This window comes from Hibiscus syriacus, unplaced genomic scaffold, assembly GCF_006381635.1.
Source record: "Hibiscus syriacus cultivar Baekdansim isolate YM2019G1 unplaced genomic scaffold, ASM638163v2 tig00005294_pilon, whole genome shotgun sequence".
NCBI classification, from domain to species: Eukaryota; Viridiplantae; Streptophyta; class Magnoliopsida; order Malvales; family Malvaceae; genus Hibiscus; species Hibiscus syriacus.
The window spans coordinates 296,700-351,001 of record NW_024062052.1 but is presented as its reverse complement, the minus strand read 5'-3'; the positions used below and the strand labels follow the sequence as shown (position 1 = coordinate 351,001).

General features: G+C 32.0%; 2 protein-coding genes and 1 pseudogene across 5 annotated transcripts; all 3 read right to left on the bottom strand.

Moving 5' to 3' along the window:
- Positions 1-1,070: 1,070 nt before the first annotated feature.
- LOC120199064 lies at positions 1,071-6,058 on the bottom strand (annotated as a pseudogene).
- A 1,482-nt stretch (positions 6,059-7,540) lies between these two features.
- Positions 7,541-28,920, bottom strand: LOC120199066 (40S ribosomal protein S18-like). Of its 3 annotated transcripts, XM_039200271.1 has the most exons (5): positions 15,073-15,176; positions 14,643-14,803; positions 14,178-14,366; positions 13,719-13,839; positions 7,541-7,567 (listed from the first exon to the last, which is right to left on the bottom strand). In XM_039200271.1, the coding sequence occupies exons 1-4, from the start codon at positions 15,073-15,075 to the stop codon at positions 13,734-13,736; spliced, it is 459 nt and encodes a 152-aa protein (XP_039056202.1). In that variant the 5' UTR covers positions 15,076-15,176; the 3' UTR covers positions 7,541-7,567; positions 13,719-13,733. The 3 variants fall into 3 exon arrangements, with proteins under 3 accessions (XP_039056202.1, XP_039056203.1, XP_039056201.1); XM_039200272.1 differs by lacking the exons at positions 7,541-7,567; positions 15,073-15,176 and adding an exon at positions 28,908-28,920 and having other exon boundaries at positions 13,560-13,839; XM_039200270.1 differs by lacking the exon at positions 7,541-7,567 and having other exon boundaries at positions 13,560-13,839.
- LOC120199063 (protein GIGANTEA-like) lies at positions 16,519-26,827 on the bottom strand. 2 transcript variants are annotated; one of them, XM_039200266.1, is made up of 15 exons: positions 26,723-26,827; positions 25,874-26,083; positions 25,156-25,227; positions 24,949-25,003; positions 24,677-24,819; positions 24,224-24,501; positions 23,576-23,631; positions 22,229-22,469; positions 21,536-21,686; positions 20,424-20,633; positions 18,735-20,267; positions 18,445-18,513; positions 17,922-18,140; positions 17,380-17,472; positions 16,519-17,170 (listed from the first exon to the last, which is right to left on the bottom strand). In XM_039200266.1, the coding sequence occupies exons 2-15, from the start codon at positions 25,958-25,960 to the stop codon at positions 16,874-16,876; spliced, it is 3,504 nt and encodes a 1,167-aa protein (XP_039056197.1). In that variant the 5' UTR covers positions 25,961-26,083; positions 26,723-26,827; the 3' UTR covers positions 16,519-16,873. The 2 variants fall into 2 exon arrangements, with proteins under 2 accessions (XP_039056197.1, XP_039056198.1); XM_039200267.1 differs by having other exon boundaries at positions 25,874-26,038; positions 26,723-26,822.
- Positions 28,921-54,302: the final 25,382 nt, after the last annotated feature.

Sequence of the window (54,302 nt, the reverse complement as noted above, 5' to 3'; positions counted from 1 at the left end):
AAGCATGCGGAATAAATAAAAGTGTTTAGATTACCACAATCACCACCACTTGAATTTTAAACTAACAATCCAAAAATATTTATCAGAAACAGTTCTCAAAAACACTCAAAAGTATTTTTCAAAAAACACCTTCCCATTACATAAAAATAAAAACAGCCCTTAATCTTGATTCCATCTCTGCCTGATAATAATTTTAAATTAAAAAAAAAACAGATCGATCCTCTTCGATTAATACATGTATTAATCAGCCAGCCAAAGGAATCAACTAATCAAATATAATGACATCAAAGCTTGTCTGAGGCAGCAATAATTGTTATGTTTTCAGACGAAGAAAGCATCCGAGTATTCTGTATTCCATCAAAATCAAAAGCAAGCAAAAATTGAGAAATTGTTTTTGAGTTGTCGCTTATTTTTCCTTGCGTTTAAACATGTCGTGCTGTGCTCATTATAGTAATTCTGGTGTTTATTCTACATGCCGCGTTCGTAGCGAAAGAAAGGACAAAACAACAGAAGAGAGTCATGCAACAGTGATAAAAGTAAAACCTGAAATTATAAAATATTTGAATATTGACACAAAAATATCAATACACTAGGGGGTAGTTCTAGAGTGAGAAACCTTAAGGTAAAAAAAAAACTGTAGACTACTTGAAATGTTATAAAAAAATACATAAAATGTTACCTAAGGTACATAAATTATTACAACAATATAACATTTTGTTTACATAACCAAAATGTTGATCAATTTTTGTGTATATACATAAATTGTTCCAAACTAGGTATTATTTTGAGTATATGCTTAAAATGTTATAAACTGTGTAACAATTTATGTATATGCACAAAAAGTGACAACATTTTGGTTATGTACACAAAATGTTATATTGTTGTAACAATTTATGCAAATTCGATGATATTTTATGTATCATTTGATAAAATTTTAGAAAGCTTACCTTTTTTTACCTTAAATTTAGGTTACTTTTTGTAGGTGGCCCAGAAAGAAAGCTCCTCTCTCTTGGATGCAGTCCGTTTTCAATTAGAATCAAGAAAAACAAAACAATATTTGCTGCTTCTTTGCCCAAAATCAATTGAACATTTCCAACATAACAAGATCAAGCTCTTTTACCTGATATGCATCCTTTAACTCAATAAATGACCCCAAACTACATAATTGTACATGAACAAGTTCCTTCATTTCCGTCATCAAATTCGTCATCTGATCCACTTGTTTCACTGACATTAGACAAAATGGTACAGTTTCATCAGCATAATTCAAAGAAATTTCAAAAAAGAAAAAAGAATGAAGAATGAATTAATGTGTTTGAGCCCCCAAAAAATTGGGGGGGGGGGACTAAGGATGCTATTTGAACAGTTAAATAACAATAAACAAGAAATCCAGCAAGGGAATTACTGCAAAACCAATCAAAATGGACACTGTTGATAACATATTTAACAGTTACGGGTTACTAATTAAATAGCCATGCCGACATCATACCGTATCATCAAACAGATGAGCATACAAACATGCCATAGGGTAAGCACTCGTGAAATTTTACATTCATTTTTTCTGTACAAAATAGGCTTCTTCAATATGATCGGAGCCTCATAGTTTCCTTCAGAGAGAAATAAGTGTTGGGTACGAGAATATCACGGCATCATATAAACCAAGACACTATCCTCAGTGCAACACCAAAACCTAATAGGAAAAATACATCTATGCATATTTTTATTAGTGCAACACCTTAAAAGTCCAAACAAAAGTGCAATCCATGTTTTGTGCTGTCACCTTAATCAATGCTAAGCAAGTAACGATCCACCATATTTGCATTTGTGCCCTAGGCATATTGTACGGAAATGATAGTTTAATTATTGGTTTTTATTATTATAATTTGCGTGCAATTTTATTATTAATAACCTTAAATAATATTATTAATTATTCTAAATATTTCCAATCGGTTATTATTGTGGGAACAATAATAAAATAAGATTGATATAAAATTTGATAGATATTCATGAGATGAATATGTAAATGAGATTCAAACCAAATTCATATGCATTTCTTGAGAACAAATATCGGATCGACTCGTTTTGAGATTAATACATAGATTAAAGTTATATATTAATTTCAAAGAGTCATGTCATTAAATTCTTAGACCTAAAAGTACTACAGTTCTCGACATGATAATTATTATATTTTGACATAATCAAACGTTGTCTTTAATCGGACAATTATAAAGGTTATGCTTGAACATGACATGAATCATGCTTAAACATGACATGACTCATGCTTAAACATGACATGATTCATGGAGTGAGGTGTGAAATTAAGATGGAATTTATCCCTCCTATCATAAGAGAGATATCTAAAGGCCCCAGACTGAGAAATGCATGGTCATGCTCAAATGAGTTAATAAATATCAATTTTGTTTGTTTAGTCGGTTCAATTGGGTATCGAGAAACTGAAGACAGAGTAATATAAGGTTGACATTTTTCATGTCTCATATTCTATCAAGATATCGTTAGATAAAAAGATTATGACATGAGGTGTGTTAAGGTTGTCTCGGATCATGAGCTTTTTATATAATTTGGTTAGTCATTATATCTTACTAGGCCATTATGACTTGTAGAATCAAATGTGATTTTATCTACTGCCAATGTTGATTGCACCTATAAGGGTTGCACATTAAGAATGTATAAGAATGATTGTGTTTATTACTCTCAATAATAATTTAAGAAGTTAAATTTATATTCTTTTGACAAAATATTTTATTTACTATTATTTCTTTATTTGATTCAAAAATAATATTAAATAACATGTTTATTAAGTTTTGGTTGAAATTAAATTTTTTTTATAAGGTAAAGGATATGATTTAAATTGTTATTTAATTTAAAAAGAGTTTTAAATTAATAATAATTAAATTAATTAATTAAAAACAGATGATGTAGCCTAATCTTAATCAAGTCATATATATAGATATTATATGCACGAGGGTAAGGTTAATCACTCTTCACGACCGTCCAAAACTAAAACTACAAAAACAGTTTTTGAGAAAAACATAATAGAACTAGCATTCTATAACCATTTGTCGTTCGTTCGCGTGCGGATACTTGTAGAGGGTGGTCGTCTTTCAGAAATGCAATACCTTTAAAAATCGAATGAAAATCAAAGACGGCACAAAAGGATTATCAAATCAAAGATTAAGGTAATCTCACAACTTTATTTTACCGTAGTTAGTATGATATGCATGAGATCCTAGAATTAATCGAGGTTATTTAAATTTTCATTGCCTCGATTTTCCACACACTATTCATATACCACAACACCTTGACCAACTTACGGTGTCACATAAGAAAGCCTTTATACACAAGGAAAACCATGAGATCCAAAATGTAACTGATTTTCAATCTGTACCAACCAAACACCCATTTGCATGGATGAAAAATAAGATAATTGGTTATCTACCTGGTTAGTTACTTTTTCATGTGATAAATTGACACGATAATTACATAATTCTTAATCAACAAGACCAAGTAAAATTTATGAAACTTAAATACTTCTTAAATCTAAAATCAAAGTATATAAACAAATTTGAACACAAAAATGGTTGAAAGAAGTTATAAACTTTCAACATGAGCTTACTTTTATAAATCTATGATAAATCTGATATTTTCTCTATAAATGAAGCTGAAATATTAGCTACTCATGTGATACATTCGACAGCCTTTTCCTCATAGAATACTGTTAGAGATCTTAAGAAGTAAAAACTAAGTAATCCCGCACCTTTGGCATTTCTCATAAAATATTTTAGTCCCAAGGAACTTTACTTCCATCTATATGATTTCTTAGGGTAATTATCATAAGCCATACTAACAACACACACTTCCACTACTAGGAAATAATGATTCCACTCAATTTATTCAGCTTAAATAAGAGTTGGGCATATCAATCACATTTCCATTTGAATTTGTTTCCTAATCACATTTTTTCTAGAGTATAAAAACAATGCCTAAAAATATATGGGCTTCTTACATAACCTCAAAAGATCACATATACATGCATCAGGTTTCAAATCTTGAGAACCACCACTCTAAAATCATATCTATTCGACCATGAACCATAACCAAGCTACCAGGGGCAAAGCTTCTCATACATGTATAACGAAGAAACCAGCCCAAAGTTTGACAAAATAAAGCATCAACAGAGAAGTTCATATCTAAGTGGCATGCTATCACATCACTCAGATCAAATTTCACGTTTTCAAGCCCTTACTACATGTTCTTTTACGGTACTAGGAAGTAAATAACTCGATTTTAACTATGGTTACAATTCATTGAGGAAATCAATGTATCAGAATAAGATTGCACCCACCTTTTTTATTTACGTTATAACACATATTGCAATGGGTGTCATCAGGACTGATAGGAAAGTTTTATTATTTTATTAAGAAAGGGAACATGTTCTTGAATAATAACACTAAACCTATTAGGCATGAGTGTCCATAGATTCATGGGCGAATCTATTCAATATTCAAAAGCCCTTTGCATAACAAGCTATAGAAAAAGACAAAAGTGTGATAAACTTACCAGTCTTGTTGGAGACATAATATTTCATAAGTTCATGATACACATAATCTAAGAGACACAAAACATACCACAATAGCATATTAACTTGAAACAAATATGTTACTGCATCATTCAGAACTTTAGTTTAGAGCAGAAATTTCTTGTACCTGGGCTCAAATTCCCTGATTTCAGCTAGCTCACTGCCACAAGCATCCATCCATTGTACCTTTCTTCGTTCTAACTGACTAGGAATGTCACCATATTTTTCTCCTGATGCCTCATGGTCATTAACATCCTCAAGAGGAGGAGGACTGTTAATTGGTCGCTTCTTCAAACTACTTTTAAGGGCAATCTCTCTTACATTGCTATTTCCATCATCAAGTTGAGTTGTGTGATCATTAGTTTTATCCAACACGAGGCTCCGACAAGACATCCTGCTGTTGAACAGGGCCAACTTTCAACGCTGATGGGGCATCAAGTTCAGCAGAAGTGCGACTAAAGCAGAGAAAAGAGGCGCACCCACGGGAAAGCCGGTTCTTGATGGAAGCCAGCTGATTCAGGTCAGAGTCAGATTCTTGGTCCACCAACTGGTAATGATTCCAGGGAGAAACTCTCATGGGCCTGTCCTCGTGCTTCTTACCCAAGAGAAGGGTCAAGCCCTTGCTATACCCAGACACCGAAGATCTGAAAAACCCTCCTCCTTGTACAGTCAATAACATCAGTTCTCATCTGGGACACCCAGATAACACCTTTATTTTTCTTGTCAAAGCCTTCAAGTTTCAACAAATTGAAGCAAACTAGAACTAACTCCTGCATCCACCCATATCTCACAGTTAGTGAAGTTATCAAAACTTCCCAAACAATCATATTTAACAATAAATGAAAGGCAAAGCTGTTAAATTCCGCTCATAGTTTCTAATAAAGTGCAATCCAAGGTAACCAAAAGTTATTGCAGACAAATTGAATTCCCTAAACACTGATAATTATCAACATGGTCAACCCTCATTAAAAAATTTACTATCACCACACGTAATTAACAGCCTTAAATTTATTAAAGAAATAATTAAAATTTAATAGATTAATATTTTATTATTTTAAAACAGAAACAAAAGAAAAAATCAAGAAAGAGTTTGAATCTATACACTCGACCAGCTCACGGCAATACTCAATGAATCTCTTTTTTATTGAAGTGAAAGCATTAAAAATGGAATAAAGAGGAGCAACAGCGAACATTTGAAATTAAAAGAACAAAAAAATGCTTTCCTTTCCTTTCACTTTCTGGGGAAACAAACAAGAACACAGATCACAAAAGGAGTTTTAGAATTTACCTGAAGACGATTAAACGGACCTCAAGACTAGAAGAAACTTAAAGACAGTCGCTGCTAACGAACGAATTAAGCGGGGGGTTGGAGAGTGAAACGGGAAAATGAAAACAAAAGCTGAAGAAAATACGTAATATGGGAGGGGGGAAATAAAAGGAATCTCTTTATGCGAACTCTATGTTTAGCTGCTAATCCTTGTAAATATAAAGTACTAAAACAACTTCAAATACTATAGGTAAATTTGTATCTTAGTATATTTTATATTAAATCCAAAATTATTAAAAAAAATTAATTAGAACAAATGAAATAAAAACAATAATGGTAAGGACGGTGACGTCCACGGCAGATGGGTCTCCCAGAAACTATAGGTAAATTATAAATCTTATCATTTAATTTTTTATTATTCTTATTTTGACTATTAAAATTTAAAAGAGTTAATTTCCTCATTTAACTGTTCATTGTTTTATTTAATCATTCAGGTGTTAAATCATACATGAAAAGATAATATGGTAAATACTCGTGTTCACAGATAATTTTTTATTGACATAAGATTCATGTGTCATCCATGTTATTTTTTTCTTTCTTCATAAATGAAAATTTTACACTTTCATCCTGAAAATGGAATTATCTTTCTTTTTGGTGTATTCTCCGATCACACAAGATATCGACGATCTCGATGCATTTTCTTCTACAATTATATCAGTTTAGATTTTCCCTTAATCACTTTAAAATTTATAAAATTCAACCCTAAAATCAAAGCTCATTAAACTTTAAATCATTTTGATCTATAATATTCATTGTTCGGTCAGCATAAAATCAAAACTCTTTACTCACTTTCTCCCTCTTACTACTGTTGAAATTTGAAAGATACATTATCAAGAAATTAAAAAAACAGAATTAGGATTATTTTAAAAATTCATTCATTTCATACTTTTTAAAAGAAAAATGTCTAGTCATAATATTGTTAAGTATTTAATGGAAAGATGGTTAAAATATAAGTAAGTAAAAATTTCAGTGAGTAAATTAAAATTTTTAAATTTTAATGACTAAAATAAAAATGAGAAGAAAACTAAGTGATGAAACTTTATAATCTATCCAAAAAAAAAAATTGAAGGAAAAAGTAGGTAAAAGTAAGATATTTTGGGAAATTGTGTGTTGGAAAGGTAAAGGAATAAATAGCCATAAAGAAGAAAGATTGGGTTTGTTTGTTTGTTTGTAACTTTGCTTTCGAGTCTTAATCAGAAATTACAATATTTATTTATTTATTTATATTACTTTTTTCCTGTAAGTGTTAAACATATAAATATATTTAATTCAGTTAAAAATCAAAACTACACTGAACAATATCAAATGACCCTCACTAGTCACTATATGGATAGATAGGTGGTTAGGGTAGTTGCTGTTCTTAAAAAATTAAATTATTATATATTTTAAATAAGTTTTTTATACTTTTAATTAGGGTTAATATTAAAATAATTGCTCAAACTATACCTAAAATCTCAAATAGGTGTCTAAACTATTTTTTGATTCATCCAATTGCCTAACATTACAAACGTTACTCATTTTGGTGTCCGGACCGTTAATGACGTTAATTTCTCCATTAAGTGACATGTGTCATAATCTAGTGATTTTAAAATTTTATTTAAAATTTAAAAATAAAATTATATATATTTTTAAAGAACATAAATCTTTTTGAAACAACTCCAAAAACTTTAAAAACCTTCATTTTAACCCCTAAACTCACGCTGGTCGTTGCCCTTCGTCATTGGCCAAGCTCCACCCAACCTCATCTCCCCACGGTGATAAAAACCCCCTTGAAATTGTGATAGATCAAAGGCGAGTCGACGTTTTATACCCCGCGAACCTAGGATGGAAATCGTGATCTCACTTGATCTCGACGGTGTGTGATTAGGAGGATGGCAAGGACTACTTTGGCTGCGGTGGTCGTGGTGGATTAAGGATATGATCTGGGGATTTGAGGTATTTTGGGTTTTTTTTTATAATTTAAGAGAAATTAGGATTTTTTATAAATATAATGATATTTAAAAAAAATGAATATCAAAATCACCATATTGTGACACGTGTCACTTAACAGGGAAAATTAACGTCGTTGATGGCCCGGACACCTAAATGAGTAACGTTTGTAACGTTAGGCACCTGGATGAGTCAAAAAATAATTTAGGCATCTATTCGAGATTTTAGATATAATTTAGACACTTCTTTTGATATTAATAGTATATTATAATTCCTCTTAAATTTTATAAGTTGTCACTCTTAAAATTTTTAAAAATTTACCTCAACATAAAATTATGCACTAATAACAACAGAGAATATATTTGTTTACTATGAAAGCGGCTAACCGTGTGGTGTCTTCTGTCTAGAACGGATGGACGAAGCAGGAGTGACATTCTCTTGTGATTGCGAGAGAGAGAGAACATCTCATAAAGAATATAAGAAAACGCACCACAAAGATAATTGGGGGGGAAAAACAATACAATTGACTTCAATTACTGTAAATCCCAATTTATCTATTATATTCTTCGTTAATCATCTCTGGAAAATTACATAATTAACCTTTTGCCACTTTGTATAACGCATTGATTCATTGGAAAATTAATCATCTCTGGAATGATGCCACGTGTCAGATTCCTGATTAGATTCGTTTTAATAATGCGATATGTAGGCATGGTATCAAGCAATAAAAGGAAGAAAGCATATTTTCATTTCTTCAAAATGCTTTATGAGTGAGTAAATCAGATCAGAATCTATATAGACACTGCAGCATGGACAGCAAAGACTTCACAAAAACAAAACCAACAAATCCTAATGAGTAATCATATGCAATTCTTTCGAAAGTAAAAATTTAGAGAATTTTAACCATCCCTTTGAAATTTCTTGTTCCTTGAAAGTAGCTGAATTTTGATTGGACGAAAAGCTTTACCAAGACCTCCGAGCAAATACAACCAAAACACAAGCACAGCACACTACACTATTCTTCTTGAAATGCTTTCAGCTGGTCGCCCGAGCCATGTGCTTTATTTTTGTGTGATGTAACCCATCCATATGTTGTGATTTCTTTACTTCGGCAACAGCATGGTGATGCACCAACACAGCAGTTCTGGACACTTTCAACTGTTGGGGTTCAAAAAAGAATCAGTTAGTAGATTCAAGGGATGGATTATCGCCATGCATGTCCATCAAGGTGTCATTGGAGCTGAGAGGATTAGAATCCCTAGTCTGGTTCTGGAGAAAGCTAGGTTCATTATTCCTGGATCCATTTCCTGAAGGAAGACCACCGTTAGGACAGTACCCTTCTTGAGCGACGTGATAATGCTAGAGGCTCCAACAAACAAGACTCGATAGAGCATTTGAGAAACTAAATTCTTGGACTGCTGATCGCAATTGTCAGGACGGCTTCCCTGCCCAGCAGTTTGGCCAGATGAGTCTGAAGAGACCATGAAATTGGTATTCATGAACTGCATCGTAGGTTGGGGATGCTGCTGCTGGCTTGGTGCTCTAGATGACATTCATGGCTCTTCGCCATAGTCTAGTTCATTCTACGGGATTGTACAATGTTCAGATTTTCAGAATATAATAAAGATAATTATCGTTTATCACAAAAAGAATGGATCATAAGAAGATTCCCATATTCTTATGAAGGGAGGACATACCCTTGCAATATCTGTAGCAAACATACTTGCGGTTGCACAAACCTTTAATGGCCAAACTAGAAGACTATAAAACTAACAATTGCTTGATTACAAGAGCAACCATTAATTTCACCACTATGACAATGATGTCACTTAAGGATAGTTGGAAGCCAGTTGATTAGTGTGCACTACTCAACTACTGACGAACATAATCCCTCTTGTAAGTCTCACTCTTTATATAGGAATTGATTTTAGATACTTGGACAACTACGACCGCCTACTACATTATAGAGTAACACAATAGTGTATACCGTGAAGTAAAGGAGAGAGGATTAACAAGAAAAGACCAAGAGGAGGACCCCTGCATGTCTATATTCTCTGTTTGCAGCTGTAATGGCAGCGCTCTTTGTGAATCATTGATCCATAGGTTCTCTTAGTGCAGAAGAAGACCTCTACCCAGCCAACATTATTGTTCAAAGTTAAAAAACTGAGAATCAGCATGCTGCTTGTGGCAAATTCCTAAGGCAAGTCCTAGCAAAGTGGCATAAGGATTTCGTATTGATGAATTTGATGTGTTAAGAACCAAAAACAGAGAAAATAATGAATTCACCAAATTACAAAGACCCAGGAAGTCAACTAAATCTTATTACCAAGATACAAGGGTCTTTCCTTTTATTTTAATCATACGCAGATAAATTCACATTTCACAAATCAATGAAATAAATTTGAAGCTTGAATCATTAATCATAAAAGCATGCAAAATGAGATCCAATGTTTCCAAAACTATACGGTTCGTGTTAGTACCCTATTGCAACAAGGAGGACTTGCATACACTCAGCATAGAACCAAAAAATAATTTTACAACTGAAGATTTTACACTCAATGTTGTGTGAACCAAGCAAAGACAAATGTTTCTGCTGAAGCCCTTAATCCAATTGCCCGCTGTATCTCGGAGACCACCACCACTTGCAGCTTCCATCGTCATAGGATGAACCGAGCCATCCGTATTGAGTTTAATCATTCCAGATTTATGTGCACTCCAGCTGCTTATAGCATTGTGACCAGGTTTGCGGGGAGGATGAGAGCTATGACACTCCTTCATGGTGCGAGCCCAGGCTTTGGCCGAGATAAAAATTGACATCGCCACCCAGATTTGGCCCTTGAACACAAAGCAGTTGCTATTCTTCCAAAGTTTCAAGATGAGTGCGCCAAACAACTGCTGCCAGTTGAACTCTGGAGTGTCCATACCTGAAAATGTCGCTGCGGTATCAACTGGGTCCAAATAGAACGGTTATTGTGGCAGTCACGAAGAACATGGAGGATAGATTCGTCACTCTTGCCGCATATCGGGCAGCAGCCATCCGTCGTGATGCCCTATCTCTTGCGTTCGCTGTTGGTCATAAGGCGAATCCGGATAATAAGCCAGATAAAATTTCTGATTCTCTGAGGGCCTTTGAAGTCCCAAGCCATGTTCCATTTATCATCTTTGGCTTTCCAGCTATCTTGGTTCAGCAGGTTGAAGACGGATTTGATGGAACAAATACCCGTCTTGTCCCATCTCCAAATGGGGAGATTATTGCCTTGATCATCTCTTTGGAATACCTACAACTCTTTGGACCATTTCTTCAGAAAGCGTTTGGCGAAGGAGAGACATGTTCCAATCCCCCCCATTGGTAGCAAAATCCCGAATAACGGCTTGAGGGTTGGTCACTTGATTCACAGGTCTAACACTCACAAGAGGCCCCATGTCGTTGATCCAAGAATCGTTTCAAAAACTCGTAGTCCGACCATTACCAATAGACAAACACACATTTTGCCGTATAATGCACCCACACTTTGGACAGAGACTTCCAAACGAAGGATCCATTCTTACCGTTAATGGCTAAAAGCATCGACTCCCTGACTTTATATTTAGCCCAAATCAAGTTCGGTCGCATGAGAAAATTATAGCCTAGTTTGACTAGGAAAGCTTAATTCTGAGCCCGTAAAGAACGGAGGCCGATTCCTCCATTCTTATGGGGTTGACAGCAAGTCTCCCAATTCACCAAGGTCATCTTAGGATTGGTTTTCGTACCTCCCCAAATAAAACAGCGAGCAATTTGCTCAAGCTGATTGTACACACCTTTTGGAATAGTCACAGTTTGCATAAAGTAATTTGGGACGGTGCGAGAAGGGTTGACTTTGCTAAAGTGATCCACCCGGCTAGTGACAGCTTGGAAGCCGTCCACCCGCTCAATTTCCTTCTCACTTTATCAATGATGAATTGGAACGTACTCTTAGTTACTCTCCTGTGGAAGAGCGGCGTCCCGAGGTACTTCTCAAGGTCCGTTGAGAGTTGAAACCCAAGCCAATTGCAAAGCGCGGTTGCCATCTCTTTATCGGCATTGGCAGAGAAAAAGACTTTCGTTTTGTTGGAATTAACTCTGTGCTCAGAAAATCTGCTGAACTGGTCTAAGATGATTCTTGCCAGATTGGTTTGATGGTGATTGGCTCTACAAAATAAAACGAGATCATCTACAAAAAAAGAGATTGTGAAATTCAAGTGATGCTATATTTTTTTTTATTTTATTTAAAATTTTATAAAAATATCCCACAATAATATTTGTTATAGTATTATTGTGAACTGCTGTGTAGCAGTAAACTCCCACAAAAAAATAATATTTTATTGTAATTTAAAATAAAATAATATCATCGATTTTTTTAAAAAAAATAAATTAAAATAACTAATATTATATAAAATTGTCTTTACGTAAATATGATTTATCAAAATGATCATGTGATAATTCTAATTTAAAAATTGGGTAAAGTACACAAATGGTCCCTCAACTATAAGATATTACTTTGTTGAGTCTATCAACTATTAAAATTTACAAAATGGTCACCTGACTATTCATTATGTTCCAAACTCGTCATTTTCAGAAGAAAAAAATTGATTGGTATTCTGATTTAACATTAAACTATTGATCGTGATATGATAAAATTTGATCTCAGAATCTTAAACGACTATCATATCTCAGTCATCATGTTAACGTCCAACTTAGATAATCACTAATTTTTTAATGAAAAAAGAATGGATTTGGAACATAATGAATAGTCTGGTGACCGTTTTGTAACTTTTAATGATTGATGGACTTAGAAAAACAACACTCTATAGTCGAAAGCTCATTTTATAACTTTTAATAGTCGAGTGACTCAATAAAATAGTACCACGTAATTAAAGAAGGATTTATGTACTTTACCCTTAAAAATTAACTTTAAATTTAGAAGTCGTCTATATATGGATAACTTTATTAAAATCAAAAACAACTATTTATAACTTAAAATTTTAGTGTTAAGATAGAAAATAAAAAATAACATAATGAAAAGATATCTAATTAATATAATATATTTAAACTAGAACTCCTATAAAAAAAATCAATATATACCGGAGTTAATTCAATGAAACATAATCAACTATATTTAAAATTAAACTTTTATAACACGAAATAAGTAATCTTCGTGGTAAAAAAAATTATCTTTATTCTTTAAAAATTCAAATTCGAACACTATAAATACTTAAAATATAAAATAAATAAATAAAATAATTATCATATTAACTTTTACTTGCTCTAAATTAATAAAAAAAAACTGTTATGAAAAAAATCATCATTTTCTCTTGGTTTCTCTCCCTCGTGTCTCATCGACTGCCTTTCCCAAACGGTACGGTGACCCCTCGTCTTCGTTTCCCTTTCCGATGCGTTAGATCTGTCATTTGCTTTCTTCATTCATTGCAGTTTTCCGATCTACCACTTCCGTTTCTTAGATCTATTTTCCATTTCTTCAACACTATATTTAGATCTGTCTCGTCGACATCGATGAGACAGTTAAATGTGATTCTCTTTCCTTTTCCTTTTTCTTATTTATCAGATAAGAAAGTCCGAAGTAAAATATTTGTTGAATTAACTCTGGTAGTTTGCTCATTCTCTCACTGTTGAATGTTTATTAATGTTGAATTTTACAATTATCATTAATGAGGGGGGGGAAAGAAATGTAGAAATTTCATGTAAATGGTTTTCTGCATTAACCATGTTCATAAGTTGACACTGATTATTCAAACAAACATTTAATTGTAACACTGCTACAGTGTTACTATCTATCTAGAAACACGAAAAATCACATTCTCCGAAAGATAATTATATATTTCTTCAACATTAATATGAAGGCTTCAACGCTTCTTAGACACACCGACAGTCTTGCCTCTGCGACCAGTAGTCTTGGTGTGCTGACCACGGACACGAAGGCCCCAGTAGTGCCTCAGGCCACGGTGGTTCCTGCATCGCAGTGTATAAACCGTTAGCTGCCGTCTCATCTCATTTCACAAGACACCATATTTCTCAGCAAGAATTTCTTAATCACACAGCAAATGAAACAAAGACAAACAGAAGCGCAGACGAGTAATTTTAGCCAAGCAACATTTATACTTATAATATACACGTGCTGTAGGAGAGAATGCCTCACATATAGTCCAAATAATTAATTTGTATGTTCAAAAATGCTATTAGTGAAGGATATGTTGATTCAGTTGTAACTTTCAAAGCATCACACAGTTGGCACATACAAAACAAGTTAAAAGATCAACTCTAGCTCAAAACAGTAAGAATAAAGTAACCTGATCTTCTTCAGGCGCTCCAAATCATCCCTCAACTTCATGTCGAGAGCATTAGATACAACTTGGGAATACTTCCCATCCTTATAATCCTTCTGCCTATTCAAAAACCAGTCAGGGATTTTAAACTGCCTCGGGTTCGCAACAATAGTCATCAGATTATCCAGCTCCTGTGCGGTCAATTCACCAGCCCTGGTAACAAGTAGTAAATCAAATAACAATAAAAAGATCCCCATGCCATAAAGTCCACAACTTATGCTTTATTATATAAAAAATAGAAGCCTAGAAAACAAGCTAAGGTAAATTAATCACATATGCACAATATCTCAACATGAAGCACCTAAAGGCAAAACCTACATCATTGTCTAATCTTTAGTGACAGAAAACACCATATTTATCCCCAATTAAGCCTAAAATTAAGATAATATTGAATTGTATTGTCCAAAACTTTCAGAACAAAAAAGAAACCTCTTGTTCATGTCAACATCGGCTTTCTTGCAAACGATGTTAGCGAAACGCCTTCCAATACCCTTGATGGAGGTCATTGCGAACATTATCTTCTGTTTTCCATCAACGTTGGTGTTCAGCACACGCAAAATGTGCTGAAAATCTTCGTTGGTCACCAGAGACTACACAGGCATACATTAAAATCAAGTTAAAGGCAGCAATATTTAGGTAAGAAAAAGAAAACAAAACAAAAAAAACCCGAACTTAAATCAAGTAAAAGACATTTGATGAACGATCATAAGAGCCTCCTTCAAGTTAATTTAGATCGGAAACCGAGTCAGATGAGAAAAATAAAGCATATAAAAAGCAGCGAACAGATGTATAAATCAATTTATGTGGGGAAAATTGTAAATATTACAGATTTGGAAGAGAAAGATAGAACACTAAATACCATTTTGTGAGGATGAAGAGATCTGGGGACAGATAAGAGAAGAACCTCTGGGCGACTGGTTAGCTGAAGAGAACGAGAGGAGGCAGTTTTATATATTCACGATTCTAGGTTTTTCAGGGTTAGTTTTGCGTTTAATTATTTTGGTTAAACTCCTAGATCAGTACCTATAATAAGTATAGTTTGTATTTTTAGTGCATATATTTTAATTTTATCATTTTAACTCGCATATTCTTCATATTTTAAAATTTCCGTCTTAATTTAAACATTAATCGTAAAAAATATTAAATTAAATTATTTTACAATTCCTATATTACACATAAGTTACATATAAGTATTATAATTTAGTCATATAATATTTATATTATTTGAATGAATTAAAATTTTTAATTTTAAAAAATATATAATTAAAATCGATCAAATTATAGTATATGAACTGAATCTAGAACTTATATAGAGTATAGATGTTAACTTATATTTTAGGAAGTAATGAATTTATAAAATTTTAGAAGATGAGAATATATTTTAAATAAAAAATACATAAAAAATTAAATACATGATAATTTTAAATTTTCAGGGACGACTAACTCATCTGTCCCTCCTCGATTTATCCTTCGCATAATTTGACCTATGATTTTATTTTATTTTTATTATTTTCTTACTTTGTTTTCTTGGTTTTTAAATTAACTGTTATTTTGTTTGATTGAATATTACATTTTTGAAAATGTAAAATCTTTAAAGGAAATTAGAAAAGTTATAATGTTTGATTGAAATAATAAAAAATATTTTTGTTATTACTTTTTAAGATTTTACCTTTTTGAACTGTAATACTAAATAGTTTAAAGATTACATATTATTATCAAAATATTTATTATTAAACTATTATTTTTTATTGATATTAATATTTAAAAATAGTATCTTATATTAAAGACTTTTGAGCATTTTTATTTTATACACAAAGGGTCTTTCTTTGACTAATAGCATTACTAATGTCGTTGTATGCCATTAACCTCAACTCAAATTTAAATGACAACATGAGTGAAGAAATTTAAAAAAAAAATTACATAATTCACATATTTTTCATAATTTATATTAATATTTTAATTTAACGTCCTTAATGTTTTTAAAACACATCGATTTTTTTCTAATTTCGCATTCCTTAAATTTCTAATATAAAATTTATACCGTAATATAAAATCTCGAGTCTGATTATATAATCTTACTTGGGATTATGTTTTCTTTCCTTTTTGGCTCATATGGTCGGTCCTCCCTTTTGATGCCATTCGCTTTGTTATTCAACACCACGTAACAAGGGAACCCCGTGCTAGATTAATCATCAAAAAGTATTCGAATTACCTTCAAAGTTAAAACAGCTAATCAAACAAATAATGCAGCCAAGGAGAACCAATGAACATTTTATGTACTGATGTGCTCGAAGAAACTGAATCATACAATCAGTTCATCATTCTAATGGAAAAACTTACTAAGTTAAACCGAAATTATATTTCGTAATCCGACATACAAATCGAAACCTGGGTCTAATATCATACATAGCTAAGCTTAATACAAAGTAAGATTAGATACATGAAATGAAACCTCGGTGTGGCGTCCTTTTCATAACACTAACCTTGCTTGAAGAACTTCATCTTCCATGGCATTGCAAGCTTTCATCCACCCCCCACTAGGAGTTGCATTTTCTTCCCCAACCGTGTGGCTCAAGCAATTTGAAGTCTAATTCTTCTTTGTATTCTCAGTTTTAAAAGAAAAGGGTATTTTATCCTGATAATCCGTAAGTTAATCGATGTTATATAGAAATATTACAGCCTAATTCTTTGGCAGCGGTGTCGAGAAATTGTATAGGCAATCCTCTTGCGAGCTGACTATAAGCTTCCCATGTTAAGCACTTCTCAATATCAGTTTGCCAGTCAATGGCACCTATATTGAAGAACTGATAAGACGGACCATGCATACCGTTTATTTCCATCTTAGATTTAGAATTGATTGAACCGATGTGCAAAATGTTGCGAAGGACTGATGTGCTCAGAGCTCGAACATGTGCACTTGTATGAGAAAGGCATCGAGTTGTAGCTGGTAGACGACACTGCACGGATAGGGAGATTAAGGATCAAATCAGCAAAGATCTTGCAGTGACATCAGGGGAAAGAAGAAAGACCATGCTTTTATTATTCGCCCCATTTGCTTCACGTTAATGGGCAGTGGTATTTATAATGAAAAGATTCAAAACATGTTTCAACTTTAAGCTTAAGAATAAATTGAATTCAGTACGCCAATAAAGGGTATTTTGCTCACCTTTAACAGGTTTGAAAGTCCATCTGCTACTGCCAGTCCAGATTCTCCCCACTCGAATACCGGCTGAACTGCTCTAGCCGTTGCTTCCAGCAGCTGAGGATTTTGAATAAAAACACTAAGATATTAGTGAAGCTTCGAAATAAAATCAAATGCATGTACAACCTCAGCAAGGTGGACAACAGAATCGAAACTAGACTTTAAATATCAAAATTAAGTATTCCAGCAAAAACCAATTGTAAAGAGGCGTTGAAGTTCAATTTATATATAAAATTACAAGAAACATAAGACGTAGATGTAACATGAGGCAACTTTAACAGTCCATCATGTTTGGCTTTACCCCAGCTCTAATACCATGTTAAGCACTCAATCCAAAACCAGTTGATACAAGTGAAGAGGCTTAACTTGAATAAATGAAGATTATATGAAACCCAAAACCTAACTAATGTGGGATAACATCACCTAACTTCACCCAAATGTTCAATTAGAAAGATGCATTGGTTGGAAAACGACCATCTATAAGCATCAATAATTAGATAAAGTACCTCAAGCTGTGGTAAAGTACAAGCTGCACCGTCAACAAGCATCCCGTCTGTGGCACGTAGAAGTAGATCAGAAGCACTAGCCACTATTACCAATGTTTCTGGGTTATCATGGTTTCTCATCAGCTCCACTATCAACTTTACAATCCGCTGGTTGATTCGCCACATCTTCTGACCTTGATCATCATCTTTGGCGATCCAAGGCTGCAATTCCCTATCCGCCTGACAAGAACACAAGGCCATGAAAGTGACCAAACTGATAAGAGTAAATAAAGGTTTAAAAAAAACACAAGCTAAAACAAGTCATTTTATGGCTGCTGGTTTGGACACCATGCAGATGAAAGTTCAGCCTGTTATACCAAAGTGTTTTATAAAAAATGGTAGGCTCTGGATTTTATTACCATAATTACAAATTGATATCACCTTTCACAAAACGCAGTGTTCAAATCAGCAGCCATAAAGAAAAGCAGGTGATTCTGTTTTTCTAATTTTAGACTAAAACCCACAAGATAAACAAAATTTGTACCTGAAGTATAACGGCTGTAGCTGCTTTTGTCGGTGAAGCTGATACGACATTGCACAATGCATCAACCACCTAATTACATCCAAGTAGGGCAGTGAGACAAATATATTTCTATGAAATCATAATGATGGATTTATTGATGAAACATAGAGCAATTATATGAATCGCATGATGTTACCAATGCACACAAGTATAACAAACCATATCTTCTGTTCAGAAATTAAATATAAAAAATCTAAGGGATTAGTTAAGGTGAATCTTTTTTTTTCAAGTTTTTGACATGTGAAGATTACCTGTCTCCATCCTTGCTGGGCAGATGTGCTTTCGGCACTGAGTTGTGTTTCAGGGGCTGCTATCAACTTGTGCCACAGTAGTGAAACCACAGAGAAACATAATTCTTGTTTCTCCACAAGCACTGACCTCAGAAGAATTTGTGCACTGAAATTGAATCCTATGTGTCTGTCTCTAGTGAGAAAATTGGCCAAAAATGAGGCATCTAGTGGGAAACTTGTTATACCTTTGCCCAAGGAATTTCCTGAGCCTTCTTTTGATGCTAACAACCCCTCACATCTGAGATTATTGTTTGAATGAGTTGAATCTTCAACTTCTGAAGCAGACTGCCCGGAACAAAAGCAAGTGGCAGTCGAACACTTGTCTTCTTTTCTGCCATCTAAACAAGGGGAATATTTCCTAACAGGTGCATATATCAATTGTGCTTCTAATGGTTCAGCCTTGTTAACAATGGATGCAACAGCCTTGCTGTGAATATCAATGAGATTATATAACGATGATGCCCTGGAGTAAATTTCATTGTCCCACTTGCATCGCATTAGGACAGATAGTGCATACATGCAAGCCTTTGACCGTCTAAATAGTTCAGAAACATGAGCAGCAACCATAGCTGCAGCAACTATTTCATTTGAACTATAACCCCATGAGGTGCCAACAGAAGATGGCTTCAGTGAAAAAAGTGCCTCTAAAATTGCTAGGATTCTGTGAGTACGATGGATAGCGGAGTCAACACCATGTCCATACTCAATAGAAGATCCATTTACTTTTACAGGCTTGACCGTGGCTTGAACATCTATAGAAGTTGAATGATTATCTCCTCTTGTAACCAAAGGGAACAACTGAAGCTCGCAGGCAAGAGCACAAACAGCAGCCAACACATAAGAATCAAATGCAGCTACAGGCCCTTGTTTTTTTCCTTTTCTGGGTTTAATGTCTTTCAGCTTTTCATCTTGTGCCTGTGATTCCTTAATGCCCTCACCAGGAGGACAACTTTCTTCACCTCTTGGTCTCTTACTCCCATTGAACTGAGCTTCATGGCTAACGCACACAGTCAAGACAACAAAAAGTAGGCGTGAAGCAAGCTCTATAGAAGCACATGATTCTAAAAAGAGGGAATGCACCATTGTACGAAGCTCAGCCACAGCAAGATTCTTTGAGGCAGAGCCTATGCTGTATCTTGTTTTTCTGGTTTGCTCCCTGGAGGATTCAGGTGGAAAAGTTCTCTGAAGAATTGCTTCAACAGTCGCCACAAATATCTTCATGAGACATGCCTCAGAAGGACTTCCACGTGGAAGGTATTCCAGGACCTTAAGAAGTGGTATATATAGGTTCCATGATAGTATGGGGGGTTGTAATGGGGTTGAAACAATAATTTCTGGAAGATCAACAGCCGATGAGCTCAAGGGAATCAGGCCATAAGCAGCTTCCCATATGGTACATATTCTCCATTCCACCTCTGGTCCATGAGCACAAAGCATTGACGCAATCCCTTGGGCTGTAGCTTCAATAGTTGCTTCAGCTGCAGGCACCTCAATCTGATGAACAGTGTTTTGAGATGTTTTTTCAGTACTTGTGAACAAGTATCATTGTATGTATAGACCCATGCATATTAACTACTTGTCCACAAAGAGAGACCAAAAAGCTAAAGAATTGAAGATAACATGCAAAATATTGAAGCTGAACAGTAATACCTGCTTTCTGTAACACGAGATATAACCACCGGAAGGTTCATGTTGAGCTTCTACTCCCTCAACTTGTCTGATTGGAGGAAAGAGCAGTGCAGGCTGTGAAAGTACGCGGAAAAGTAAAGCTGCAGCAGCATCGGCAGCAATACCTCCTCTCATAGACATTGCAATCCCAATTGCCCGCAAAAAATGCAAATGCATCCAATTTCGAGGAAGCTACAGCAACATCCAAAAAAGCAATTTTCTAAGACAAATAGAATGGTGATAACTGAAAGCACTATTGCATATTTTTTAAGAAATATAATTATATGTTTCTTCCCTAATGAAAGTTAGGTACTAGAGCGGAATGCTTCCTCATAAACAACTATATTACGGCATATGCCGCATGCCTTACTGACAATCATGCAAGCTCGTACTCCACCGTATTGACTGATAACACACTAAAAATAAGAACAAGGCTTCACAAATGTCAACTGCAGGTAACATGTATTGGGTAAGTTAAGATTTTCTTGTAAGACCTTTTATTCAGGGTTGTCTCTAAATCAACAGCCAACAGCTTTTAAGTTGGATCCGAGAAACCACCATGCCAATATATAATTTTATAAATACAGCCACCTCTAATAAAAACACTTGCTTGAAGAACTGATGCAGTCAGCATAGCTCAAATGCATCTAGAAATACCCATTCAAAGTCCTTGATGCAACCACCACTTTTGGTTACTAAGGGCCGTATCCTTCTTATTGATCTCATTATGATTAGCTAGCACCTTCACGCAGTGGCGGATCTAGAAATTAAAAAATGGGAGTCCAAAATTTTAATGCTCTATTCTAAAAAATTTGTGTATTCGAATTTTCTTATTTTTTTTTCTATTTTCATTAACAAATTAAACTAAATTTAACATTTTTCTCAATATAATAGGTGTGCAGTGGCTCCACATCCGCCCTGCCTTCACGTAGTTCTGTTTAGCATGTGGTTGAACGATCTATGTTGACAAATTTTGCACTTTCATTAAGCTAACATTCAAGATGATGAAGGTGAGATCCACATTAAATTCAAGTTTGATACCAGAAAGTGTTGATTTGCATTCATATGTATGCATTGAAAAGCATTTAACTCACCCTTATACCAGTTGCATAATCTTCAGCAGCCCGAAGGAGTTCCACAAGCTGCACAGCAGCATCAAGTGCATCTGGAGCCCATGATGGCGGTGCTTCTAGAAGTCCAAGAAGAAGTCTTTGGGTGGCAGTTGGAGTTGCAATTGCATAGTACCTGATCAGGAAAAATGAAAAAAAAAAAACTATATCATATCAAGACCGTATTGTAATCAGGGTTAATATTTCGACTCTTGCCATTGCATTTGTAAAACACTTCTATCCCTAATAAAATGTCCAGTATGCACTTAGAAACTTCTCAGCTTTTCAAGATATCCTAAATCCTACCTCTTCTACATTCATAATAGATATACTTTATGATACATATTTGCTTTAAGTATATCAGAACCTTGGATTACAGGAAAATCCCAAAAATTTAAGAAGTCATAAGGTATTTGAAGAAACCAAGTTGAAGGCAATTTTGGTAAGAATGTGCGTATATACAAAAACACACTGACATTGCAGTCTCCATGCAACCTAAGCCCAACCCTTGCTCAGAAAAACACAAAGAAACTGTTATTCAAACATACATATTACCTATAAAAATTTGGAAAATTTGAAGTGCTTTGCGCAGTTCACAGTATTCAAGGGAAAATATATACTATAGAATGAAAAATCTCTGAGCATATGTTGTTCAAGAGAAAAGTTTCGGCAATTTACCGGTGAAATAAACGTGCATATGGTTCAAGAGCTGGTAGCCCAGCAACTAGATGCTCATCCAAAGCTGTTGTCGGGGGAGGAAGTAGAAGTGCAGGGACTGCTGCAGCTGTTAAACTAGCAGTCTCGTAGCGTGTAACCTCTTCATCGCACACGCTTAAAATGACACCAGCACCATTTGCAACAGCCCATCTTGGAGTTGATAGCATGAGCTGAGGATGCTTTCCAGATCCACGCGAAGAAGCTACGGCAGTTAGGGAAAAAATCACTTTAGGCCATTTTTATTTTCATATCTTAATATACATCCACACATGCATTCACTAATTATTACGGGCCTATTTAAATATTTGTCTCATCAATTATCATCAAATTATCAAGGTGGAAACATTATATAAGACAGTAACTAGTAAGGCCACCAAAGACATTCCGTCATAATTTTACCAAACTATGCATTCTAACTCATGCCTTAAGCAACAAGGTAACAAAAAATGGTCCTATTAAGCAATAAACACATCAAAATAAATTTCCTTTTCATAATCTTTTCAACTGCATTAAGAATATTTATTTTGATTCATTTTAATGCAGAATGTTTCCCAGGCTGGCATCAATAGGCCAAGAGACAATGTATTTACTGCCAACAAAGAGAGAACAAAATTTTCAACTTAACAACCAGTCACATGCAAAGCACTCTTTACAAAAAAGTTTATATAACCCTTTACTGCCTTACAGAATTTTCTAAACCACGTCTTGTCTACAAACTGATTTCTTTAGATGAGCTCCTCCAGAAATTACCACAAATATAGTTTTTTAAATCAGTTGCAGTAAAGTTATATTTGATCGACTAGGAAGTGAGATGTATCCTATCACAGTATCACCTATACCCAAATTTTGGTTGGCCATAACTCCAATAACATTTATATTCTTGGTCGTATTGATGATTTTTGCAACATACATATGTATTATGTATGATTTGCAGAAAAAAATGTATTACTTTTATGTTTCCCGTAATCTTGTATTTCTATCTCTTCTAATTATTCATATCTGTAAGAACTTTTTCAACTTAATAAGTGAAGGCTTCACTTATTTACTGATATCTTCATCTATTGCTCATAAAAGAAATTTAGTCCATTATGATAAAATCTAGAAGACCTCAATATTAACAAAAAGAAAAAGTTTGCGCTTTCCAATTAAAGAAAAAGTTCATGGTACAAAATGTCGATGCCTGAAACTAAATTTATAGTTTGGACAAAAGCTCACAAGTAAGCATGTGAAATAATAACTACTTCACTTAAAGTCCAGAAACAGAGTTATAATCATGTCATGAATTTGAGCACAAAATATCAAACTAACCGGTTGTAGGTGGCTTGAGGTCTCCAGCTGCATATTTTCCCATAACACCACTGCACCTGTTAACACATTTAACAATTGTCAGCTTCAGAATTAAGCACATTGAGTTCTAAGCAGTGAGGCCTACCCTTAGGATGAAACATACAAGGGCATTTAAAGTCAATGACAGCTATATGATAAGTTGAACTACTATGTAATTACTTGAGAGCGACCTTAAAACTCAGAAGTACATCTTCTGTAGATGAGCAAATAAAAGTCCTTTGCCCGCTATTTTACACCGACTCTGGTACATGATCTCATATCGGTATGTGCCTAACTGTCATACATGCTTTGGACTCTCACAGTTCAATAAAGATGTGTCCAATTATAAGATGGGTATGCAAATAAGTATTAAAAAAATTATAACAAAATTTTGTTAAACAAATTTTCTTTTATATTTTATCCTCATAAAAACAAATTTGCATCTTCTTTTCCTTACTTTTATTAACCTAAGAGACTCAAACACACCCATCACTTGCACTATAAAATTAAGAAAGAGCTTAAAAATAATTTTAGAAGGAAAAAAACAAGAAAGGAGAACTGATGTTTATGGTGGTCAACTGATGTTTCCAGCAACTTAGAACAAAATAAAGCATCGTAAAAGGCACTCACCAACGGAAGTAATCGCTTCTGATACCCAAAGGTGCTGAAAGCAATATATCAGTAATCCAAGGAGACAAAGGCCTCAAAGGCTTCCTCTCCTGTTGCATCAAAGGTATACGACAAGATGGTTCCGCATCTACAGATTCACTTGTCGTAGCTTGGCTGCTGCTGTAGCTTCTATCCGGTTCGCTATTTTGTGTTACCATTTTATATATCGGGCGGTTGTAATGAGTCAGAATTCTCAAGATCTCCCCACATGCTAGAGCCCACTGTTCAGAATATTCATTCTGTGAAAAAAGACACATAGATATGTTCTTGGTCAGCCTTGATAATTCCTTATTTAGAAGGGGAAAGAAACTAGATAAAAGAGAGCATTGAGAATCTAACATCCAAAAGGAAAAATAGGATGTTTTTGAAGCAAAGGCTATCTTCTTTGTTGAATGAAAAGCTTTGGTATAATACCTCACTACTTGGGCAGACTAAGGAGATGAATGACGCAAACGGAGCAGTACTCTTATCATACACCAGTGTACCATCTATGATGCCTGAAATAATCGGAAGAACAACGGCATGCCCATGTTCGGGATGATAAAGGACAAAAGTAGCTGCAAACCAATTATTTCAAATAATCGATCATTCTCAGTTATATAACATAAGTAAATTGTTCGAATATATTAATTTAAAGGTTTAATCATAATGGATTGTTCTTTAGTACAGAAGAAGAAAGAGAATACCCAGAACGTCATCAAAAAGGCGTTGCTCCTTAGATGGATAGCGGCTGCGAATAAGCTATCACAACAACAACAAAAAAATTGTTAGATATATAAATCTTTAACCATTGAAGACTCTCCTCAATTGAAACATTGATAATAAACAAATTATTTAAGCATCTTTCCTTTCATCCTCTGCAAGTATGAAATGGTTGTACAAAACAAACATACCTCGGCAATATCCTCAGGGAACTGTTCTGATGTGAATTGACCAAAATACTCAACATATGCAGTAATTTGAACCTAAACAAGGGGAAACAAAATAAGGAATATGAATTTATATTAGCAAGAGATAATCATGTAAATTCAAAGAACCGGAAAGACATGTATGAATCAATGCAATTTAAAAAAAAATCATGTTTGGTTTTAAAGTGATATGATTCGATCAAGATGGTGTTTTATGTACATGAAAGCAATTCTATCATATTCTCTTTAAATACCATTACTAGCAATCATCCAACTTCTATTTCAAGATATATTCGTCGTTCAATAGATCAACGTCTCCAAAATGAACTATTATCCAAGTTAAGATGTCAACTAGAATCTTGAAAAGATAAACGTGATTTACAGTGTTTAGCCATGTCGAACCGGAATTAACTTGAAAAACCAATAATCCGGACACCAAATGACCCAAGCTCAAACCACATCTGAATACAGATCCAATGTTTTACACATGATAGATTTTTCAAATGACTCAAGTATCTGCCTCGACCACGCCATGAATTTTAAGCATCAAACCATTCCGATGAATTAAAACAGCAACAGACAGCTCTAATCTTCTCATTTCAGAATTCAGATTCCAAATCTAATGCAATTCCCACTTAAATACTTTTGAAAATCGAATAAGAACGCAACAAAAACAAAAAACACGAGGAGAACCATGCAGTACCTTTCGTTCTTGAGGGTCTAGAGGCGGCGACCAGAACAGCGAGGAAAACTGAAGACTATCAATCCACCTCTTAGATGGATTAGCCATTTAGACTAAGTAAGGATTTATCCTCCAAATATACTCTTTTGAACCTATCACCAGAACCAATGTTTATCCACTCTGCAACTGCTACCAGTCAATAATCAAGCTTCGTAATTCAACATCACAACCCTGTGCAACCCTCAGATTCCCACGAATATACATGTCAATAGAAGAAAATAGAAAAGAATTGAACTCGCAGAAGAAATTCAACAAGAGAAACTATCGCATCTCTCTCTAAAAGGACTGGAATTTTGAAACAGTATTAATAGTCTCCACAAAATTTCAGCCTATACTACCTAAAGCCTTGTATTAAAACTACAGATTAACTTAAAATCAGAACCTGTAACCATACTGCAAAAGCAAAGTGACAAACAATAAGCAGATTTTTTATTAAAAAAAAACATATGAATAAAAATCAAATCGCTTGAACATGGATTAATAAGAAAGCTAAGAACATTGTCTATACGATACACCTACCTAAAGATTCAGATAAAAACATTAACTTGATGGTTAGTAGCGAAAAGAAAAAAAAAACTTCGAACTTAACAAATAATAGAAAAAAATTGTAATAGCAAAATATTATTTAAAGATAAAATGGAAAAAAAAGAAATAAAAACACACTAAATCAAAAAAAAAAAACTAAGATTAGATCCCAAGACCCATATTTTAAAATATTGCAAGCATAAACAGAATGAAAAATTCCGAACTTGGAAATAAATATATATATATATATATATTTTAAAAAATAGTTGGAAACACGGTAAGTACCTGGGCTTCGGTTTTCAGAAGCTAAATATTTTTCCCGAATTAATTCCATTTAACGCTCTGTTATAAACAAATTTGACAGTAAATTAAAAGGAGAGAAATACAATTGGTACAGCTTTTTGGTGTATAGAGTTAGAGAGAGAAAGAGGAGATCTTTGCTCGCTTGAGATTGGGGATGACTTGGCAATGATATTTTCCTCTGGTCTCGCAGACTCCTATGTCATGACACCATCCATGCATCATCATACATGCATGCGTGTATACATGATGCATATTGGTCTGTTTTATAGTTTTAGTATCTAAACTTTTAATTTTTTCAAAATCATACCTAACGTTTTGTTTTCATTTTATTTTGGTATCCCTCCGTTAAACACTAACGCATTTAATACATAAACTATGATTTTTTGTATGTTTCAATTTTTAATTTTTTCAAAACTTAACATTAAATTTGAAATGGGGTACTAAAATAAAACAAAAAATAAAATTTTTAACTACGTGATACTAAAATGAAATAAAAATTAAATTTTAACTATGATTTAAAAAAATTAAAACCTTAGGCATTAAAACGCAGTGGCGAATCTATAAAAGATTTTGAGGGTGGTCATATATATATTAATAATATAAAAATTTTATATTTAAATAGATACGCTAAAATTTCAAGTATGGCACACACATATATTAAGGAAAAAACTTCGAGTTTTAAGAATAAAATTTGAATTGCAGAAAATTTCAGGTATGCATGTGCCCACCCTAACACCAATGTACATCTATAACTGTAAAACATATCAAAACTGATAGTTTACATACTAAATATGTAATTTATCCTAATAATAATAATAATAAAAGTTTAATTACAAGAAAAGAGAAGGGACAGGGCACTTAGGTTTTAATTAATATTTTGGTCGAAAGCTTTGATTATTAAAATGGTTTGGTCCGAAGATATTTTGGGAGGAGATGAGGTGTATTGTGGTGTACGTCTGCCGCTGGAGCTACCTTGATGATGAGGTGTGTTGTTGTGGTGGTCGGTAAATTAAAATTCTTTTCTAAATAAAATATTGTATTTTTAGATAAAATATGCATTTTTAAAAAAAAATTGTATGTTTTAATATTTTAAAAAATGTTAAGATAAAAAAGTAAAAACAAAATTATGATGTTAAAAACATATATTTTATAACTTAAATTCAGTTTGATTACATTGTTTGTCTGATTTGACGGTGTTAATTGATATAACCAATTTTTAAATAGTATAAATATTCATTTTATTATTTATATTAAAAATATTTTGACACAAATATATAAAACGAATAATAAATCATTATTCATAGTATAAATTCACAATAACTTTTCGTTTTTAATATTTTAAATATTAGTAAAAGCTTGGTTTTATTGGAAACGTAAATATTGCAATCTACAATGAATATTTCAGTTGTTTTTAGTGAATAATTAATCTGTAAACTGTTTGAAATAGTATTGAGATTATTAAAATTTCATAATAAAATAAATTTAATTATAAATTTTAAACTAAACTAAACGATTAATAATGTGTATATCATTAATTATATTAGAGAAATTAAAACTTGCCAGTTAAGCACTGACGAGGCGATTGTCTTCTTCTACACGTCAATTTTAAATTCACTTTACAAAATGAAACTTCAGTATTAAAATTGTTTTTTAATATAAATTCCAAATAATAATATATTTTTAAAGGGTAAAATATACAAATGTTTTGTGTTATTTTGTTAAATTCTTCGATTATTAAAAGTTATAAAATGGTCTCGTGATTATAGGGTATTGCTTTTTTAATCCCTCAACTATTAAAAGTTACAAAATGGTCATCTGACAATTCATTTTGTTCCAAATTTTTCATTTTCCCTTAAAAATTGAATGTAGTCTAAATTGAATGTTAATCTCTGTTTGAAATGTGATAAAATTTGATCCCAAAATCTCAAACGATTATCATATATCAAACAACATATTAACATCTAACTCTGACTATTGTTACTTTTTTAATAGAAAAGAACGTGTTTGGGATATAATGAATGATTGGGTGATCATTTTGTAACTTTTAATAGTCGAGTAACCCAATAAAGCAACATCCTATAATCAATGGATCATTTTGTAACTTTTAATATTTGAGGGACTCAACAAAGTATTATCCTATAGGCAGGGGACCATTTTTGTACTTTACCCTTTTCTAAGTAGTAAGTTAATTTTTTGGCGTTATGATATTAAATTTTAATTAAGTTAAATATATTTAAAAAGGTTATAGTTTTCCTCGGAAATTGTTTGTAATTAAAGAGTAAATTACGCATTTATTACCTAAACCTTCGATTTTGATCAATTTTAGTATTTAAACTTTCATTTTTTTCAAAATCATACTTAACGTTTAGATTTTGTGTCATTTTAGTATATCGTCATTAAAAACTTAACACCTTTTTTTGGATAAATTGTATTATTCATCACTCAACTATTTTCTCACTCCTATTTTTGGTACTAAATTTCAAAAAGTTACAATTTAACAATTCAACCTTCAAATTTCTCCTATTTTAATCACTCTAATTTATTTTATTAATAATTTTTATGACATGGTATTTTTATTATTATTTTATTAATATATAATTAAAAATAAAAAAAATTGAAAGTTAGATTTATTTAATTAGGAGTAGTTTGAAAGTTAAGTAATTAAATTAAAAAACAATAAACTTTGATGACCAAAATAGGAGTGAGAAGATAGTTGAATAATGAATGATGCAATTTACCCATAAAAAAGGTGTCACGTGCAAATCACCCGTTAAGTTTTTAACAGCTATGTACTCAAACGAAACAAAATTTAAATGTTAGGTTATAGTTTTGAAAAATTAAAAGTTTAGGTACCAAAATGGATCAAAATTAATAGTTTAAACACTAAATGTGTAATTTACCCTTAATCAAAACTAGCAGGATAACACAAAGAATGTGGTGGAAAACTATGAATTATTTTGTGTATAATGTTTTTTAAATGGAAATATTATTTATATGATAATAATAAAATAAACAAAAAAATGGGTGATACTGTTATGTTCCTCTTAAAATAAGACTAATATATGGTGTGGTCAGTTTAAACAGTTATTGATTAATAAAAAAAAGGAATACAAAATGTTACAGTCAGCATATGTTATAAGAACAATACCCACAAATATTACTTGTCTTTAATATGGATCCAACAAAAGAGTCAACGGTAACAAATTAGATTGAGAATTGAAAATTTTGATTGCATCCGAAAATATTATCGAAGTTTTTAAAATTGGGCTAATAAAATATCGACGGTAACAAATTAGGTTGAGAGAGGGAAATATTATAAATCGAGGTAATAAATTCGGTTGCACTCAAAAATATTATCGGACGATAAGAAATTAGGTTGGGAGCAAAAAAATTATTAAAAGTCACGTTAACAACTTCGATTTCACCCAAAAATATTATCGGAATTTCTAAAATGGGTCCAACAAAATAGCAACGACAACAAATTATTGAGAACGAAAAATGTTATAAGTCACGTTAACAAATTTAATTGCACCCTAAAAGGTAATCGGAGTTTGTAAATTGAATCCAACAAAATATCGATGATCATAAAATAGGTTGAGAGCATAAAATATTGTATTGCGCGATAACATTTTCAGGTTGCTTAATAACATATTACATTGCAACTTAAAGTTACAATGGAAATATTTATGGTAGGTGATAACAAATCCATTTGCAACATGAAATGTTAAATCCATTCGTTTATTGAATTAAACTTAACTGAAGGAAAACATTTCCAGTTACAAGATCATTACTTGTACGAAACTTCAATTTCAGAATAATATCGAAATAACAAATACCGAAACTTATGTAATGATGTTCGATACTTGTATGAAACTTTGATTTTAAAATAATATCGAAATTTATGCATACTTGTATAAAACTTTAATTTCAAAACAACTTTGAAATATCAAAAATCGGAACTTATGCTATAATGTTCTATACTTGTATAAAAAAAATAATTTCGAAATATCAAGTGTCGATATTTATGCTTTGCGTATTGATACTTATAATGTCTTTTTATTTTTTTTAAAAAATAAAAAATCGACGTATCGGAACACAGGCTCTGTTGTTTGACACTTTATCTGTGGTTTTTTTTTTCTTCTTAGAATTTAAAATATGGTTGGTTCAATGTTTTTTCTGGCGTAAAACTTGTTATCATCAATCGGTAAGAAATATAAATTTTAGTCATAGTTAGAGATGTTCAACACAGAACATTTACGAGGTTTCAAAAGATAAAAAAAGAGAGGAAATTATGAGATTTTTTTGTTTAAATATTCTAAATCGGTTATATTTCACGACTATATTAATGAGATTGTAACTTAAAATATTAAATATAAGTCAATACTTATTTGACTATAAGTATCAATACTTTTATTTAAGTTGAGTTGGTATCATCGAAATCAAGTGTCAACTCAATTAAAAAATTATTAAAAATGTCATATTATTATTATATTCTTCTATATTATGTATTAAGTCTTCAACTGAGTTAATATCACCAGTGAGTCGTATGTCGGCTCAATTAAAAAGTTATTGAAATAATTTTTATTTAGATAATAATTAATACTATTATAATAATATTTTTATTTTTATATTTTTTAATAATACTTAAATAATATAATTACAAGTTGTTCAGTTCTATTATATATATATATATATATTAATACTATTACAAGTTGTTCACTAATTAGTCGTCTCTCTTTTTTATTGGTAAAAAAGTTTTCATAAAAATATTAATTCTTTAACAAAAAAAAAATAAGACCTGATGTGTCATTTCAACGTCAGCATACTTTAGTGACGTGGACACAACACATCATAATTTGTGTCCACATGTGTTTGCTTAGTCAGTTGGAGGCGTTGACCGTCAGTTTACTAACGGTTTCCATTCAATAGGGGTGACTTTTAAATCAAAATAAAACGTTGTGAGGTCAAATGTTCAAAAATAAATAATAGAGAAAAATTTGTATATACTGTCAAACGTTAGAGGTATTTATTTGCATTATGCCTATATTTTATTATATTATATATAACAAAATTTAAGTACAATTTATGGCTTATTTTTTATCTTTTAACTTGTAATATTTATGGGATATTTTCTAAGATTATAGTCTTCATATAAAATTGACTTAAAGATAATACGAGTCATTGTACTTTTAAAAAAATCAATTAAATTTACGATTCTTTTCACTTAACTAAGTTTTTAAATTAAAAAGATCAATCAATATGACATTTTCCCTGACTAAAATCATCGTCTATCATATAATATTAACGTGACAATTCATAATGATGATGTGACGGATCACGTCCCTTAAAATTATAAAATATCATTGTTACTCTATATAAGATTAATTTTTAAAATCACGTTCAAAGAATAATAATAACCTATAACATGTGAATTGTATGCATAAATAAACTAATAATCCACAACTTATTAGAACTCACACACACACATATATATATATTGATAAATTCATGTTATAGTTATAATTATGACATGTTATCACCTTCAATGGCTACATTATTATCTGTATACCTTGTATTATATATTATACATGATGATAATTAATTTACATGTTTTATATGAATTAAATTCCCAGAATTTACTAAATGAAATTTCTTGCTTTCTATTTGTACAAAAATAATAACTTGCATGTCATTTTTTCAATAATTCCATAACAATTAAATCATATAAAATTACTAATACACGTCAATTAAGGTAGAAAATAAACCGTGGTCTCAATTTCTATGATAGCGAAAGTTAGTTGACTTTATTCAAATGCTAAAAACACGGTGAAAACGAACTCTCTAGTGGGAACTGCACCCAAATTATTTTTTAGGGTAAACTATGAGTTTAGTACTTAAACTATAAATTTGATATGTTTTAGTACTTCAATTTTTAATTTTTTAAATCCATACATAATGTTTATGTTTTATTTCATTTAGTACCCCGTCGCTAAAGACTTAAAAGACGGGATTGCTAGTCTCCGCGTCTATAGTCGTTTGTCGTTGCATCCGTTGACCGATGAAGCCCAAATTTTTCAGTCTACATCTTTTGTACCCCCTGAATGTGATTCTGATCTTCGTTTCATCGGAAAATGTCTCAATTTCTCCAAATCAACAATGAACTCTTTGACTTCTTCATCCTTCAATCTTCGTCGCCAACTGTCCTATGGGCCTGAAATTAGACTATGTTAGTCATCTCATCATTCTCTCATAGTCTACCATTTGGATTGGTCATCCGTCCACCGAAGCTATGTCCCATCATCCCGTCAATTAAGTTTTTAACAGTGAAATACTAAAATGAAACAAAAATCAGACATTAGGTATGGTTTTGAAAAATTGAAAGTTTAGATACTAAACGGGCCACAATTGATAATTTATGTACTAAACACATAATCTACCCTGTTTTATAACATTCAACATATAATATTAATATAAAATAGCAATCAATTTATATAATACACAAATAAAATTACAATGATAATTGATATATTTTTATATTATAAAAATCAAAATGAATTGTTACAATTATTGATGACAATGAATTTACCTCGTTGACAGTTAATCTCTTATAGTTTGGACGAATTATTACGACCGGTGAAAGAATAACCTTTGATAAGCCACGCGAGTATATTAAAAGGTATTACTATAATTGATCAAGAAAATCTTAATTGCCAGAATGCTAATAGACTCAGTAAATCCTATCTATCTGAGGTTTAAAGGTTTGTTTAACAATAATATATAAATAAAATAATAATAAAATTTAAACAGAATATGTTCGACAAATATATCATGCATCCGTTTTAGATGGACAAAGATCAGACAAATGGCAAACGCAGCATGATCTGATGCTTCGACGGTGGGGCCCGACAAATCAGCTCTCTGGGGTTGCTACTACCCGAAGTTATGCGACCATTATGAATAAGCCACGTGTAATGTTCGGTGGCGGAGAATTCAGGGGCAGCTTCAACGGGCAGGTTCCAAAATATCTGGCTGGTAGTGGCTCCAGGTTTAGATATTTTGGCTTGATCAAGCCAATGAGGGCATAGCAATTGATATATACACGTGGCAGAATGATGTGCTCTTATTCAATTTCTTCCATCGCCAGCGGGTCCCCTGCACAGTCTATGATTTATTTTTGTTTTCTTTTCCATTCCCCATGCACATGCACGCATGCATACATCGCATAATGTCACTGGTGGAGCAGAGATTCGGTGAGGACGTGTTTAGGTTGGCTCTTTCTAAAATCAAAATAAAAAGGGTAAACTACAAGTCTAGTACATAAACTATCAATTTTGATTTGTTTTAATACCTTAACTTTTAATTTTTCAAAATCTTACCTATTAGTTTTTTATTTTATTTTAGTACCCCATAACGTTGCATTTTGAAAAATGGATACTAAAACATACCAAAACTGATAGTTTATATACTAAACGCGTTGAGTTTTTAACGACAAGATATTAAAATTAAAAAAAAACTAAATGTTAGATATGATTTTGAAAAAATTGAAAGTTTAGTTACTAAAGCGAATCAAAACTGATAGTTTATATACTAAATGCATAGTTACCCAAAAAAAACGGCATTGAATAGCACTTCAAAAATAATTATGGCATGAACCAAGTGACATTGGTGGTAAATGAATTGTTGTTATTCCTTGAGGTATCAGATTCAAGCATTAGGAATGTCACGGGTGTGAGCGTTCAATGTCAAGTGGTTGAGAGTTATCTTTGAATTGATATTGTCTTGTACTTATCCATATTAATTAAAAAAACAATTAAGATAAACTATGTATTCAGTCACTCATTTATTATTTTATTTATATTTTGGTCATTCAATTATTGTTTTTTTTAAATAATTCCTAATTTCACATTTTATTTTTGTTTTGATCATATGACATTAAAAAAATAAAAGACAATGCTGATGTGTTATTTTTAATTGATTTTATATAAACAATAAGATGTTGACATGTGTCATTACATCAGATAACAAGTTGGATAAATTTATGATGTAAAAGATAACAGCTTGGATAAATTGAAAATGAGACTTAATTGAAAGTAATGAATTTTTATAAAAAAATTGAGAGTCAAATTACTTTTTTTTTTAAAAAAAAAGAGTGCCCAAATGCTAATTTTTCCACAATTTTTGGGGAGTTAGGGCCTCGTCTGGCTCATTATGGTCCGCCTATGCTACCACAATCAAGAACAAAGTAGAGTAAGAGATAAGAAGCAACGCCAGTAAATCAGAATATTGATAACCCTCAATATTTTAAACAGACAGTCTAGTATTGTGAATTGTGAATTGTGAATTTAAGGACGAATATATAATTTTATGTAGAGAGATGCAAACTTAAAAAAATATATTTAAGAAGTGTGAAATTATAAAAACTTAGGGATGTAAAATTATATTATTAATTAAAAATATAAAAAAAATTATTTAAACTATATAAAGTAAAATTTTCAAGAGATACAATGGTCACCTTCAATATCCACTCGGTTCATCTCTGTGTGGACTGATCACATTCCATGCCACCATTAAGCAACTAGGCAGAATATATTGGTAGCAGGCAGACCCATTCACGAAGGTTAAAATGGTTTGCGAAGATTGGACTACCAAAGTAGCTAATGAAGCCCGGACCTCGATTCTCTTTCTGTTTTAAAAGTCTTGAAAATTTAACTTGTGATATTCTACAAAATTTTTACTATCTTCGAAAACTTGTGATTTTTTTAGAACATTACAAGTTCGTTTCTCGTGACCTTCAAAAATAAATTATTTTTTAGGTCACATGTTTAATTTTTTAGACCTTTGAAAACCAATGAAGTTAAAAACATATTAACATAAAAATTAAAATGGAATGGTATTGATAATTTAAGGAGTCACATGGCATGATCGCTCTTACCAATCACAAACAATAAATATATATATTAATAGATTTATATTTTATTTTTTGAAATTGAAATTATATACTATTTTTCATTAAAAAATTTGTCACTATTTAATTCATGTTTAATTTTATTATTAATTGTTAATATGATAATTATAATGAAAAATAAAATTTCATTACGTTCACAATTTAAAATTATTTCATTGATAAAAGACAATTTTAAGGTTTATATTAAAAAAATATTAACCATACTTTCTAAATCTCAACTAATGAGTTTTTTTTAATTATAATAATTGTAAAAAAGAAATTTTATCAAACATTATAAATAATTAATGTTCATTTGATAAAAAAGGTAACAAATAATTAATATTTCTTTTGCTTATATGTTTAACAATGAAATTGACTCTCTTTTTTTCTGTTCAGTTCCAAGGTTTTGTCTTGACTAATATGGATTAACCCTAGTCACATACTTGGTTTTGGTGGGTATGTCTTCCGATGGAGATTTTTTGTATACACAATGACTTGAACCCGATAGTTCACTTAAGTAATATCAAATTACTTACTACTTGAACCAATCGATTATTAATGAAATTGATTTCATTGAAGTGGGTAAGACTACAAAATACAACTGTGCCAATTGATTCCTTTTTCAAACTTGTACGACTCATGGGGTCTGAGGTGGAGCAAACAAAGAATACAAATTTCAAAAGATGAAGTCCAAGTAATCTTTGAACAAATCTGGTTTGAAGAAATTACGAGCCGCAAAAAGAGCATATGATGGCCAAAAGTTACAACTATAAAATTCTATATGTTACAAAAAGAAAGTTCCAAAAACATCGTGGGGTGCAAAAGCAGTGGATGCAGATGCAGTGGGTGATCGTTATTAACTTGGACTCATCGTTTATTCTACTAACCCATCATCATCGTTGCTTCATGATATGACCCATATTCCATGCTCTCTGTTTGTTCTTCAATTAACACCGTCCATCAATAGTAATATATTTTACGTGCTCGTCTGATTATTCTAATTAAGAGTGCACCATTCTTATCAACAAAGCTTTTAATTGTTGACATAATACACAGTTCGTTTAATTGAACTTAAATTCTTAATTATTCGACTCTATCTTTCCCCGAGGAGCCAAGGCCAACATATAAAAAAGAATTATGTTTTTTATATGAAAAAAAGACAATGAATTAAGTCTTAACTTAATCACACTATTAGCATCTTGAATTTTAATCCAAGGGTAACTGCAAGAAGTAATATATGTTCGAAAAACTCTTAATTCATTTGACAATGGATGTTCAAACACATCTGACATAAGATGTGTTTGAATATGAAACCTCTAAAGATAATAATTAGAGAAAATAACTTCAATGACCGAAAATGCCTTATAATATACGATTTAACCAATTTTTTTTGGATTTGCGAAAATAACCAACAAATTCGCAACGCGAACTCCAATTTCGCAACACAGGTTCCAAATTCGCAACGCGAATATGTAAATCGCAACACAGAAGTCAAAATCGCAACACAAAAGTTAAATTCGCAACACGGAATTTCAAATTCGCAACGTGAATTTCAAATTCGCAACGTGAATTTATTTTTCATACACAAGTTTCCTTTTCGCAACAAGATTTTCTAAATCGCAACACGAATTTTGTTTTCGCAACTCGATTTTCGAATTCGCAATACGAATTTTAATTTCACAACACAAATGTTTTGGGTATATAAACTACGCAGCAACAGCAACTCATAACCTAAATCCCTAAATCGTAACTCATTCTATCTCCATCTATCACTCTCTCTGACGACATCCGTTCCAATATCCAACGACATCCTTTCCCATCTCAAATTTTTTTTTTACATAATTTTATTTCTATATAATTTTTCAATGATTTCTCTCCCAAATTATCAACTATCAACTTAATAAAGGTATGTTTTTCTCTAAGTTAGTGATGATATCTAGTTTATAGCTCGTTTGTTTAGTAAATTAATTTACCATTTGTAGAATGAAATCATCTTATGTTGATCATGTTTGGATAGATTTGTGTTTTGGAGGGTCATGGGAGAATGTTCATGGTGTTTTACAATATATGCCTTTACCCATGAATCTTCAACTAAAACTGTCATTAAAAAAGTTAATTTATGAAACTCTAATATTACGTGTTGCAAAGAAATTGAATTTAGAGCCTCTAAGTGGATTTAGACTATCTTATCAGAGAAAATGTAAAGTTTATTTGTTAACCGAAAATGAAGATGTTGAACGATTCATTGCTTACATTAGTGTTTCGCAAGATGATGTTACATTGTATGTTGTTGAACCTAGAAGTAGTGAAGTTGGGTCAGTAGCGGGTAGTAATCAACTAAGTGCTTCAACCCCAGTTTATGGTGCTCACAATGTACAATGTTGTTATCAACCTCAAAATTTAATGGTTCCACCACAATTTCATCACCAAGAAAATTTTGTTTCACCACATTTCTAATACCAAACACAATATCAAATACAATCTCAAAACCCACAACCTTTCCCTAATCCAAATCCTAATCAACTTTCAGCACCAAATTCCGATTTTCGTATTGACCAGTTAGACGATGATGAGCCAACAGAAAAAATTATGAGTACTAGTTAGTATTTGAAATTTGATCTTGGTCTATACTCGGATTTTGATGATGTTTCAGAAGAAAAAACAGACCCTGCGTGTAATGATTTTGATATTGGTCAATACCCGAATTTTGATGATGAAACAGCCGCTGCCGAGGAAGATGTTGTTGATGATAATGAGGAGGAAGTTACGACTGTGAATGAACATTTTGAACATCCATTCTGTAATTCATATAACCCTGAAGAAGAAAAAGAATAAGAAGAAGAAGTCCCTGGAGAAAAGAAAAAGAAGAAAATGCCACGGGAGTATAACTGAAATATGCCAGAATTACTTCAGATACATGAAGAAGAGTTGGTAAAGATAGCAGTTGATTGTTACACAAAAGTTATTCGTATCAAGAAAGATGATTGTTTTGATACAAAGGAAGACTTGAAGATAGCTTTGTATATGAAATGTGTGGAAGATGGCTATCAACTAAAAGTTAACAAATCAAGCAAAGATCGTTTCGAAACAAAGTGTATGATATACCAAAACAATATATGATATTAAACTTGAATATAGCCAAATAAGTTTCAAACTAGCACGATATTCACTCAAGTCATTATTCCATCATAGTTCACAAAATACATCAGATAATATGTTGAGTTAATCGATCGATGGAATCGACCAAGAGGGGGTGAATTGACAATTAAAATTTTGGTGGAAGCTTTTGCAGAAAATTGAAAGTAATTGCACAACGATTTACAGTGGTTCGACTTTCTCAACAAAGTCTACGTCCACTACCTTAGCTATCCACACTAAGGATTTTCCAACAAATTCACTAATTTGTTCTTTCTTTTGAGGCCAAAGAGATAACCTTACAACTCCCTCAAGAATTATACCCCAATTCTTGAGAACACTCTTTCTCAAAGAGAAGATTACAAATTTCGCAAACTTACAAGAAAACCTCACAAGGTAAGATGTTTGCACAATTCTAGAACAAAGAAAGAACACCTAAGAATAAATATAATTGAGCACAATAAGTGTTCTTGAAAGCAAAATGAATATTGAATGAAAAATAAGCTTGAAATGCTCAAACTTGAGGTTTGATGCTTTCTCTTTGATTCTCTCTTGATTCTAGTTGCTTGATGTTTCTTGTTCATGATCAATGGCTTATAAGCTTGTTTAAATACACCTTGAATCACTTCTGAATGTTGGGGATCATTAATGAAGTTATTGGAGCCGTTTAAGTGTGAAAACAATTAATTATTCTGCTTGGAGCGTGGGGGGAATCGGTACCCCCTCATGGGGAATCGGTTCCCTAAGTGTAAAATTCAAATATTTTGACCGTTGATCAGGGTGAATCGGTACCCCCTTGAGGGGGAATTGGTTCCCTCCTAACATACTGGAATTTCTCGGAGCCAAACCATTCAGGGGGGAATTGGTACCCCCTTGGGGGGGGAATCGTCCCTCTGGACATACTGGAATTTTTTGCTTTGAAATGGTTTGAAATACTTTGTAAAATTATTTTGAAATTATTTTAAGATTAAAACTTAATTTTACACTTGAGTAAGGATTAAAAATGACTTTTGAAAGATTTGGAGTAATATTTTGATATTCGAATAATTATATCGAATATACTTAGAAAATCTTTAGGAAAATCTTAAAATTCATTTATCTTAATTTGTTATATCGAAATATCAAAATGTATTCAACAATCTCCCCCTTTTTCATATAACAAAACATTTTGGTAATTTTAAGATTTTGAAATCAAGTTTTGAAATTACTCCCCCTTACTCTAACACTACTCCTCTTTAAAACGCTTTTAACATTTCTCCCCCTTTTTGTTAAATCAAAAAGACTCGTAAAAGATTTTAAACAAGGTTCTGAAATCATTTAGCCAATTGATTATATATATATATATATATCTTAAGCTACTAAGATCACAATCAAGAGAAACGTTAGCCATTAGTTTTATAATCAATATTCATAAACAATATGACATGGCAAAATTGGTCATATATCTAACATGATGTAAATGATGCAATAATGAATAAATTTAACCAAACCAAATATATAGAAATATAAGTTCAAACATCCATAATTCATCAAATTAGTTTAAATATCCAACAACTAAGGTAAAAACAATCTAAAAGCATTCAAAATGTTTTAACAATTTTAAGTTTTAAATTCAAACCAAACACAACTAAAACAAAGCAAGATCTATTCATCCATAGAAGGACCGGGAGGAGGAGGAGGATATCGAGCTCTCATCTCAAGAGAGAGTACATCCAAACGATCGTTCATCTCCCGTTGTTGAGCTCCCAAAGAAGTGAGCTGGGACTCAATGAAAGAAAAGCGTGATTCCATGGATGCAGAATGTAAGTTAAATGTCTCCATAAAAGATTGAAAATAGGGAGGCATTTGATCCGCTTGTTGTGCTTGCTCCGCGGGCTAATCTGGTTCGTCTTCATCATCAGAATCATCATCAACTGCTAGTGGTGCTTGTGAAGAACTAGCTCCCGGAGTAAGTTCAACAGATCAAACCCATACACCAGTTTCTTTATCCTTGGTCCATCTCGATCTCGTTAAGGAAAGAAGATTGATTTGTTTTAAAGAGGAAATGAGACATCTAGACCAACTCTAAGCTCGGCTTTAGAAAAAAGATTACTCAGAATGCAACCATAAATTAGATAAGAACAAAGTTTCTTATTTGGAACTAAGTTTACTGTTTCAACAATTTCAGCAAAAATAATCTCAGGAAGGTTTATTTTAATATTGTTTTCAAAACAATGTAACCACCAAAGATCCAAAGCTCTAAGAGTAGAGTAACGACCTCCGGATGGTCGAAACCACCAAGTGATCCTTAGATGAAGAAAACACTCATGAAGATCTAAGACACTTGCACTATCCCTTCTTTTATATCGAGAACCTAATAGCAGTTTTTCATTAGATAAACCATCATTATCTAATCCTAATACATTGGCTATGTAAGCCGGGTCAAGATAGAATTATTGTCTTAGAAGGTAGGAACGAACTCTTATGGTTTGATCTCGGTTTTTAATACAAACAGTATTAGAATAAAAGATACAAACAAGCTGATGGTAAACCTTAGGTTCAATATCACAGAGTTTATCAAATTTCCATTCTCTTAAGATAGGGAGATATTTAAAATTGATATCAATCATAGCTTGAAGAGATGGATACATTCTTCTCTAATTTTATACGAGTCAAAATACTGATAATACCAAAAACGATGATTTCTAGGACCAGGTTGATTGAAGCACGAGTTTTGGATATTTAAATTAGGATCAATGGGATTAGGAATAGGATTTGGTGGGATAGAAAGAGGATTTGGAGGAGGGTTTGATTGACGATTTGAACGACTAGACCTAGCTCGTTTTGACATGGTTTAAGAAATCGGAATAGAATGGATAACCTGCAATTTAGAAAAACACGTGTATGCAATTCAATCAATCCCAAAACTCAATTGAGTCCTCAATATTTCAAGGTTCTCTAAAAAAATCTAATGGGCAAAGTTTTGAAAAATATTGAAAATAATGTTTGAAAAACTATAGTATGTATAATTAACATGTAAATAACACAATTAAATCAAAACACAACAATTTAATTTTTTTTAAAATATTTCGAAAATTCAAAAATTATTTGAAAAGTTGTGAGATTTTGATGAAATTGGTTGTAAAATATAATTTCTAAACACTAAACAATCAATGCCCAATCATTATTTCAATCTAGAACTAAGTAAATCTAGTCCTATGTTCAAAAATTGACAAAATAGAAGTTTTAGAAAAATACCTTGAAGATTTTTGGATTTTGTGAGAATGTGATGATTTTTGCACTAGTTTGATGATTCCAACAGGTTTAGGAATTGAAAGATGAAGAGATTCCGAATAAAAATCGATGTTTGAAGCAAAGTGGAGATTTTGAGTGATGGAGAAAGTGAGAGGCGGCAAAGAAGAGAAAGAGAGATAAAAGAGGAAAAAGGGATTTTGGCTGAGTATATCCAGAACCCTTGGGGGTATCGATTCCCCTAAGGGAGGAATCGGTTCCCATTCAAAGGGGGAATCGGTTCCCTTTCATGGGGGTATCGATTCCCTCTGCCCTATAATTCAAAAATATGTATTTTAAACCTTCACAAATGCTAAATTAATTTGCTCTACTGGTATTGACATCTCATATATAGAAAAATTAATTATGTTCAATCAAACAATTTATCCTTAAACTACATTTGAACATAAAATTAATTTTAACTAAGAATCATAAACTCCCCCTAACTAATATCAAAGAATGCAATCAAAAATTATTATTATTATAAGCATTTTCCATTTATTCTAAAAGTGCTACAATTGATTTAAACATTAAGTGAAGACAGGTCAGTTAAACCTAATTCTCTCCTAAGTGTCCAAAATCTTTCTTTTTCTAAAGGTTTTGTAAAGATATCCGCTAATTGGTGCAAAGTATCAACAAATTCTAGAACTACATATTCCTTAGTGACACTGTCTCTAATAAAGTGATGTCTTATTTCAATATGCTTAGTTCTAGAGTGTTGGATGGGATTTTTAGTGAGACAAATAGAACAAGTATTGTCACACTTGATAGGAATAGTACCTACTTCAATTCCATAATCAAAAAGTTGTTGTTTTATCCATAAAACCTGTGCACAACAACTACCCGCTGAAATGTATTCCGCTTCAGTGGTAGATAATGCAACACAATTTTGTTTCTTTGAAAACCAAGAAACTAACATATTTCCAAGGAATTGGCAAGTACCAGAGGTGCTTTTCCTATCTAATTTGCATCCTCCATAATCCGCATCAGAAAAGACATGCAAGATAAAGCTAGAGTCTCCAGTATACCAAAGTCCTAAAGTAAGAGTGTCCTTAAGGTATCTAAAGATTCTCTTAACAGTTAGTAAATGTGATTCCTTAGGGCATGATTGAAATCTAGCACATAAGAAAATACTAAACATAATGTCCGGTCTACTTGCAGTTAGATAAAGTAAATATCCAATCATTGACCTATATAATTTAACATCTACACATTTACCTCCTACATCTAAGTCAAGCTTTGTTGAAGAGCTCATTAGAGTGTCATGAGGCTTGTCATTTTTCAGTCCAAATTTCTTGAGCACATCTTTAACGTACTTAGCTTGATTGATGAAGATGTCATCTTTTCTTTGCTTGATTTGGAGTCCCAAGAAAAATGAGAGCTCCCCCATCTTGCTCATTTCGAATTCGCTTTGCATTAGCTTAGAAAATTCTTGGCAAAGAACATCATTAGTAGAACCAAATATTATATCATCAACATAAATTTGAACTACTAATAAATCTTTACCTTTATGCTTTAAAAAAAATTTAGTGTCAACCTTCCCTTTTGAAAAACCATTTTCAATTAAAAAGTTTGACAATCTTTCATACCAAGCTCGAGGAGTTTGTTTTAAACCATAAAGTGCTTTTGTCAATTTAAGAACATGATCCAAAAATTTTGAATCTTCAAAACCTGGAGGTTGTTCCACATACACTGCTTATTTTATAAAACCATTTAAAAATGCACTTTTAACATCCATTTGATATAATTTAAATTCATGAAAACATGCAAATGCTAATAACATTCTAATTGCTTCCGTCCTAGCTACGAGAGCGTATGTTTCATCATAGTCTATGCCCTCTTCTTGAGTATACCCTTGAGCAACAAGTCCAGCCTTGTTTCTCACAATATTACCACTTTCATCAAGCTTATTCCTAAATACCCATCTAGTACCTATAGTAGATTTATTACTAGACCTTTCAACTAATGTTCATACTTTACTTCTCTCAAATTGATTTAATTCTTCTTGCATAGCCATAATCCAATGTTCATCTTTTAATGATTCTTTGATGTTCTTAGGATCTATGCATGAAATAAATACAACATAATTACAAATATTTCTAAAAGAGGATCTAGTTGTTACCCCTTTTGATGGATCACCTATTATCTCACCATCATTGACATAGTTGTACTCTCTTGGATAAGATATTTCCCTTTCTTCAATGGTTGGATTCTCGAGAGGATCATGAGTTTCCTCATCTTTTGTCTATTCCTTTGATGATGATTCTCCAACGTCATATCTAACGTCATTTGCTTGTACAATACCTACATCATCATTAACACAAGAATCCTTCCTCGGAAGGAGATTATCATCGAAAACAACATGTATAGACTCTTCTACAACTAAAGTTCTTTTATTAAATAATCGATAAGCTTTAGAATTTAAGGAATAACTCAGAAAAATTCCTTCATCACTTTTAGCATCAAATTTGCCAAGGTTTTCTTTACCGTTGTTTAAAATAAAACATTTACATCCAAAAGGCTGAAAATAACTAATGTTAGGCTTTTTATTTTTGAAAATTTCATATGGAGTTTTCTTTAAAATTGGCCTAATCATTACTCGATTTACAAAATAACAAGCGATATTTGTGGCTTCCGCCCAAAAATATTTTGGCAAATTATTTTCACAAAGCATGGTTCTAGCCATATCTTCTAAAGTTCAATTTTTCCTCTCTGCAACTCCATTTTGTTGAGGGGTTCTAGGTGCTGAAAAATTATGGCTAATACCATTAGAATTACAAAACTCATTAAATCCAAGATTTTCAAATTCAGTGCCATGATTACTTCTAACACTAGTGATAGAATAACCTTTTTCGTTTTGGATTACTTTTGAAAATGTGATGAAATTTTCTAATGCTTTATCTTTAGTACTTAAGAATAGAACCCAAGTATATCTAGAATAGTCATCTACCAAGACAAATGCATATTGTTTTCCACCCAAGATAGTAGTCCTAGTTGGCCCAAAAAGATCTATATGTATCAATTGTAATACTCTACTAGTTGATACATCATTAATGGATTTAAAAGAAATTTTCTTTTGTTTTCCTTTAGCACAAGCATCATATATTTTATCATTATCAAATTTAAGCTTAGACAACCCTCTTACTAAGTCTCCTTGAATTAGCCATAGCAAAACACTCATACTAGCATGTTATAGTCTCCTATGCCATAACCAACTATCATGTTCATCCTTAGCAACTAGGCACAAATTAGTCATATCAATAGAATCTAAATGCACCATGTATATGTTTCCTATTCTATGACCAACAAGCATAATCCGATTAGATACAATGTCAATGACTTTACAACCATTAATTTCAAACATGACATTGAATCCCTTATCGCATAATTGACTAATACTCAATAGATTATACTTTAATCCATTTACATATAACACATTTTTAATTTGTATGGAAGAGGTATTACCTATAGTACCAATACCTTCAATGTGACCTTTTGAATTATCACCAAAAGTCACTTCTCCTCCGTTTTTGGCGTTAAGCTCTATGAACCAGCTTTTGTCTCCGGTCATGTGTCTCGAGCATCCACTATCAAGGTACCATGAATTTGGATTTGTTTCCCGTGCCTTGTAACAATGTTCATTTTCCTACAAACATAGATTAATTTCTAATTTTTGGTACCCAAATTCTTTTGGGTCCATATTCATTAGTTTCTAAAATCATTGTCCCCTTTAGTATCCATTTATGAAGGACATCATTATCTTTAGTAGTAATGAATTCTTTAGGAACCCATATACTCCTAACAATTTTACCATTCAAGGTTCGTTGAGGACTTCTATGATTGTAGCTTCTAAAACTTTTCTTAACAAAGTTGGATTTTGAATTCTCACCTTTTTCAAAACTTTTTGTTCCAACCTTATTAAAAGAAGTTTTAAGATCCTCAATCTACTTTTGTTGATCATCATGAACTTTTGAAAGTAAGTTATGCAAATCAATATTTTTATTTTCAAAATAATTAATTTTGATTTGCAATTCTTTGATCTTACTATCAAGCTCATTGTTGGTCTTAGATATAAGACTATTTTCGTTTTTCAATTTTGAAATATCATTTTTGTATTTTGAAAATAGAGTCTTATAATCCGAAGTCAACCCATTATAATCCTCTAATAACTCATCATAAAATAATTCATCCAAATCGAATGAGTTAGAGGTTACCTTAGAATCTTCCCCGATAGCCATTAAGCACAAGTTTGCAACTTCTTGTTCCTCTTCATCGGAACCTTCTTCATCGCTCCATGTAGCTACATGAGCCTTGTGCTTCTTTTTGGATTGACCATTTTTCTTCAATTGTGGGCAATCATATTTGACATGCCCCGGCTTTTTGCATTCATAGCAAATGATTGAGTATTTCTCCTTCGATTCAGTTTTGAAGCCTTCATGACGTTTGAATTTTCTTCCTCGGTTGGGCATCATCAACTTTCTGAATCGTTTGGCAAATAATGCCATTTCCTCGTCGTCATCATCGATATTCGAATCACTCTCATCTTTTATGGATTTGAGAGCAACTCCAATGTTTTTCTTCTTCTCCTTCTCATTTGGTGTCTCGTCAATCTTATCGAGGTCCACTTCATCTTCAAGCATCATTTCATGAGTGAGAAGGGAACTGATTAGTTCATCAAGAGTTAAGGACGTTAGGTCCTTAAACTCGATGATTGTCGTCTTCTTTGATTGCCACGATTTTAAAAAAGAGTAGACTAACTTCCTCACAAGCTTTTCATTTGAAATGATCTCTCCATATGATTTGAGACCATTGAAAATAATTGAAAATCTATCCGTCATAGATTTGATATCTTCATTTGGTTTCATCCTGAAATTTTCATAGTTATGCGTTAGAATACTAATTTTAGATTTTTTTACCTCATCAGTACCTTCATGAGTGACTTAAAGTTTGTCCCATATTTCTTTGATGGTTGTACAAGATGAAACTCTTCCGTATTCATCTGATCCAAGAGCACAAAATATGATATGGATGGCTTTGGAATTGAGCTGGAACATTCTTGTCTCTCCTTCACTCCACAATCTTGGATGAATGATAGGCTTGATGTATCCTTCTTCTACGGAATTCCATGATCCCATGTCACTTGCTTGAATGAAGTACATCATTCTATTCTTCCAATAGGCATAGTTAGCTCCATTGAAGAAAGGAGGCTTGTTAACGGGTATCGAATCGAGACCGGAGTCGAAATTTGAAGTTGAGGCCATTGATGACTTGATAATCTATATAACTCTTCCAGAATCGACTCAAGAGGCGATTAAACCTTCAAATGAGTTAGGCTCTGATACCAATTATTGAGTTAATCGATCGATGGAATCGGCCAAGAGGGGGTGAATTGGCAATTAAAATTTTGGTGCAAGCTTTTACAAAAAATTGAAAGTAATTGCACAGCGATTTACAGTAATTCGACTTTCTCAACAAAGTCTACGTCCACTACCTTAGCTATCCACACTAAGGATTTTTCAACAAATTCACTAATTTGTTCTTTCTTTTGAGGCGAAAGAGATAACCTTACAACTCCCTCAAGAATTATACCCCAATTCTTGAGAACACTCTTTCTCAAAGAGAAGATTACAAATTTCACAAACTTACAAGAAAACCTCACAAGGTAAGATGTTTGCACAATTCTAGAACAAAGAAATAACACTAAAGAATAAATATAATTGAGCACAATAAGTGTTCTTGAAAGCAAAATGAATATTGAATGAAAAATAGGCTTGAAATGCTCAAACTTGAGGTTTGATGCTTTCTCTTTGATTCTCTCTTGATTCTAGTTGCTTGATGTTTCTTGTTCATGATCAATGGCTTCTAAGCTTGTTTAAATACACCTTGAATCACTTCTGAACGTTGGGGATCATTAATGAAGTTATTGGAGCCGTTTAAGTGTGAAAACAATTAATATTTCTGCTTGGAGTGTGGGGGGAATCGATACCCCCTCATGGGGAATCGGTTCCCTAAGTGTAAAATTCAAATATTTTGACCGTTGATAAGGGGGAATCGGTACCCCCTTGGGGGGGAATCGGTTCCCTCTGAGCATACTGGAATTTCTCGGAGCCAAACCATTCAGGGGAGAATCGGTTCCCTCTGGACATACTGGAATTTTTGGCTTTGAAATGGTTCGAAATACTTTGTAAAATTATTTTGAAATTATTTTAAGATTAAAACTTAATTTTACACTTGAGTAAGGATTAAAAATGACTTTTGAAAGATTTGGAGTAATATTTTGATATTCGAATAATTATATCGAATATACTTAGAAAATCTTTAGGAAAATCTTAAAATTCATTTATCTTAATTTGTTTTATCGAAATATCAAAATGTATTCAACATAATATTCCAGAAGTAAGCACTTATATAAACATTTAAAAGGACAAGAGTAGTAGTTTATTCTTGAAACTTAAATTCGCAACACTGTGAAGTTAGTATTTGTCTTTGTTTTTTGGTTGAAGTAATGCAATTCATTCAAGTTTCAATTTGCAGAAGAAGAGTAGTTTTTGAAACTTAAATTCGCAACACGAAAATGTAAATGGCAACGCAAAACTAAAATCGCATTGCGATTTTCATAATCACTTTGAGATTTTCGTGTTACGAATTTCATTTTCGTGTTGCGAATTTCATTTTTCGTGTTGCGAATTTAAGTTTCAAAAATTATTCTTCTGCAAATTGAAACTTGAATGAATTGTATTACTTCAACCAAAACTAATTTCACAGGGTTAAAGACTAAACAATTTAGCAGTATTGGCTGCAACCAAATGAATTTACAAAGCAATCTAAGTGAAATGGTTAATCTATATATTAAAATTACCAGTAAATTTATCATCAATTTAAATATGAAAAATCTAATAATAATACAAAAATTTCAAAATAAAAATAATTAAAAAAACTAACATTCGGTGGTTGCTTTTCTATTTGTGGCCGTGAATGGTTGTGAGGGTGGCTCTGAGAGATGCAGATAGAGCGGGGTCGTCAGATATGGGGACGGATGTCGTCGGAGATGGGGACGGATGTCGCCGGAGATGGGGACGGATGTCGCCGGAGATGGGGACGGATGTCGCCGCAGATGGGGACGGATGTCGCCGCAGAGAGTGAGAGATGGAGATGGGACTGAGTTGTGATTTTGGGTTTTAGGTTATGAGTTGCGATTTTGGGTTTTAGGTTATGATTTGTGATTGTATTGTTTACATTTGTGTTGCGAAATTAATATTGTGTTTCGAATTCGAAAATAAAATTCGCGTTGCGAAAATAAACGCGCTTTGCGAATTTGACTTATGTGTTGCGATCTACATATTCACGTTTCGAATTTGGAACCTGTGTTGCGAAATAGGATAGTTTGGTTCATGCAAACTCATGAAACTTAATAATTCATGATTGAATCTTAGGAAAATTCTATAACGCTTGACGAGTAGCGACGAACACCATTAATTTAATTTATAGAAATTTAAATTCTAAAATATTCAACGTATAATTATAAATCAGTTAAAAATTTAAAGATAAATTATTTAAAATAAAGGGTAAATTATACCAGTTATCACCTAACTATTGCCCCTTTTTCATGTTGACCAATATTTTTGAAATTTTGTCAATCAAGTCACTCAACTATTTAAATGCATTCAATGAAGTCACTTGTCGTTAATATTTAACGGAGAAGTTGTTGTGATAGTTAAAATATTTGGTAGAATTACATTTGATCATTGTTACTTATATATTCTATCAATTTGGTACAAAATTTAATAAATTAAAATAAACTTAACCCTCAATTTTTTTAACTTTAAAAGATTTTAAGGAAAATATAGTTGATTAGCTCATACATATAAAGTTCACTAGATAAATTTTTTACCCTACTACTAATTGTAAATGACATTCTACTAGAAAAAAAGTGATACAATCTAACCAACAAAACTAAGAAATTTTATCCTGTACATTTCTAATTGAAAAATGTGACATATATTTCTTTCACATTTGATTCATTATTCATTTAAAATTTTAAAAATTCATCTCCTACCATAAAATTTTATGTTCATCTTTAGTAAAAGTTTATATTGATAAGATTCTCGGTAGACTTAGCATGAAAAATTTTGCACAAGAATTTGACCTATATCAAAAGGTCAATAAATTTAGTTTTCTTTAATTTAATATCATAAATTATTGCTTGAGTTATTCAATTTTTTTAGAAAAAGTGTTCGTTATAAATTTTGTTTTGCTATAAATATAGAATATGTCGTAACTTTTAAAATTAAAATAAATTAAAATAAAAAGTTGAATTTTGGGTCATTATACATGACACCATTTGATTTGAGGGCTAAATTTATTTTAATTTATTAAAATTAGGATCAAATTGATATAATATATAAGTAACAATAATCAAATGTGTAATTATACCAAATATTTTAACTGTCACGTCTGTTTATCTATTAAATATTAAAGACAAGTGACTTAATTGGATGCATTTAAATAGTTGAGTGACTTGATTAAGAAAAGTTCAAAAATATTTGTCAAAATAAAAAAGGGTGGTCACTAATATAATTTACCCTTTTATTTTAAATAATTTATTTTTAAAATTTTAATTAATTTATAATTACATGTTGAGTCTTTTAGAACTTAATTTTTTATAAATTAAATTAATGGTACTCGTCGTTAGTGATTCTCATCGCTACTCGTTAAGCGTATAAGAATCATCCTTAATTTTATTATATACTACATGTTCTCATTTATTTATAAACAACTAATTCAAGTATTTTTTTAATAAAATAACTATTATTAACATATGATCAATGTGATTTCTTTAAACGGTTTCTTTTATTTATTAAAATCCAAAAGTAGAGATTTTGTGATTAAGAAAAAGGAGTGAAGATTTTGTGTGCTTTATTTAATTGCATCACTAATAATTTGGTTGATCGTTGACCGGATTTATCGAGTATGATATATAGCATAGAATGTACAATATGGATAGATTGTGATGAAATAAAAAAGGGTAAAGTATACAAATGGTCACTAAACTTTTCAAATACTTGCATTTTAGTACCCCAACTTTTAAAACATACAATACAATCACCAAACATTTAGTTCATTTGCAATATGGTCTCCGACGTAACAACCGTTTCAGTGCCGTTAGTTCATTTTCAATTGTGATGATTCTGTTGCAAGTTTTAAAAGTTGGCACTGAAACGGCCGTTACGTCAGGGACCATATTGCAAACGAACTACATGTTTGGTGATTGTATTACAAGTTTTAAAAGTTAGGGGACCTAAATACAAGCATTTGAAAAGTTTAGTGACCATTTAGATACTTTACCCTAAAAAGGAAAAAATAAGAAATATTTTTTTCCTTTTGTTGTTATTTTTGTAAAAAAATACTAAAATAACAAATTAATAATTTGATTATAGTATATAATTTTTTGATTAAACTAAGGTGATGATTATAAGATACTATATGTTTAGAATATAATATTTCTTAATCATTGACAATACATACACACTCTGCAAACATATTTCTTCAAACTTAGGATATCTAATAAGAAAATACTTTCTTTAAGGCTTAAGTATAAAATAAGTGCCCAAACTATAATGTTTTTTTACGAATAGGTGTCTAAACTATTTTTTTAATGATTTTGTGCATAACGTTACAAACATTACCACTTTAAGTGCCCAGGCCATCAACGGCGTTAATTTCATTCGTTAAGTGACACATGTCGCAATATAATAATTTTAAAATTTATTTTTTTGAAAAAAATATTGAAAACATTATTATATTTATAAAAACTCTAACTTCTCTTAAATTACAAAAAAGAAGAAGAAGAAGAAGCAAAATCCCTAAAATCTTCAAATCATAACCCTAACCTACCATAGCCACCCTTTCCGACCACGATCGCCACCGTCGATGTAGGCTATGTCGTCCTCCTAGTCATACGTCGTCATAGTTATCGTCGATTGGCTGTCGGAATCGCGTGGGATCACAATTTTCATCATAGGATTCATGAGCTATAAAACGTCGATCAACCATGATTTCATAGGGGTTTTAGAGGGAGGTGAGGTCGGGTGGAGCTTCATCGACGGCAAAGGGTGATGACCGACGTGGATTTTAGGGGTTGAAATGAAGGTTTTTAAAGATTTAGGATTATTTCAAAATTTATGTTTTTTTTAAAATATATATTTTTTAAAATTTTAAAAAATAACGTCGTTGATGACCTGAGCACATAAAGTGATAACGTTTGTAACATTAGATACCGAGATCATTCAAAAAATAGTTTAAGCACTTACTCATGAAAATTGTTATAGTTTAAAAACTTATTTTTTAATTAACACTTTCTTTAACTACCAAAATCGATGGATAAATTCGATAATAATATATTTTTATATACACACTCGATGAAATAATAAATAGGTTTAGTTATTTATTTAACTTTGCTATGCTACTAACTGATATCGCATGTGTTCCAACGTTAAAGAAACTTATTTTGTTTGCTTTTAAATAATAATATTTGTTATCATGTGTCTAATTATTTTATTTGTTATCTCATGCCTTCCAATGTGTACAGTAGCTAAACTATGCATCAACATTTAAGTTTGCTATGTGTTATATTACACTATTATGAAATTATTATTTTTCTACGTCAATTATAATATTATGATTAATTATAAAATAAGTATTCAAACTATAACGCTTTTCATGAATAGGTGTTTAGACTATTTTTTGAACGATCCTGATGTTTAATGTTACAAACATTATCACTTTAGATGTTCGGGCCATGAACGACGTTAATTTCCTTCATTAAGATACACATATCACAATATGATAATTATGAAATTTATTTCTTAAAAAATATTAAAAATATTATTATATTAAAAAAACTATTAATTTCTCTTAAATTACAAAAAAAAAGCCCTAAAATCCCCAAATCCTACCCTAACCGTCATCGTCACCATTTCTAACCATGACTGTAACCCCCTCAGACCAATGCGGATAACCCAATCCAGTCTGGAGTGTCACATTAGGGCCACCGGAGCGACCCACTGTAAAAATGGCGGAAAATTTAAAACTTTTATTAAAACATGTAACTTATAAAATGATTTATCAGTATGCAGAAATAAAACAGATTTTCAGACTCATATATAAATCAAAATACAATTACATGTCCCCTAATCACATGTACCATTCTCTGGAAACAACGCCGGAAGAAATCCCATACTGATGACGATAGTTGCACTGGTACAATTCTTTTAACCTGCAATGTTGAGTAATAGAGTTAGCTTCGGAAAGCTCAGTAATACAGAACTACCAGATGATGCTGAAGAATGTGTAGATACAGATAAAAATATGTTTCCTAAATGTTTCCAAACATCTATAGATTTTTATACTGATCGGAGATCCTATTGATATTTCACATGATAACGGACAATGAGCTTTCAGTTCAGATAAATATTTCGAATGACTGAGTTCAGGAGATCGAAATAGGTTATCTAGTGTGTTCCCGTAAAACCAGTAAAAAGATACAGATTCTTTTAAAACATATATATACCCCCATCCCATCCCAACACAACATAATGTGTAGATTCCCCAGAACCATACACCCAACCCACACAACTTGTAAGGCCTTGAGCACAAAGCCGAGGAACCTGCGAAAATACTTCCTTCAACAATACCCCCAATTAAAACATTCTTCCGTCATTAAACGGAGATATCAGAAATCAAAACAGAATTCAGAACAGATATCAAAACAGAATCCATATCAGAAATCAGAACATAATTCAGGTCATGTATCAGAACAGAATTCAAGTCGAAAATCAGATAAAATATTTATATGATTAGGGAACACATCAGAGTTTACAGATATTATTCAGAGATACTGGATAATCTTATCGGGTAGAGAAACACGAATATTCAGTTTATCGATAGAATGTCAGAATTTAGAATCACTATTGGAAGAGTTAAATATCTGACAGAATCATTAGTTATTCAGAATATAATTTATTAGGATCATCTTATTTGGATAATTTTCAGAAGCTCTACGAAATCTGAAGGGTATTCAGAATCTTTACAATCTAAGACGATTAATCTGATTACCGAACAACACCAGATGAATAACTTCCAGAACCAATACTTATCAACTTGTCAATTCATTAACCTTCCAGGTTATTCACTCTTTAATACCAAATATTCTTA

Coding starts and splice junctions, on each gene's coding strand:
- LOC120199066 (XM_039200271.1), bottom strand. Junction 14,367..14,642: donor GATGTTGACATGAACAAGAG/GTTTCTTTTTTG, acceptor ACTTGTTACCAG/GGCTGGTGAATTGACCGCAC. Junction 13,840..14,177: donor GAGCGCCTGAAGAAGATCAG/GTTACTTTATTC, acceptor ACTGCGATGCAG/GAACCACCGTGGCCTGAGGC.
- LOC120199063 (XM_039200266.1), bottom strand. CDS start 25,960: ATGGCTAATCCATCTAAGAGGTGGATTGATAGTCTTCAGTTTTCCTCG. Junction 20,268..20,423: donor TCTCGTGTTACAGAAAGCAG/GTATTACTGTTC, acceptor ACTGTTCATCAG/ATTGAGGTGCCTGCAGCTGA. Junction 17,171..17,379: donor GACTTTCAAACCTGTTAAAG/GTGAGCAAAATA, acceptor CTATCCGTGCAG/TGTCGTCTACCAGCTACAAC.